Source organism: Lemur catta, chromosome 17, assembly GCF_020740605.2.
Source record: "Lemur catta isolate mLemCat1 chromosome 17, mLemCat1.pri, whole genome shotgun sequence".
Classification (NCBI taxonomy): domain Eukaryota; kingdom Metazoa; phylum Chordata; class Mammalia; order Primates; family Lemuridae; genus Lemur; species Lemur catta.
In genome coordinates this window covers 40,028,058-40,100,146 of record NC_059144.1, presented here as the reverse complement: position 1 = coordinate 40,100,146, position 72,089 = coordinate 40,028,058, and positions in this window count along the sequence as shown.

Genomic DNA, 72,089 nt, shown 5'->3' with positions numbered 1-72,089 from the left:
GGAAGATAAATTAAAAAAAAAAAATGAGGAAGATGGAGGGAACACCAGCAAGGGGGAAATCACGGCCGGTTCTTAGGGAAACTCTATGTAAAGATGGACTATCAGGCGTGTGTCAGAGACTCCTGACGGCCTATCCTCCTTCCTGATTAACTGTTTCAGTTCTTGAGAGCCGACTCCCTGAGGTGGTTGTCTGGAGAGGCTGTGTTCCCAGCTAAAAAATTTTCCCAGGCTCCCTTACAGCAAACGTTCATGCGACACAGATACGGCCAAGGGTTACCAAACATAAGCTACGGGGTGGGACTTCCAGGAAAACTATTGACAAGGCTCTGATTCTGCAGGCAGGTGCCCTTTGTTGTTGCCTGCTGTGTTGGCTGGAGCTTTGACAGCCATCTTGAGGGCATGAAGACAGGGCTCAGACAAAGACAGGGGATTGGAATCCTGAAAGAGCCTAGGTCCCTCATGTTATCATGGAGCTGCCATTCTATCCCTGAACTACCTGCTTGTAGACTTATTTAACATGAGGAAAAATAAACCCCTAAGTTATTTAGAGAGCGGTTAGGGGGCTCTGTAACTTGTAGTCCAAAGCAAGTCTCAAGAAACTTTATGCCCGTTTTTCACCCACCCATAACAAACCACCTCCTGATGTGACAATGGATATATCGCTCCTCTTCCCTGGGGGGCCCTTCCTTGAACTGCAATAACAGATATTTCTGCTACTTTTCCATTTGCATGGCAAACATCAAATTATAATATACCATTTTCATTTCACTGTACTAACAAATTATTCTTTGAAGTCAATAATAAGAAAGCTCATCCCAGAAGTAATTTCCTGATCATCAAATTTTTGAATATATATTTTAATTTGCTACCCCTGCTGGCATGCCGGTTGGTGGGTATGCTAAGCCTCAGATGGTTCACTGCCATTTTTCTGAGACTGATGCAGGTCCACCTTCAGATCACCTTCAATTGTATACATTTGTTAAGAGGCATCATAGAATCAAGAAATCAAAGAGCTGGATAGAACTTCAAGAATAATTATGGTTGAGCTATTGCTTATGTAGTAGGGTGAGAGTAGGGTGAGAGTTCTCAGCAAAGTAGTCTGGTAGCAACCCAAAGCTTGGCTCACTCTTATGAAAAACTGTAGATATTCTAGAACACAACCAGGAGAGTGAACTTCTGTGCCTCTCTCTAGCTACCTCTGATCCAAGCATCTCCAAGGTCCCCATGCCCCAGTTATTCACAGTCGGGATCAGCCACGGGTCTGAGTTGCAAAGAACAGAACGTGCTCTAACTAGTTTAGGCCAGAAAGGAACTTATTTAGTGGCTCCCAGCATCTCTCTTAAGCCAGAGAATCAGGATTGGAGGTTGCATAACCAGGAACAAGGCAGACCTTTGGCTACTGGCGCTGGTCACCGTCCCCACAGCTCATATCACTAACACTGACAGCAGGGTACAGGGTGACAGACCTCTCCTCTGCTAGCTACTGAAAGCCCTGTGTCTCCTGCGCCCCCTCTCCAGAAGGGACCCTGCATGCTGCCCCCTCTACACTCTCTCTTACCAGTTAAAGTCTTGTTTGTCCCCCTCTGGTTGGTGCTCTCCATGCCACACGTCTACTCTCTAGCTGTGGGGGAGACGGGAATGTGGACTTCTGCTTCTCCTTTGAGGCTGTGTAGACACATAAGAGGAGAAATGTCCCCGATGTGGAATGGCTTTCGAAAGGTTCTGGAAGACCACAGATCACAACCAATGTCATCATCCAGTTGTTCTCCCAGCACAGGTATCGTAGCTCTGCTCGTGACCTCAGTTGCATCACTTCCAGTTTCCGAGCTATGAATTGGCACAGGAGTACGATGGAAAAAGAAAAAAAAGCAGTGTGCAATTCCCAACTCCCTGGTGGAGAAATATAAAGGATGGAGCTAATGATTGATGGAGAAAAGTCACAATACAAATTCCAGATGTTATTTCAGAAAAAGGTGTTTTTGGCATGAACTTGCTATTTTAATGTAATGAAAACCATTCTGTTTTGGAAGAGAAAACGTCTAGTTTTCTAAATACGTGTGTATCAAAGTGTAATTCTCAAAATGTTCAAAACATAATTCCCGTGAACTAGATGGTAAGCATCTGTCAAATCTATTTAATTAATAATAGAACTAGCAGGATGGCAAATTTGATTCTAGATAGGATATAAGAACAAGAATTCCACATATAATCAAACACAAAGAAAGAATGCTGCCATTCGATTGCTAAGTTAGATATGATTATTCAACGCTTTAGCGGGCAATAAAACTATGGCTTTTGGGTTATCTTTAGCGCCACCAGAAAAGAAAAACATTATACTTTATACATTTTCTGTGTGTGAACATCTGACTTTCCAGAGTTGTGAAATGTCTGAGCCCAAATCAACGATAAATAGGGAGTCAAACTCACATCTCACTAGAGACTCAGATACCACTTACCCTAGACCCTGGAGCTCTAAGGTCGCTCAGTCATCTCTATGCCTGATTTCCACTTTTCAGGTATTTTTTCTCAACATAGATGAACTTTTCCCCTGTACTGCAAAGATAAATATATTGTTTCGACTAGGGCTTTCTCCCTTTTAACACATGTATTCAATCATTCATTTATTCAACGAACACTGATTGATTCTGTGTCAAGAATTCAGTTGGACAGTGAAGAAACAAAAATAAGTTAGACATAATTCTAACCCTAAGAAACAAAAACCTGAAATTAACGAGGTAGGTTAATGGGGCTGTTAGAAGTAATATCCAAGTGCTGTGGGATGAAGGGAGGGAGGAAGTGATTCTGCTTTAAGTTTGGAGGTTAGAGGTGGAGGTAGGTTAGGCACCTTTGACATTGCTTGAAAACCTACTAAGTGTCAGGCACATCCGAAGCTCTAGGGGTCTTAGGATGGGTAGCCTGTGCCAATGGGCTGGGGTGGGCTGTGCACCCATCCCCCTGTCTGAAGCCCAGGGCTTCAGTCTCCCCTTGAGGAGTCTCTGCCCACTTTGCTGCCATCGGTGGAACAGAAGATGGTCAAGGTGCTCTGGCCAGAGGGTGGGCATGAGGCCCAAGCTCAGACCTCCCTCCTGGGAAATTTTACCCTGAGAAGAGCGACACAGGAAACGAGAATGAATGGGCCATCACTCACATATGTGCCTCAAAGAGATTTCCCAGAGTTGACCCAGGTCTTGCTTGTCCTTCCAGAGCCTGGTCCTTCAGCCCTTCTCTTTTCCCAGCGTCACCCCACATCCATCCACAGATTGCTGTTTCAGCAAGGCTGGCCAAAGCCAGCTCGAGTTGCTCATAACCAAAGGATCCTGGCTGATCAATGCATCCACCAAAGAATGTGCCAAGGATGGTAGGTGGGTGGCCTTGCAGGAGATCTGAGACTGGCAGCCCCTGTCTGCCACCACCGCCCCCCCCCCCACCCTAGTGCAATATACTCACAGTCCTTACCATGGGGTGGGACCATGGCACAGCACTTTTGAGAAACTGACAGATCTTAGCTAGGGGAATGCACCTTCTCAGCCCCAAAGTCACAGTTTTCAGGCCCTTTTGGTTGCCGGAATCACACTAGGCACAGAGGACATAGTCCCTGCCCTTGAAGAGCTTCTGGCAAACGATTCAGCAACACTCCCAGGAGGAACCAGAGTTTACCAACATTAGCTCAGTAAGAAAATCCTTCCTCCGTGCACATTCCACACTGGAAGGCAGGCTCCATCTGGGAGCTGACTCGCGGGTGGCCCTGTATCCTGCAGGCTCTCTCACGCTCAGGCCTCAGTTTCTCTGGGGGGCACCCCTCCCTCTGAGGCAGGCACCATGATTCCTGTCTCCACGGGTGACCACATCCAACCCTTGAAGTGCTAAAGAATTTGTATCATCAGCGCGCAAGAGACTCACACAGGCCACGGGTCGGGGATTTCAAATACAATTTTCAACACCAAAGGATGCTTCTCTGGGCAAGGTCCTTGTGTTCACCCCCGCCTTGTGGCTGCCACGCAGAGCATTTGGAGGGGTAAAGGGCATCATGTTTTATACAAGAGACTGATCAAGAAAACTTGCTATTTGTCTTCTCAGTATTTATTTGTTCAACAGATATTTAAGGAGCATCTACTCTTGAGTGTTATTTCTCTAGAGGCTCAAAATATAGCACTGAACAAAATGGACAAAAATCCTCACCTGGAAAAGGACCCCTATTTTAGTGAGGGGAGTTTATGCCGGCAGCTTGATTTTCACTTAGAAAATGTGGGCTGGAGGGAAAGACACCCCAGACTTGGGAAGCGGGACCAATGGTCCAAGTTAAACCTACCAGCTCCAGCGTTGCCCGGGCAACAAGAATTCATTACTGGTTAAGCTGATCTAATCAGAGTTAATCTTGGGCATCTGTGAACCCACTGTTTGACAACCTCAATAAAATCTATCCTGGGGCAATTTTACGCCCATTTGGTCCCCCAAGAGTTAAGCCAACTCCAAGATGTCCTGATGGCCACTGAATTTGAACTTAGCGGTGCCTGACCATGCCGAGGATGACTGTAACGTACAGCCCCACTGAGGACACGTGTCCGTGTGCAAGGCGGCACTATTCACATTACACCAGGACAACAGGCGTGAATGGGGACCCTGCTGGGCAGGCCAGGTGTGCACCCCTGCCCCTCACTGATGTTTTCATCACTTGAGATAAGAAATTAACATCTTCATAAAGCCACTCAATATCCTCGCAATGGATTTCTTCTGCTTAAGTTAGGCAGAGAGCAGTTTTAAAGTTTGGTGACAGGTTGAGATTGCTATTAACAATCAAGAAGACAAACAAGCACACGTCAGGACTTCCCCACTCAGACCAGGACACGTGCTCACCCCACACATTGCACATCCGCTTAGTGCGTGGAAGGTTCCAGGACGAACAAGGCACTGTACCTTTCTCGAGGAGCTCACCGTCTTAGCAAGAGGCATGAGTACCTAAAACCACAATTGCAGCCCAAGCTGCTGCAGGGAGACCCACAGGTGGAGCCCACCCACTCAGCTGCCCTTTGAATTGTGATCACATTTTCAGAGTTTGCCTTTGTTCAGTAAAACCCAGCGATGGCGAAACTGCTGGGCAGAGCAACTGACTGGACCTCCTCACTCCCCCAGCACTGGCTGAAACCCCAGCTCTGCAGGGAAAAATGGCAGCCGTCTGTGCTTTCCTATTTCAGCTGCTTTCTGCCTCTCTGCTATTGTAGTTTCAGCCCAGGAGCCTTAGAGACAGAAACCTCCCATCTTTGTGTCAATAACACAGTGGGCTGGAGCCAAGAGAAGGCTCTGCCCCACCCCCTACTCTTCCCCCACCGACCCCCAAAGGCTTTGGAGGGAGAGGAGGTGCTTCTGGCAATAGCCCCTCTTGATACCTGTTCTTGACGTACAGTGGGTTGCCAGGGTGCCTTCTCAACCACTTTCATTCTGAAATTAAAACAAAAGTATAATTTTCCTAAGAGGAGGAAGATATCAGGCAGCATGGCTGCCTGCGTCTGATCCATTTTGCTGGCAGGAACTTGTCGCCGTGTGGGAGGGGGGCGTTCAGCTTGGCGTTCAGCATGGTCGCGTTGGTTTTATTAGTTTGTCTTTTGTATTTGGAAAAATACAGAACATCTTGCCAAGGATCTGTCCTCACTGAATGGCCTCGCACACTGTGGTCAACACGTCAAGCTGGCATCTATTCCAAAACACGCCATGAGAAAAAGCAGAGACACGATGCCTCTTATCTTCCTAGGGGTAGGAGCCGCGTGTCAAGTAAACAAGTGGATTTGATGAAGTGTGAGACAGCTTGTCATCCAACAGTTAAGTGGCCTTGTTTCCTTTCCCTGGGATAATATTGGATTTCATACCGATAACATCAACAAGAAAAAAGCTCGTACCTAACAGCTAATTTCTGAAGAACATATGTTTCTGCTCAATTTTTGCACCTTTATTGCTCCATGTGACACTGCAATGCTTTCGCTGCATAACAGACCTCATTCAGCTCATCTGTCTTACATCTAATTCAAGTCAAAACCAGTAAAGCAAGCCAATTCCTGGCTTATTTGTAATTCCTCCACAAATTATTGTCGCTGATTCTCTCATGCTACAATTTTTTCAGGAACCACAAGCTGAAAAAAAAATGCTGATAAAGTTGCAGATTTCATTTTCTTTTCTGTATTATTCTTTTAAAACGTGAAAAGTCACAATTTAGGATCCTAATGGGGTAACACTTTCCATCTGCATAAATACTACGTTGCTATTTATTTTCTTAAAAAGCACAAAGTTGGGAGAAAATGTCTACCTTTAACAGCAGAAGCAGAAAACTAAATTTTGGGGAATCTGTACACTTCTTGATAAACTTCATAGGCTCCTACAGCTCGAAATTCAAGTTGCTCAGACTGACAAGCTTGCAGTCAACCTGTGTCAAGGTTTTACTGTTCTCATGTCTGTTTTACAAAAACATCCTATCCATTTTGAAGCCACTTCAACCAGGCTTCAAACACTTCTTCTGTCACCTCGACTGCTCCTACTGTGGTCAGAGTCAGGATGAAAACTGTCTCCTCACTGATTTCCCAGGTTCTGCTCCTGTTGCCTGCCCCCAGCGACCCCCGGGCTATTCTGAACACAGCGGTCACAGTCTTAACTATAAGTCAGATCATGCGCCCTGGCACAGAAAGGATTCTAAGGTGGCCCTAAGATCCCTGCTTCCCTACCCTAGAGTATGGGCAGAAACTGGAAATATGATGAGACATCACACCATTGATTAGGTTGCTAATCAGCTGACTTGGAGCTACTCAAAGGAGAAAGTGTCTGGGTGGGCCCGACTTAATCAGGTGAGCCCTTAAAAAGGAACTGAGAACTTGCAGAAGGAACTATGCAAGGGGCCATGTGGCAAGGGCCTGAGAGTGTCAGCTCATGGCTAAGAGTGGTCATGTGACTTCTGCTGACCAATGAAATGTGAGCACAAGTCCCATGTGTCACTCCTGGGCAAAGGCGCAAGAGCCAGTCCCTGATCTTCCAGGTACCCTTTGTCCTTCCTGGGCTGTCGTGGGAGCATGAAGAAGGAGTCATCCTCAACCTGGATCCCAAAGTAGGGATGACATAAAGCCAGAGCCCCAGCCTACCAGAGAAACCACCTTTGCTGTGCAAGCCCTGGGATCGGGGCATTGTTTGTTCCTGCAGCACCATCTAGTCTGTCCTGATTGGTGCAAATTCTTCTGTGGTGGACTGAAGAATGGCTCCCCCAAAGCTGTCCAAAGCTCAATCCCCAGAACCTGTGAGTCTGTTATCTTACATGACAAAAGGGACTCTGCAGTTGTGATGAAGGATCTTGAGATGGGAAGATTAACCTGGAGTATTCACATGGACTCAAGGTAACCTCACAGGTGCTTGTAAGGGGGAGGAGAGTCAGAGCTAGAAACAGGCGATGTGAGCTGGAGGGGAGCAGGATTGGGGAGAGAGGCTGGAAGAGGCTGCATTGCTGGCTTTGAAGACAGAGGGTGGGGCCATGAGTGGGGGGATGCAGGCAGCTCCTGGAAGCTGGAAAGGCAGGGAAAGGGATTCTCCCCAAGAGCCACCTGTCTACATATTTTAGACCCAGAACTATAAGAGAATAAATGGGTGTTGTTTTAAGACACTATGTTTGTGGTCATTTGTTACAGCAAAAACAGGAAACTAATACATCTTCCAATATTTTTTGCAAAACTTCATTGCTATGTTGTGATGAATATCCCTCTCCACATCTCTTTGATATATTAATATATGAGTGTTTCCCAAATTAGATTTTTAAACAAAGGATATGTCCTCTAAAAATGTGTTTTCTTTTTTAAGAGTTAAAAATGAGCTTTCTGCTAAAGAAAATTTTATTCAGAACTACTGAAATATCTGAGTTTAAATACAGAATACCCCTTGCTACCCCATCCATCCCCATTTAATATACAGCTCCAGGTAACAGCCATCATTCTCCCCATCCAAATTAGGCACAGCCATAGTTTGTGGTTGGTCTGGGGATGGTGAGTTTCAAGTTTCTTTTTCTGAAAGAACTTACAAAGACCCTCTTGTTACAAAGAGATAAATTCAGAGTCCTCTGCCCCTCCTCCTCTCCCCTCTCGGCTGTATTTATTTGCTCTGACCACAAACATGCACCCTTTGTTGTTTGTAGATCTGCAGCTGTAGGACAGGCAGGACAATCACCTTGCAGGGTGTCTTCTGGCCTCAGAACCCTAAGGTCGATTTGCATTTTCCTCCCTTGTATTTAGCCCAGGAGGGGAGTTAGAAAAAGTCACAAACCACCAGTACAATGAAGTCTTCAACCTCGCCAACCTTTGTCCAGGCCTGTCTGCATGTTCCCTGCATGTGTGGCTAAAACCTGTTCCCTTTTCATTTTTCTCCCTGGGACCCCTGAGATGGAGCAGGCCTGTGGACCAGGCAGCATTCTTAATGGCTGGTTTGATTGATCAGGCTTCAGCTGTTCTCCCATTTTGGTGTGCAAAGGTTACCTAGCTCCAGAAACAATCAATGGATCACTAATGTATGCGGGCATGTTCTCACCCCCTTTTAAGCCACAGAACATTTTATAGACAGACTGCCAAGTCATTTTAAAGCTGTGAGCTTTCAAATTGTTTTTGTAGCTGAGCCTGCGCTGGAACACACTGACTTCAAGCCTTTGCGTGGCTCCGATTCTTTACAAGCTGCTAATGGGTGCGTGGGGAGAGCAAAGTGGGATTGGATGGCTTCCACGTAGGGTGCTGGAAACAGCATGTCCGAAGATGGGAAGATGTCATTATCCTCCACAATGACACCACCTGTATAGAGGATCTATAGAAGTAGAGGCTGGAAGTGAGATCTTGAAAGGTATCTGTGAACTGGGCACAGAGCCCACACCTGTAGTCCCAGCTACCTGGGAGGCTGAGGAGGGAGGATCACTTGAGCCCAGGAGATCAAGGTTGCAATGAGCTATGATGGCACCTGCACACTCCAGCGTGGGTTACAGAGCAAGACCTTGTCTCCAAAACGAAAAAACAAATCTGTGTCTGTGGCTTTATCGGGTACTCGACTTGGCCCACAGTGACACTGGTCTAGGCTGAGGCTCCCTGAATTCTCGCCTTAAGACGCTCATTTCCAAAGGGGCAATTGGCTCAGGTGCAGGGTGGTGAGAACAGGGGAGTGCTGAGAAAAAGGAAAAGAGTTCGTTAAACTGTCTCTTTCACCATTCACAGCTGAGAGGAAAATAGTATGGAGAGAAAGTTACCAAATTCAGCATTAGCCACAAATTCACTCTCAGAAATTGACATGACCACCAATAATGATTATTATGTGTTCGCGGGTCTGCTCTAGTGTAAATTTCCTAATTGGACTCTCTGGCGCCCATTTCCCCACCTTCTGGTAACCAGACCCGGATAAATACTCACCCACTGGCCCCCGGCCCATCTCGGGGTTCAGGACGAGCTCCGGTCTGGGGGCTGAGGATAGAGCACGTGACCTGGTCTGGCCAATGAGCTGGCAAATCCCCCAGACCGGAAGCGGTTCAGGAGGATGCGAGTAGACCCGCGCCAGGTGAGCCCTGTCCCCGGAGCAGGCGTGGCTGGGAGAGAGGCTTCCTGGGGTCGATGCTGCCGGATGCCCACCCAACAGCTCCCGCCCCTCACTGCCCTAATCCAGAGGCCGAGAGCCCCGTTACCTGCTTCCCATCCTGCTTTGCAGGGAGGGCAGTCACGTGACCCGGCCCAACCGGTGGAATCTGCGGGCGGGTGGGAGGTGGGGGGTCCTGGGGAAGATTTGCTCCGTCTGGTAAAAGAGAGGTGTGCTCCATGAGGTTTCCTTTCCTACTGTAAAACAGGAAAAAGAGCAGGAGTGACTCCATGACAGGCTGGACCTCCTGGAATAGGCCTAAGTTTCGGTTGCCCTGACGCGGGTCCTCCCGTTCCCGGAAATGACGCTGATAACAACTAAAAGGTCCCGAGACTTGGAACCAACCAATCAGAAGCCAACACGACCTTGGAGCCAACCAATCAGGAGCTGACAGATCAGCCACTCTTGAAGGAGCAAATGAACTGAGGGAGGCAGGGGATGGTGAGCCTAGGGTATGTAGCCCACTGGAAAGTATAAAAGCTTAATTTTTACCCCAGGGTGGGGTCCTGGTTCGTGGAGAGGCCACTGCGTTGGTGCTCTGGGACTTGGACCCTAGCTCGAGCTAGCCAGTAAACTCCTTTGCCTTTTGCAGCCTCGGTGACTCTGCCTCTCTGTTCCTGGGGCCGAGGGGAACCGGTTCTAACACTACCTTCATCGGCTACTGCTGTGTGAACACAATGTGCGGCAGCCATTTTTAGACTATCCCGAAGTGACTAACAGAATTGCAAAGAAATCTACCCAGAACCTTACCTTTTGAGTTACCGAATCATTCTCTGAGCTACCTACCTTCAGGCTTCTTGTTATGTGTATGGGTGGGGTGAGGGGACGGGGGGGACTAAGCCACTTTTTAGACTGAGGTTCTATTATTCTATTCAAGTCATTTTAAGTGGACTGGTGCTGGAGCTGCCAGAAGCCATATTACTACCTCAGCGAACCCAAGAATGACACCGTCATGAAGGAGAACAGAGCTGAAATAAACACTCCTGATGACATTGTTTAATCCCTTGAATCCACCAGTACCTCAGGTCCTACCTCTGAGTTTTTAAGTTATATGAATCAATACATTTTACTTTTGCTTAAATCAGTTAAGGATGTGTTTCTCTTGCAATTGACTTTACATTAAACTTTAAAACTTCTGCATAACAAAAGATGTGGTTAAAAATTTAAAGATGTTCTCTACAGTAATATTTATAACAGCAAAAGTAAATGAATGAATGAATATATAAGTAAATGGAAAATAGCCAGGTATCTATAACACAATAGTTACATAAAATATGGCCCATCCATACTGTGTGCGACTATGTAGTCATTTAAAGGAATAAGGTAGGTCAGTGTGTACTTACAGAGAATTAGGTCCATCTATTACATGAAAAAGAGTAGATAAGGTATAATATTTATATGTATGAATATCTTATACATATGTATATTTGCATGGTCATATTTACAGGGGTACATGCATAGAAAATGGTCTAGGAGAATACATACTGAAATAATAACAGGGTTGAGTAAGGAAGTAAAATTGAGAAAAGAGGATGCTTTTACCTTATACACTTCCAAATTATTCAATTTTAATCAGAATATTTTTTTGTATTATGTGTGAGATTAAAAATAAAATTAAAACCTGAAAAAAATTTAAAATAGCTATATCGCTGTAAGTGGGCTTTACTTAATACAAAACATTCCCTAATAAAGAAAGAAAACTAAAGGCCATAAGCAGGATTGGCAAGTAAGCATGCACCACGGAAGCTGGAAAGTTCTCCTGGCTGTCCACCTCTGCCCTCTGTCTGCACTGAAGCCAGAGAACCAGCTGAGAATACTGAGCACAGCCAGCCTATTGAGGGGTCCCCCTCTGTCCCCAGGGAGCCAGCACTCTTACACAGGTAGGACCCAGTCTCTCCTCCCTGCCAGACAAGTCCCAGCACATCAGAGCAGATCTCCAGGAGGCCCCAGGCTGAGCAGGGCTGTAGGTGGTTTCTATGCAGACCTTCTGGGTCTCATGCACTCCCTCCAGCCTGACTCCTCTGAAGCTGCCTTTAAAGGCATCAGTTCCACCCTGGTCTCACCTACAGGGTGACCAGGAGGAGTGAGCTCCACCATTATTTGTTTCCCTCGTACATGGGAAACAGGAAGCTGGGGTAGCCTGCTCTGTGTGTATAAAGCTGCCACTCAAAACGGTATAGATAACTCAATAGGAAACACCAAACAGGTCAGCAAGAGTCACAGTATGCTCGGTATTCTAGAATAACCATGTTCACAGTGACTACAATAGCTGGCACTTCCCCATTCACTCGGTCTATGCAGGAGAAGAATGTTCTGCCCAAGCCTGTCTGTGCCTGAGTGGCCAGCTCCTGTGGTGCTCCGGTCAACAGAGTCTCTCTGGCACTGAGCAGCCTCGTGCTCCAGGACAGATGGGAGAGGTGGGGGGAACAGTGAGATCCTCTAGGACCCGTGGATCCTTGTAACAGTGGCTTCTACTGCCATGAGCTGAGGAGCAGGGGTAGATGGCTCACCTGTTGGCAGACCCTCCGGGGGCCAGTGTGCAGCACACAGCCTGCAGCCAGGGAGGAGCAAAGAGACCCGTGAAGAGCCATCTGCGAGAATGCGATGGGAGACAGTGGCAGGAAGGGCTACGGTGGTGGAGGTGGAATGTAGAGAAGGGGGCCAGGCCTGGATGGAGTTTGAAGTTAGAACCTGTAGGCTTTGCTGCCAGACTGGGGGCTGGAGGGACAGAGAGAGAGATGACTCTGGGGTGGGAAGGACTGAGGCATGAAGGATGACTCTGGCTCAGAGCCTTCTGCACAGAGCCACTGGAAGGATGGAGTTGCCATTTCTGAGATGGAGATGTCCTGACACGGAGGCCAGAGGGTCACTCAGACCCGTGATCCCATAGAGGTCAGTTCTTTGGCCACGATATTCCTTGTCCTGTATTTTAACCATTTCTTTAACATGTCTCTTCCCAGCTGTGGAATTTCAAAGATGGGGGAATCCTCTGTCTCTACGTAGCTCGTGTCGCAGCCAGGGCCTGGAAGATAGAGCAACTGCTCCGTGTCTGTGGAAGAAATAGAGGTACGGAGAAATTGTGCAGACCTATGGTGGGTGCAACCAACCCTAAAATTCTTGGCAAAAAAATAAGAAAGGGAGGGAAAAAAGAAAATTTATCTTGAGGCAGATTGAGGTTTTCTTTTTTTTTTTTTTTTTCCTGAGGTTTTCTTTTTGAATGTGATTTGTTGTTATTGCAGCTGTCTTGGACAACTTCTCGGCAACTTGGCATTATGCGTTAAAACTAAGCTGTGAATCCCTCTGACCCAGTAATGATGGTCTTAGAAATGTAACTTAGGGAAACATACACATGCGCGCGCGGCGTGCGCGCGCACACACACACACACACACACACACACACACACACTGGTAACTATGTGAGGTAATGGATATGTTAATTAGCTTGATTGTGGTATTCATTTCACAATGTATGCATATATCAAAACATCCTATTGTACACTGTAAATATAGAACATGTTTATTTGTCAATTATTCCTCAGTAAGGCTGAGGGGCAGGGAAGAAATATGCCATGTTTACACTACCATGGGCAGAAAGCATTCACAGTTGAGCTGTGTGATGTAAAATTTAATCATCTTTCATTTATAATTTTTTGTTCTGTTTTGTTTTCTCTAAAATGAGTGATTACCTTGACCTTCTCACACTTCCTTAGTTTTCTCCGTAGCTATCACTAATCCCTTCCTAAGTTCTCTGCCCTGACCATAATCCACGTCTCAGTATGATCACATGTCAGGTGAGGGGACGGTTTTGGGTTTTTCTGGCAACATCCCTCCCAGGGAATGGCTGCTCTCTGGATCTGCTTCGGAGCAGAGACCGGGACGTTTCCCTGGTGCTCCAGATCCGTCTGGGACCTCCTCCCACATCCCGTGTCTGGGACCCCACAGCGTCTCCGTTCTCAATCCATCTCTCATTTGGATGGAGCACATCTGCCTCCCACAGCCGCCCAGGAAGGGGCACCGAGGAGATGGTTCTCAGCGATCTGGCAGGTCTGAAATGTCTCCGTTCTGTCCTTGCCTTTGATCTACACCCTGACTATGCTGACAACCTGCCATTCTACGACGGAAGTAAATTTCTGAAGCAGTTTGAAGGCGCTGCTCCGTTCTCCCTCCCAGGGTGGATTACATTGAGACATGGGTTTTGGTCAGGGCAGAGAACTTAGAAACGGATTACTGATAGCTACGGAAAAAACTAAGGAAGTGTGAGAAGGTCAAGGTAATCACTCATTTTAGAGAAAACAAAACAGAACAAAAAAATTATAAATGAAAGATGATTAAATTTTGTATCACACAGCTCAACTGTGAATGCTTTTTGTCCATGGTAGCGTAAACATGGCACATTTCTCTCCCCTCAGCTTTACTGAGGTATAATTGACACATAAACGTGGTATATATTTATTACCTCACATAGTTACCATAATGTGTGTGTGTGTGTGTGTGTGTGTGTGTGTGTGTGTGTGTGGTGAGAACACCTAAGATCAACTCTCTTAGCAAATTTCGAGTATGTGTTCTCAGTCCTTAATTTGACATCAGCTCCTCTCTGGAGGATTTTAGGGTTTTCTCTTCCTTCCTGATTTTTATGAATTCATGATGATACTCTCAGTGCTGGGTCTTTTAAAGTTAATTTTTCTAAGCCCAGAAAGTGTACTTAGAAGTTAATTTTAAAATTCTGAAAAAGGCAAAGAGACTTCGAAGACAGTTTGGCAGTTTCTTACAAAACTAAATACTCTTCTTACCACATGATCCAGCAATCATGCTCCTTGGGATTCACCCAAACTAGTTTAAAACTGAAGTTCCCACAAAATCCTGTCCATGAATGTTGATGGTAGCTTTATTTATAATTGCCAAAACTTGGATACAACCCAGATGCCCTTCAATAGATGAAGGGATAAACAAACTGTGGTATATCCATACAATGGAATATTATCAAGCCACAAAAAGACATAGAGGGAATTTAAAAACATATTAATAGTATAATAGTAAGTGAACGAATCCAATCTGAAAAGGCTACATATTGTATGATTCCAAATATATGACATCTGGAAAAGGCAAACCGATGGAGACAGTAAAAAGATGAGTGGTTGCCAAGGGTCAGGGGAGAGGGAGGGATGAACAGGTGGAGCACGGAGGGTTTTAGGGCAGTGAAAGTGTTCTGTATGATACTACAATGGTGGGCACAAGTCATTATACTTTTGTCCAGACCCACAGAATGAACAACACCAAGAGTGAACCCTAATGTAAACTGTGAACTTCAGGTAATAATTATGTATTAACATTGACTCATCAGTTGTAACAAATACTCCACACTAGTGTAAGATGTTAATGATAGGGGAAAGTGTCAGGGGCCAGGGTATTGAGGGGGTTTATGGGAATGCTTGTACTTTTTACTAAATTTAAACTGTTCGAAAATGTCTATCAATGTAAAAATTTAAAAAAAGACAAAAAAAGAAAGTCATCCATATGCTGCCATGTTTTTGTTCTTTTTCTGTTGGTAGAGTTCAGCAAAGGTAGCACGGCCAGATCCACCACCAGCAACATTGCCCTAGATTGGGCCCAGGACCTTGGGCCACCGTGCTCCTCCAAACCTGTCAGGTGCTCCAGGAGAAACTCAGACCCTTGGGCATGTCACAGAGGCAGCCTGATGCAGAGCAGGCCACCTTCCCCCCAAGGTGGCCCTTAGCAGAGCAGCTCTGTGGTTGTAGAAGCAGAACCAGCCCTTCAGAGCTGTCACTAAAGGACCTCCCAAGCACCTGGAGGCTGGCATGACCTGCTCGGGCACATACAGCTTGTCAGTTTTAAAACTGGGTCTAGGGCTACAATTTTCTTTTGATGTATTTTATCAATTAAATCCTGTGCCCTGTAAACCGAGCAGCTAATTTCCCTGGAAAGCAGAGGGGTCGAATCTCCCTCAAACTATAGATAATTCTGTAATTGTCCTGTCTGCCCCGAATCCGTCACAATCATTAGCGGAGCCCCTTGTGCTCAGGCTGAGGGAGGAGAAGGAGGCGCCAACATAGACATATCATTGCTCATCTAAATGTTTAATAAAGCTCCAGTCCTCAGATCGTCGGAGCAATCAAGCCCAAATTAGCCTGATACTCAAAGCCACGGAATAACAGGGGAGCGAGAGGCATAATGTGTCTTTAATGAAAATTTCATCAATGCAGATTTCTCATTGAATATTAAGGTCTTGGCTTGAAGGCAGCATCAGAGGAGTCTGCTGTGACATTGACCTTTAATCCCTCAGAGACACAAGTGCAAAGTCATGCTGATTCTGCTTTCCAGGTGACAGCACAGCAAAAATGAAGGAAGACCCTGAGCCTGGGGGAGTTGGCTCAGGCCGCCCCTTCCAGAAGGTTTCTCTGCAGGTCGGGGCACCTCTCCCCAGGCTGCTCCTCCCCGACCTCCCACACTGTCCATAGCTCCCCGCTTCTTCCCTCCTTCTTCCAGCTGCTGGGCCAAGTGCTGGGAGTCCTCCCTCGTCTGTGCCTGCTGTCCCCTTAACCATTGCTATTCAACCCACCCCCCCAAAGCCCTCAGCCCGACCTTCACCCAGACCCCAAAGCTGGGCGTTTTGCCCCCTGGTCCCATCCTCCGGCCACTCACCCTGCACAGGCCCGAGGGGCCTCAGAACAAAGCCAGAGCCCCCCCGCCACACAGACCTGTCCAAAGACTCCATCAGACACAGCGGCAGGCAGTGTCCTTTCTGTACCCTCCAAGGTCACATCCAAACCCTGTCCTGTCCTTTCTGACCTCAGCCCCAGTGTCCCCCTGCCATCGCCCTCCAGCCTCACGGCTCTGCTCCTCAGACACGTGGCTTGGCTGTTCCCTCTGCCTTGCGCCGTCTGCCCCAGTACTCATGCATACCCCTCACTCCACCGCGTTCCTTCAGGATCCTTGCCCCGGTCACATCCCAGAGGCCTCCCTGAGATTCCTGGCTCCTCCCTCCCCGTCCTGCGGCAACGTTCCTCCTGTGTCACCACCACCTGCTCTTGCACTGTCCCTCCCTGGCCCACTCTGAGCTCCCGAGAACGTGGCTCTGTCTGCTTTCCCTGCGCAGGAAGAGAACGCAGCACGTGCAGGACCATTTCTAACAGCAAATTCGCCACTGTTAGTGGAGCACCTACTGCGTGTCAGGCTGGGTCTCAGTGCTGGGACCAAAGGACAAAAGAGCAAGAGTCCCCACCCTCATGGAGCTGACCCTCTGGCCAACAGGGAGGGGAAGATCCTCCTGAGCCCGGCTACCCACTGGCAAATGAGTGGGTTTGGCTAAATGGCTCCAAGGGCGGCTTCTGACTCCAACATCAGTGATTCAGATATTGTTTTAGAATTCTGCACATTCCACTCCGGGATTCTTCTCACTCATTCAGTTATTCAGCACACACTTACCCAGAGCTCATGCTGTGCAGGCCCTGCTCCTAGAGACAGTGAACAGACGAGATTCCTGCTCTCACGTGGTTGGCATTCCTGTGGGTGCAAAGGACAATAGGAAGATGGGAAAGAGTGAATCAATTCCAGATGGTGGCAGTTGTGTGGATGACATGGGGACATGACGTGGGAGTGCAGAGGGCCTCCTTGGGCAGGGTGGCCAGGGGAGTCCTCTGAGTAGGTGACACCAGAGCTGAGGACAGAGGGGCAGGAGGGAGCAGGTCACAGGGGGAGCTGCGGGAAGAGCATCCCAGGAGGAGGAACAGCACATGCGAAGGCCATGGTGCAGGAGAACTCGGGGCACTGGAGGGAGAGCCGGAGGCTGTGGCTGGGATGGAGGGAGTCAGGGGATGGGGGGAGATGACTGGGGACAAGCAGGAACCTGCCAGGTCTGTGGGACAAGATGAGGAGGTGGCGCTGATCTTCCTAGCACAGCGGGAGCCCCTGAAACATCTCAGGGTGACCCGATCTTGTCTGCATTCTGAGGAGCTCACTCTGGGTGCTCAGAGAGTAGCTCGCAGGGGTGGGAAGAGGAGTGGGAGCTGGAGGACCCGTCAGGCCTGTTGTAGTGACCCAAGCAAGGACAGAGGTGCAGACTCGGGATGGTAGCAGGGCAGGGAGAGGCAAGGACAGAAGGGGAATGTGTTCTTAATTTAACAGATGCCATGGAGGCTGGAGGAAGAGGGAAGCCTGAGGCTGCCACATGGGTCATTTGCATGAGGAACTGGGCCCTTGGTGGCACCACTCACTGGGAAGGGGACACTGGGTCTTTGGTGGCTTTGTTAAAAAGCTGCCAGATCTGAAAGCCTGAGAGGCTCTAACGCCTGAGCCGCTGGGCTGCCCCCCGAAGAGCCTTGTGGACAGGTGCCGTGGGCACGGAGGGACCCGAGTGCAGGTTCCTGCACCCCAGCCCCGGCCGAGCACCGACCCCAGGCAGACTGCAGTGCAGCACGAGGCCCAGCATCTGGGGGTGCTGGGCAGAGCTGTGCCGGGGGTATGGAGCAGGCTGGGAGGAGCTGAGTGACCCTTCACGGAGCTGCACTCATCACAGGCCTCCCTGACGCCCCAGCCCACAGGAAGGGGAGTCGTTAGGGGACGGCGCTCAAGCAGAATCCTTCAGCATTGCCGTGTGGACTGGAACAAGGCTGCTCTCTCAGCCCCAGCCCCCTCGCAAGCCGAGACTATAAACTGGAAAGAAATTTAACTGCAGAAAAATGTCAGGATTTCAGACACTCAGCTTAATCAAGGACATGTTTTTCCTTCGTCTGGCTATTGTGATTCTCAGAAGACCCCGGGCCTCTCGTTAGACACCGAGTCATCTTCTCAGCGCAATTTGAAGGAAAGAAAGAGAGAGAATGAAAGAAAGAACAAATGAGAAAAACAGTGGTAGAAAAAGATGAGAAAGGAGAAAGAGGCCTTTCAACACCCAGATGAGACACACGATTCTCATCGATCTCCTCAAATGTTCTCCTGACAGGACTTTAAACATCCAGCCAGTTTCGTCTGTTTAACTGAGACATTAGCGCTCCTCAGTGTCCGATCTCGGGCTCAAGAGCGTCCTCCTAAGAACCACGCCTTTGTCTACATTTCCCCTTGGGGGACACTGGTAGCTTTCTCACATCAGCACCAGAAACTCCCCTTTGGCCATACTAATCACCAGCGTGACAATAACTCAGACGTGGGTGGCCCTACTATGTGCCGGTTGAAATGCTCAGCACACACCCACCCGTGTCTCCCTCCCGGGACCTGTGAAGGCAGAGCCGCTCTCAGCCCGCTCCCCGCGGGGGACGTGAGGGGCAGAACTGGCCTGGGTCAGAGGTGACCCTACAGGGTGGCACATGCCCCCAGCGCCTCCTCCCGCTGGCCCTTCTCCAAAGAGGCAGCCTGGGGGAGCCAGTGGCTTCGTTTTCTGGCCTTTGAGGACCTGCCCTGCATGTAAATAGTGGTTTTGCCAGGAGGGTAGAACTGGCGAGTTCTGGTGGGTTCTGGATGGAGCCAGAGCAGGGGAACCAGGCAGAGCAAAGCTCAGCCTGGCCTGGTGGGGGGGCCCAGAGACCCCTCCCTCACCCTGCTGGGGCCGCGCCCACCAGCCCCCAGGCAGCTGCCCGCCCTGCGCACCCCACAGTCCGAGAGGCAGAGAATCAACCCCGCCTCCTGCGTGGTGCCACAAGGCAAGGCCTCCTCAAGACACATTCTAGTAAAATCTAGAAAAAAAAGATGACTTGTGCGTAAGAGTCGCATGCCCGTGTGGGATAATTGTACATGCTCCCAAACTAAAAAGACTTTAAGCAAATATCTATATTACTGATACCACCGGGCTTCTCTTATTATTACACGTATACAGTTACACAAAGCAGTGAGTCATTCTTCACTTTAAGCAAAGTTCCAGCCTCAGTGAATTTTGTGCCAAAATCCTGCCTTGTCTTTCTCTCATGACAATCCTGGTCCTTATGACTTTGGCTTATGAAAACCACTGGTTGGAAAGATAGAAATATGTGAAGGTCTTTTTTCCCTTAAGATACACACACACACATTGCCAAGATTCATCTGTGTGCCTCCGGGTAAAAGCAGATTTCGTACACTAGTGGAAGATACAGCCACCGATGGAATCTACTTTTGTAGGGGCCTTTGGGGAAACCGATATAAATTATTCTTTCCTTTTAAACAAATTTGTTTGAGTGTGGCACAGCAAACTCTGAGGGAAATGAGCAAAGGCACAAACATATCTCTAAGACAGAAGGAAAGTCACTGTTTTCTAAAGAAATATGTAAACAGTATGTAAGAGAATGCATAACAGAAATGTGTTTATGGATTCAGAATCTTGCCAAAACCCAAATAATTTTTACGAAAATATTCAAAGTGTCTTGGTAACCTTGAACATATCACATGTTTAAATATCTTTTGTAGACAATGAGACCATCCAGGAATGAAAGCCAGTATTTAAGAAGAGATAAAAAGTTAACTAGAAACTAACATTTCAAGCCCATAATGAGAAGGAAAAGTGTGGACACTAAAGGAAAGCCCACACCAAACAATGCTATTTGAAGTTTCAAAACAATTAAGATTTTTAATTTTAATTTAATATATCTTTCTCTGCCAAACATTAACAATTATGTGCATTGAGTTTCTTTCATTGAAGTTTCCAAAGAATTAAGATTTTTAATTCTAATTTAATGTATCTTTTCTGCCAAACATTAACAATTATGCTCATTGGGTTTCTTCCTTCCTTCCTTCCTTTCTTTCTTTCTTTCTTTCTTTCTCTCTCTCCCTTTTTTTCTTTCTTTCTTTCCTTCCTTCCTTTCGTCTTTCAGTTTTAGGAAATGATAAATGGTGAAGAGGAAATGGAGTTCCAGGCCTGTGAAGGTCCATATTCACAGGAAGCTGCCACTGGATTTGCACGAAACCACCGTGGTCCACTGTGATCCACACAGAGGCCTGCAGAAGTGAAAACAATGCGAGGATGAAAGCCTAAATCACCAATCAAAAGGCAATTTTTTTTAATCAGCAAGGATATTCTCTATGAGGTCGTACAGCTGAAGTCCTCAAACAGTAGACTAGCACCTATCCATGCATCTCACATCTTCTCTAGGTTGGTCTGTGGATTAATTAGGACTCTAGATTACAAGTGACAGAAATCAAATCAAATGGCTCAAAAACTTGAGATTTACTAAATTACATCTTTAGAAAGTCCAAATTGATCTGGCTTCAGGCATGGCTAAAGCCAGGTTCCCAGACAGGCAGCATCTCTCCCCATCCCTGGGTCTGCCTTCCCCTCTGCGGGCTCCATTCTTGGGTAACCTCTCCTCTTTGCCTGGCTCCTGGCAGATCCAGCAGCCACAGTGAAACATGAATTTTGTATCCCTCAGTTTCAATGGAAGAATTGAGTCTCATTGGCTCTGGCTGGGACCCTTGGCCATCCTGGAGCCAATCTCTGTGGCCAAAGAGGATAGAACATTCTGATAGTTCAGCCCTGAGCTAACTCATGCTGCTGTAGGAAAGTCCCCAGTCTCAGGCTTCTAAAGCAGGACCTGCTTCCTTGTAAGAGCTGTGGCACAGGAAGGGGGAGGAAAGCACTTACCAGCTTCCTGTTATAGCAAAATGTCAAGCTTTCTTCTATACCCAAGTGTACCCAAGACCCCTCCAAGGTTTGCCTGGAGAGGAGGAATTATGTGACTCTTGGGTGAGGACAAAGTGTGAGTGGCAGAGGGGAGAGTGGACCTCCTAGTCATGGATCAGCAACTTCATAGAGGCTGTTGGAAGGGCCCTGGCAACGTGCATTTGGAAGATGTCACAGTGTTTTTCCAGTAAAACATTTAAGATCTGTAAAGAACTCACAATATTTGGCCAAGGGGGGAAATAACTAAGAATTGTTTTGCTCGTTGGGGTTTTTAACTTGTAAAACATATGGCATGAAATTCTGTCAATTTTAGAGGGCTGGAGCCCTGAGCAGGGCTGCCCTCTGAGCCACCTGCAGAAGGACAGGTGGAGGGTGGTTTCCCAGAGGAAAGCAGAGGAGCATAGAGGCTAAGCAGGCAAACAGCAGATGGCCACGCCAACTCTCTGAACATGTCACCTCCGTTCTCAGACTCCCTTCTCCCTCTTGCTCCTTGGCACAGCCCCGGATCCATAGATAGGTGGTGGGGGGGAGCTGCTCCTTTGAGAGGGATGCATCCTAAGGGAACCCACAATTCGACTGAGCCACATGTACTGGGTGGTGAGTGCGTGTTGCATATCGTGCTCAGTAGTGGAGAGGTGCCGGGGAGTCAGGCCTGTTCTCTTTTCCCCAGAGATCTCATGGCAGAGTTGGGCAGATAGATCCATAACCTGATAGTTAAAATGTAACTTGATAAATAATGAAAAGATAATCAGGAAATATTATTTGACTACTTAAATGATAGAGGTGAATATGCATTTCTAGGGGGTCTTGGGTGACTCATCACTTCGCACAATGTGGTTCCTGACATCTCTCCAGCCTCATTCCTATGTGTCCAGCCACGTTGGTCTTCTTTAAGTTCCTTGCATGTGACAAGTTCCTTTGCACCCCAGAGCCTGTGCTCGGCTTGTTCCCTCCTTCTGAGATACCCAATCTTCCATACCTTCAGCTGATTTTCCAGCTTTCCAAGATGAATTTTGGTTTAGATAGAAATGAGTTCTAAATTAAGTCCACTTCTGTTGGAATTTCTGATGGTCTTTGGAGCAAAGGAAACTCACCCAAGGATATATTCTGACATAATCACACACTCTCTTTTCTTTTATAGGGCCACTCGGGTTTTCCAGTTCTATTTCTCCCCCCTTTATAGGCTTCCTGCTTTTATTGGACAGCACAATACATGGTGGAGCTTTATAAGAACCTTCAAATACTTTATGAAGAGAAAGAACAATGGATGCAGGAGTGTTAACAGAGGTGAATGTTGCCCCTCTCTTTTGATCTGGCTTCAGAAATCCTGTGACAACATGGCAGGATTTGGATTGACTCAAATTGCACCATATCTGAGTGGCCTCATTTCAAAAAAAAAAAATCCTCTGGGAATTCGTATTTGTTTTCTCTGCAGGTGATTCATTTTCCCCCCATCACTTTGAACATATAAACTTCAGAACATGTCAAGCACAGCATCAGTTCATTTCAAAGTATTCACCACTAACTAGGGCCATTTTCAAGCCCGCGCTCTTGCCCTTTTCCAAAAGTAGCCATTTTTATAATAAAGAGCAGTTACAATACTTAAAAACTTGACTGATTTAGAAATTATTTCCAAGAAATCCATGGGTTGATATATTGAAAATACGGGGTTTTTTTTGCTTTTCAAAAGCATTTTCTACATCCTCCAACTCAGAATGATAGTCATTGATTCAGATTGTGGCTGAAACAATGATGATGAAGATGATGGTGATGCTGCTGGTGGTGGAGGTGGTGATGATGAAGGTGATGGTGATGTTGGTGATGCTGGTGGTGGTCATGGTGGTTATGAGAGTGATGATGATACTTCTGACGGTGGAGGTGGTAGTGCCCCACACATTGGGAAACGTTGGTTGAAGATGGAAAGTATTAGCTGTGGGTAGTTCACTAACAGATACAAAACATTCCTTTCATATTTGGATTCCTCAGTGCATCTGGGAACAATTTTAACATCTTTGCAGTGTTCACGGGGAACCCCCTAAGATTCTAATTTGAGAACTTTAACCATCCAGAAACATCTGAACCAGACGGATCCTGCCAGCCCAACAGTGGAGGTCACATCACTGGGTCAGAGTCCCCTCGAATGGTGCTTCAAAAGTGGTTGCCATGGAGATCTCTAGAACTCATCGCCTCCATCCAAAGGGAATCATTAGGGATTGCTGAGTTGGGTCAACTGTGAAATTATTAATATTTGGGGAAAGAAGCTCCTGTCTGAGGGCACACCATGTAGGTGAATTCCCTTCTTGAAAAAATGAGCCCTTCTTAATCAGCCCTCAGTGGGAATTGACTCCTAAGGAGCCTGTTGCATCGTGAGCAGACAGAAATCTTCACAGAAGCATCTCGGGCTGGGCTCTTCCAGTGGAGGTTTGCTCTGAGAGTCTGAGAGAGAGACCACAGGACCCCGTGCACCATCGCACTCCCATCTAACGCAGACCAGCCACATTCACAAGTCACCTCTGTGAGCTAGGCCGTTCACTGGACAGTGACCTGCTTCCAATGGACGACCAGGAAGAAGACATAGATGAAGAGTCAGCTCACCTGGGAGCCACCACACCCCCCTTTTCCTTTTCTTTTCCAAAATAAGTAAATAATTCATGCAGCAATCTCACCCCTCATCTACAGCAAGAAAGACTGGTACAGATATGAATATATTAATCAGCCTCCGCTTGCAGACTCACTCCCTTCTTTAGTCAGCCTTTAATTTGGGTGCTGTGATTTTCAAAGTCAGTGGAATGCTAAATAGAAGCATGTCAGCTGGTATCGAATGCATCCCCAAAATAACATTGCTGAGAATGGATCCTTTGATAAAATACTCCTAAAGAGTTTCAAGATACGTAATGGTTTGGTTTTTAAAAACAAAAAACAAAAAACAAAACAAAAAAAAAACAAATTTGGCAGAATTTTCCTCCAGGTTCCAGCTTTACAACAACCAAGATGATTTTCATCCCGAAAAGATTTTAAGGTTGCAAAATGTGCTTACCTCTCACCCTTCCCCTGTGCGGAATTGTCTCTTTTTCATTTTACAGTTAATTTTAAACCTGAGATGGATGACTTCTTTAGTGCTGAGTCACTGGAACAGAAATGGCCTAATTTTCAGTTACATTTAGGCAAAATGGGTGTCTGGAACCAGTATGTGAGCAACAGAGCATATCCCTTAAGAGACTAAAACCAACAAATCCTGCCGGCCAAAAGATTCTCTGATGCTCTCCAAGAATGGTCTTTCTCTTGTAAGTTTTTCCTGGCAATAAGAAAAGGGAGGTTTTTTTGTTTTTTTTTTTTAAATTAAGTATGTTTGTCTTTCCAGCTAGACTACATGCAATCTGAATTAATCCTCTGATTCTTAATTATCTTAGCACTGTCCACTCTCCCTTGCATCCAAGAACAAGTCCTCAGTAAATTCTTACTGACAGTTTGATTAATGACTCTAAGAGTCAGGAGATGACAGATCTTGGTGTGAGCTGTGATAGTTGAAAAAGAAGAAAAAGCCTTACTTTCATAAAAAAAAAAAAATAGCTATTACAGGCTAAATTATACCCCACCCCCAATTCATATGTAAAGGCATAGCCCCCAGTACCTGGGAATGTGACTGTCTTTGAAGACAGGGTCTTTACAGAGGTGATTAATGTTAAATGAGGTCATTAGTCCAATAATGACCAATATGACTATCATATTTAAAGAAGAGATCAGGACACTGACATGAACAGAAGACGCAGGAAGATGGGCATCTGCAAGCCAAGGAGAAAGGTTTCAGATGAAACCACCCTGCTTAAAAATCTCGACTTCTAGCCTCCAGAACACTGAGGAAATAAATTTCTGTTGTTGAAGCTACTGCGTCTGTAGTAATTGGTCACAGCAGTCCTAGAAAGCTAATATAATAGCTGTCTTCCCTTTCTCTGGGGTTCTATCTGGGAGAGCTGATATTGTTTATATGCATGCATGGAGCCCATGAGTGAAATATGACATGTTTTTATATCAAAGTCAAGGGTGAGAGACATTTGAACTGGAGCTTAATCGTTGGATTTATAGCTGGCCAGATAGAGCTTCTGTAAATTGCATTGTCCCTGAAGAGTTCCAAATGATTGATAATCTCCACTAGTAGGAAAAGTAAGTGGCCTTCCTATATGACTATTTGATATACCCCCACTCCAACTCCCACCAAAAAGATAACCAGCATTCAGATCATATCTCAAAAACTAATCTGAGCAGAGTATCAAGCCCCAGGGGGCTGCCTGTCTACCAGGCAGTGCGCCCACAGGAACCAGGTGCTTGTCAACTTCCTCCTGCCTGTTATATAAACCTGATGATAAGAGGGTGTAAGTTGAGTGGAAAATTTATATATTAAAATTTTTAAAAATAGAATAACCCACGTTTAGTGCATGTTGAGCAGGTGCCCGCTCGATGTTCCTACATCACGACTTCCCTCTTTCCACCTCCCCGTCCAGGAACCTCCAGATCCCCTCAAATCCCCCCTCTCCGCCGGCTTTCCCAGCTCTCGAAAGTGCTCCTTCTCCTCCCCTGGCTGGCGTCCGCTCGCCATGTGTTCCCAAAGCCTGGGCTGGGCATGGAGGGGACATTCTCCTCTGCAGTCGCCCACCGCAATCCCGCAAGCTGGGGCACACGTGGTGGGAGCAGCTGCAGGTGCTCGGCTGGCCGTTCTCCATCTCCCCTCCCCCACACCGGTCCCTTCTCCCCACTTCTCAGCCCGCTGTCCAGGACCTGGCCCTTGAGAACTTGCATCTCCCGGGCTCCAGCTGGGCTCAGCCAAGGGGAGGCTCCACTGGAGGTCAAGGGCAGGAGGAAAGGAGGTAGGACTGCCTCTTCCCAACTTATTCCCTGGTTCCCTGCCATGCCTGGTGACTGGTGACCACAGCCCTGAGGGCAACCTCCCACACACCCCCTTCCCCCACACAGCTCTCCCTGGGCTCCCCTATACTCTCCCCTCCTCCACCTGCCCCTTCAGCCCCAGGGCTGCCCCAGCTCCCTCTCAAGCTGGTCCCCAGCTGCTTCCAGTCCTTGTCCTTCCCTTCCTTCTGCACAAAACCCCACCACCGAGCATGCTTCTGTTTCCTGCTGGAGCTATGTCTGATAGAAACTGCTAGACCAGAGCCCAGAGGACAGCCAAGACTGAGTCTCTGACCCACGGGGGCCTCAGCACAGACAGGGGCATGAGTCTGCAGCCCCAGGGGAGATGACTGGTTCCTGCAGCAGAAACCCCTAGGTCCCCAGCCCTGTACCTCATTGGCCCTGCAGACACACACCCTCGGATGCCCAAAGCCACAATCTGCCCTGGGCCTTTGCTCTTGCAGCTGCACCAGTCTCCAGAGCAGTGGTGAGGGGCCTGGGCTCTCCTGAAAATCCCGGCTTGGCCCTTTCAACACTGTGTGACTGTAGGAAGGTCATTTGCCCTGCTGGCCTCAGTTTCCTCCTCTGTAAAATGGGTGTCATGGTGGGACCTGCCTCGCACGATGGGTGGGGGCTTAAGTGAGATGCTGCAGGCTGAGTGCTCAGGTCTGGGGCTGTGCCGGGACAGTAACTCAAGCTCTGGTGATTTCCTTGTGCCTGGGACCCACCCAGGCCTCGCTATAGGATGCAGATGCTGCACAGGCTTCTCCCTTTCCCTATACAGTCGGCGTCAGCCCCTGTATCCCTGGGTCGGTTCCACATCCATGGATTCAACAAACCAAGGATCAAAAATATTTGGGAAAAAAATTGCCTCTGTACTGAACATGTACAGATGTTTTTTCTTGTCATTATTCCCTAAATATCACAATATAACAACTATTTACAGAGCACTTGCACTGTGCTGGGTGTTGTCAGTAATCCAGAGATGATTCACAGCAGACAGTGGGATGTGTGTCGGTTCTACCCCAATACTCTGTTACTTTGTATCAGGGACTTGAGCATCCGTGGATTTTTGGACAGAATGACACGCACAGGGCTGCTCCAGGGATGGACAACTCTTCCCGGTGCTGGGAGGATTATGACCCAAACCCTATGTCACGATCGATTCTTGTCGAAATTGGAAGCGATTTCATGAGTTGGGGGCATCTGGGCAAATGTAGGTGTTTCTCTCATGTCCACGCTCATTAGGGAATTGCAAATTAAAAGAACAATGAGATACTACTAACCACCAATTAAAATGGAGAAAATCCAAAATTGTGACACCAAATTTTGATGAGGATATGGAGCAATAGGAACTCTAATTTATGGTTGGAATGCAAAATGGCACAGACTGTAGAAGATAGTTTGGCAGTTTCTTACAAAACTAAACATACTCTTACCATATGATCCAGCCATCATGTTCCCTGGTATTTACCCAAATGAGTTAAAAACTTATGTCCACAAAAATACCTGCATATAGATATTTATAGAAGCTTTATTCATAATGGCCCCAACTTGAAAGCAACTAAGATGTCCTCCAGTACGTGAATGGATAAACAAACTCTCCACAAAAAAAAAAAATTAGGTAAATCCAGATAATAGAATATTATTCAGCACTAAAAAGAAATGACCGATCAAGCCATGGAAAGACAGGAAGGAAACATAAATGCATATTACTAAGCAAAGTATGTACTATGCATATTACATATTACAAAGCAAGTCTGAAATGGCTACATACTGTACGATTCTAACTATATCATGTTCTAGAAAAGGCAAAACTATGACAAGAGATCAAAAGATCAGTGGCTGCCAGGGATTGGGGAGAGGGAAGGACGAACAGGTGGAGCACGGAGGATTTTTAGGGCAGTGAAAATAATCTGTATGATATTATAATTATGAATATATGTCATTTTACATTTGTTCAAACCCATAAAATGTGCAACACCGAGTGAAGTCTAAAGAAAACTATGGACTTTGGGTGACAGTGATGTGTCAGTGTAGGGTCACCTATTGTAATAAATGTATCACTCTGGTGCGGGCTGTTGTCGGCCAGGAGAAGACGTACAGGTGTGGGGGCAGGGGATAGATGGGAAATCTCTGTACCTTCTGCTCATTTTGCTGTTAACCTAAAACTTCTCTAAAAAATAACGTCTATTAAAATTTAAAAAGTCCTATCTTCACTCTGATTGGTCACATGCTCAGTTCTGAACCAATTCTAGGGCCGAGGGGAAAACCATGTGTTCACTGGCTTAGCCCAGGGTCATGTGATCATCCCTGAACCAATCCCAGTGGTGAGGGGAAGGGTCCTGCTATAGACGCATCTTCAGATGACTAAACGTTTTCACGATGAAATATTTCTTCTTTCTCAGCCAGTTAGGATGGTCTAGACTTAAAAAGTAATTGACTGTGCTTCCAGCCCGTCTTCCTGCACTCCTGGGTTAGCCAGGCACAGACAACGCCTGGGAAAGGGGCTGCAGGACTCACAGAATAAAATGGATGAAGGGGCCTGGCCTCCCCGGCCTTCATGGTAACAGAGGAAGCAAAATGCACATGCTCACACATGGGTGCACACACAGGCACATGCATGTACCCCAGCACACATGCACTCATGTCAACCTACACATGCCCCGTGCACATATACACACGCACACACATACACACACACACACCCCATGTGCTTCTCTCAAAAAGAGAGGTCTGGGGGATAATCTACTTCCTGGAGACCCCTACCCCCACTTCCTGCCCACAACACATTGTAATGGCTCCATTTCTGGTTGAGCTGTGGGGTGACAATTTGGGGTATGGACTAGTCTAGTTCTGAAAAGTAAAGTGTCTCTGTTTAAAAATGGGTTTTCCAAACTGCTGGGCTTTTGCAGGAGGCTGAGATGATGCCCAGAGAGAAGGTCATCTGTCAAAGGGGATTCCCTGACACAAGAGGGGACAGAAGTCGGGGAAATGCACAGGGAGGTCCCCAGACAGACAGGAGGAGATAAGACCTGATGCCGAGAGCAATGGCCCACAGTCCAGCCACCTCAGGGGACCTCACTCACTGAGGTGCCCCACCCAACAGTGGGGCAACTCCAGGGGCCCCGTGCACCATGAAGTCCTGTGGGGACTTCAGCATTTAGGACTTGACAGGTCTGGGCAGGTCTTCACTCTTGGAGCCTGAAGAGAATGTTGAGCTACTTCTTCAACGTCCCCTGACATTTTTTTTTTTTTTGATTGTTCGTTGGGTAAATAGAGGCACAGAATGAGGAATACTCTCCTTTTAAAGTTTGAGGTCTTTGTGTACCTACAATCACTTTGTCTCTAGACTCAAAACTGCCCTTTACAAAGAAAATTACTAAGCACCATAATTAGGGCTTTTCAAACTCAGCTCCCCTTGCAGAGCCAGCTGCACATGAGCTTGAGAATGGTTTCAGAGAGCTGTGGACACCTGGTGCAGAATGAGAAGGTAACAAGCATTCCTCTGTTCGTCCGCGTTGTCTGATCTCTCCGGTGAAGAGATGAGACTGCTGAAAAACACATTTATCAGTGATGTGGGCGTATCATTCAATCCCATTCTCAAGCAGTTTTTTGTGGTTTTGTTGCCTGTGTAAAGTGATTTTCTGGTGCCATTCTGTTAGTCCTCTTGCTCCCTGCCTGAAAGGTGATGTAGATGTATTTGCACTCCCAGCAGGAGAGGTGACCCTTGGTAAAAGAAACCCCCAGCTCTGGGGATTAGGCAGTTTCAAGCTTGGGCTCTGAAAGTCACCGCAGGCTGTAGCATCAATAGCATCCAAAGAGCACTAGAGGAGAATGTGCCTGCAGCTCTCGAAGTCCCAAACCTTTTTGCTGTTCCAGAGAGGATCACTCTCACCTTGTTAAGTCTCAGAGCCAGAGTCTGGTCCTACCCCTGGGGTGGTGGACCCCAGGGGTGCTTTGGATGGGGTCTGTGCCATTTAGGGGGCGGAGTAGTGCAGATGAGTGAGCACACTTGCACACAGAGCTACTGACCTTGGACTCTTCATAGGGGATCTCACAGGCTGGCCACTGTGCTGCGCTTGCATATTTCAGAATGCTTTCTAGAAAGTCTTTTGATCATTGTCCTAATGCCACTCATGTCAACACAGTACTTCAAAAACACTGTTGCAAAGGCACCATTTTAGGACAATGTGCTCAGTGTAAACACTATGTCCCAGCTTCCCTACCCCTGCCTACAGCTCCACTTCACACCACTACTGGGTCACAGCCCTCAGGGGAACATGGTTAAAAATACCCAAAGATGTCCCCACTGATGAATTCTAAAGCATTTTAGGATTGTGTGAAAGTCAGGACAACTGTCCTATTCCCTGAGGGCTACAGGCAATCTTCCTCCTTGTCCCATAACCCATTTGTAGTTAACAGAGTTGCCAATTGTCAGAAAATAGGCGGCCCCTCTGGGACCGGCCCACGGCACTTTCCCGCGCTGGGCACCATTCATCAAGCTGCGTTTGGTCTCTCTGGGGCGTCACATTCCAAGTTGGCTTGCTGCTTCTTCAGTTCTCTCCCTGAAACAAATTTCCTTAAACTGACTCCGCAGAATCCCATTCCAGAACTTGTCATCATTTCTAATGAATATAAATTTCCATAACAATTTTTTAAATTGGCCACCAGCATTTTGGGTTCCCAGAAGCCACAGTATAAATTTCACAGGTTTCCAAACCTTCATACATTGTAACTGAAAAGATCAGAACTTAAAACCAGGAAAACGGAATCATCATACTCTCTGACACCTAAAGAAGCATTTAATCTGGGTAATCAATGTACAGTAATAAAAGTACTTTTATACTCAATTTATGATATTCTCTTGTAAGGATACTCAATTAAAAACCTATTGATTGATCAAATGTTTAACCATTTGGAAAGTATTTTTTTAACAACGACTTTGTGCGGAACACCATTAGGGGTGATGACGTTACAAAGAATCAGAACGCAATTCAATTAAATGAGGCAGATAATGATGAGCTCCTGCCATGCACCAACAACGCTGCTAGATTCTGAGATCCAGCAGTGAGCAAAACGCAGATCTTATCACTGTCGGGATGACTAAGTAGTGCATCCACTGAATTACTAGCTCTAATTTAATGAAGGCTTTGTGCTAAATAGGAGATGAGTTAACACTGGGCAGAGGCGAAGGATGGGAACCACCTTTGTTTCCTACAAGTTACACGCTGCATGGAGAACATGGCCCCTCAAGAGGACTGTGGGCCAGGATATCCTAGGAAAATCGTAGCTGATAGTGCTGCCCCTGGACTTAGACCCCTCAGGACAAAGCCAGCTCTGCCCCCTACTCGCTTTGAATGTACATAGGACATCGGAACACTCTGTGCCTTAGTCACAGTGGCTGCTCTCCTGGTGGGGGACAGTGTGTTTGTGAAGGCAATAGGCAGCTCTGAAAAGTTAAATGAACATTACCATGTAATTAAGTTGCTATGGCAGTAAATCTTAGTGACTCAGGGTCAGAAAAGGAGTGGCTCTCAACCAGGGGCCATTTTTCCCTCCAGGATGCACTGGTATGTGTCTGGACAGTTTTGGTTGGCATGACTGGGTAGGGGTGTTACTGGCAACTACTGAGTAGAGGCCAGGGAGGCTGCTAAACATCCTACAACACACAGGACAGCCCCACAACACAGTCAACCAGCTAAAAGGTCAATAGTGCCGAGGCTGAGAAACCTTGAGACGGTGCAGCAGCGATGGCTGGGGCTTACTGGGGGAGGGGAGTGACTTACCCTGGGTCTTGAAGGACGATGAAAGTCGAGGAGCAGACAGGGAGAGGGGCCTTCCAGGAGGGGTCCCAGCACAAGCAAGGACAAGGAGGGAGGGATGTTTGGGGGCGGGGCAGGCTGCCTGGGCTGGATGGGTGTCGAGCAGGTAGGATTCGGGAAGAGCCCGTGGGGTTGCTCTGCTGGCGTGCTCTTCTTCTGACAGGTCCTCAGGCGTCCACTGAGAGACTCCCCGTCCCTGCCATGTGGTGACGGAGGGACTTTCAGTCAAACTGCAACCCCCTCCCCCAGTCCAGGGGTTAACAAGTGGCCAAGACAGGGCAGTCGGTTCCTCCTCTGGGGATCTGAACCATGAACAGTGACACGAGGGCCCACAAGGCTGGAGTGGACTCACCATGATGGTGGCACAGGGACTCAGGAGCTGCCCTGATGTCACCCAACCCCCTGAATCTGGCTCTTCACGTTTAATTTTCCTACATTCTGTGACTTCCGCATTCCCTTCCAATACATTTCTTCAAAAACATGCAATCAAGGAACCCGGAGTCGGTCCCGTTGCGCGCACTCACAGCTGGGCGGGGGCCTGAGGTTTGCACCTTTCTCTGCCTTCCTGCTACTCGCCGTCTGGTGCTGGACCCCGACCGTGTGGGGAGCCGGGTCGGCCACGCAGGCAGACAGCCCAGCGAGTGGAGGACCGTGGTGGGTCGCAGTCTCATGGCGGAGACAGGGGGCGGGGGCACACAGCCAGGTTGGTGGCAGACACTGAGGACCAACCGTTCTCCTTTCTTCCTTGATAACAGCCCGGCTCTCACACTCCCCTCTGGTAGAAAACAGCCCTCTGGGGAAGGGGCCTGACCCAGCCCTAAGGGGAGCAACGTGATTGGTCAATGGTTCAACAGCCAATCACGGTCATCCTTGTCTCCCTTGCTTGTGATTGGTTTAGGGGTAGGCGCGTCATCCAGTTCCAGCCAATGGGACCTAAGGGACAGCCACTGGAGGCTTCTGGGAAAGATTTCCCCAGCCACACAGCAAAACGATGGCCTGTCTCTTTCCTCCCTCTGCTTGGACGTGGTCAGTGGCGCTTGCGCCCTGGCAGCCAGCTTGAACCCCGGGGTGAGGCCGGAGCACCTCAGAGAGGCAGAGACAGCGGTCTGCCCGCCTGGAGCTAACGAGTAAACCGCAGTGAGTTGCCGTTTCTGGGCTTCTTGTTAAATAAGTTAACACATACCTTTTTTTTAACTTAAGCTGTTGCTTCTGAAGCTTTCATGTGCGCGTGAATCACCTGGGGCTCTTGTGGAAAATGCATGTTCTTATTGGGTAGGTCTAAGGTAGAATCTAAGATTCCGAATTTCTAACAAACTCTTGATGCTGATCTTGCCAATCCGTGGACCCCACGTTGGGCAGCAAGGGCGTAAGCCACTTCCAGCCGGTAGTCTGTTACTTGCTGCCAAAAGCATCCTGACTCCTGTGACCATTTGCCCACTGGGTGGAGCCCGGAGTCTCATCTTCTCACCAATCAGGTACCTCCTCCTCCACCTGTGGGAGGGGCCAAGAGACAAGTATCTGGGGGAGGAGGAGAGGATCCTCCTTCCCAAAGGCCAGAATGCTTCCACGGGATGTGCCGGGTGACACAGAAGGACTACGATAGAGGTAGAGCCAGATGAAAGGGACAGATGCTGATCTGGGGCTGTTCTGGGTCTTCTGTTGCCACTTTATGATCTGTTTATGAAGCCCAGATGTTCTCTCAATGAAGGCAATTCTGCCATGTTTATTTCCTTTTCGGGAAAGAAGCCATAAAACCCAAATTGCCGTCTATTGCCCAGTCTTTTCCAATTTCTAGGCACATCTTCCTTTTGTACGTCTTGGAGAGTATTTCAAGGCACCTAGAATTTTTCTCCAGGAAGGTGCCTCAGGGTCACTGCAACTGGCTGACTCAGTGAGCTGCTGGGAGGCCTGGAGTTCCTTCCTGGAAATCAGGGGTTCCATGTGGCCTGCTCAGACCCGACTCCCCCGTGACACCCAAAGCTTCAGGCTGCTCTTCTAGGGAGGTCAAGAGGTGAAGGGGAATACTGGAAATGGCTCTGCCACTCCTGTGCTGTGTGTCCTTGGACAAGTGACTTGACCTCTCTGAAAATCAGTTTCCTCCTTTGTGAATGGCAAGAGTTGAGCCAGGCGATTTCTTAGGGCCCTGCCTGCTCTAAGTGTTCCATGGTCCCAAAATTCTCATAAACAGGAATTAGTTTAGGTCAACGCTGTCCATCTTGGCTGCACACTTGAGTCACCTGAGGGGCATTAAGCAGACTGATGCCTGGTGCTGCGGCCAGAGGTCTTGATGTGATAGAGCTGGGATCCCGCTTGGGAATCAGGAATTTTTACACCTTCCCAGGTGTTACCAACACACTGCCAGGGTGGAGCACCGCAGGCCCAGAGCTGATGTCACAGAAGAAGAAACTGAGCTCTCATCTCTGTTCAGCAAATCAGCCACCTGTGGGATCCAAATGACTCCCCCTTACAGGTATGGGGACTTTGCAGCCACCCTCTGCGGTCGGACACATCTCCTAGGACCTAGGGAACATTGCCTCCTTCTGTTCTTCGGAAATCTTCTCTCTCTCTCTCTCTCTCTCTCCCTCTCTCTCCCTCCCCCTCCCCCTCTCTCCCTCTCTCCGTCTCCAATGCGCTAAGTCTTTCTCAACTAGCTCCTGCCTCTGTCCTATGAAAGTACCTGCCATGAGGCGTCGCCACACCTGGCACCTCCTTGAGCCAGGGAGGAAGGATGGAAATATGGGCAGAGACATGTGGAACTCAGGGTCCCCCTTGTCACCCTGCTTCCCACACGAAGCACCTTACCCCGAGCTTGACGCAGGACAAGGGAACCTGCTGTGACGACACTGGGATGGTGAGAAAGTCAAGAGGACAGAGGAGGGAAAATAGCACAACTGTAAATAAACATCATCCCTGGGAGTTCATTTGCACGTTGGGAAATGCTCGTGTAGTAAGTCCAGGGCCAGCACTGGAGGCTTTTCTCGAAGCTTCTTTTCAAAGTCATCTGACCTGGGGCATCTCCCGCCCCCTGGCCCAGGAGAGCAGGAGAGCCTGAAGCCAGGCAGCCGCGGGATCTTCATCCTTCTCTGCGCACCACACAGGAGGACGGACAGCAGCTCTTCCTTCCTGGCAAGGATCTCCAGGCTCTGGAGGCTCCCCAGGGAAAGAACCCCAAGGGGCAGCAGCTTCCTGAGTCCTAGGATGGAGCCCTCTCTGGGGCCCACTTTCCTGGAGAAACATGTGCTCCTCAGTCACTGCTCTTCTCGCTCCCAGAATCCCAGAATCCTCCTCCTTTCCCCAATGCAGTTACCCGTGGTGCCTTGACTGTGCCAAGTTGCTTTCACCTCTGGTCATGCTGTTCCCTTTTCTGGAACCCCCTTCCCAACTTCATCCCACTGAGCAACCTGGGACCTGTGCAGAGGACACACCTCAGAGCTGCCCCAACTTGATGTCTACCCCAGAGAGCCGCTTCCCTATCCTTGGACAGCATTTTCAGGACAAGCAAATGCCTGGGCTCCATGTGACCATCCTCCTGGAGCACACCTTATGATAGGGACCCTACCCCCCTGAATTGCCAGCCAAACTCCTCCTGTCCCCTGAGTGAAAGCTGGAGCAGGGGTTCCAGCTCTGCTCGTGTTTCGAAAACTCTAGTAAGCATCAGAACCCCCTGGAAGGCTTGTGACAGCTCCCACAGCCAGGCCTCCTCAGAGGTTCCTATTCAGTGGGTCTCAGCAGAACCATGGAGCTGCCGTTTCTAGCAGGGCCCCAGGGGACACTGGTGCTGCTGGTCCTGGAGCCACACCCTGAGAACTATGGCTGTCCACTAGAGCCTGCCCACGTGAACACAGTGCCTCAGGCCATGGGTCTCCTTCTTACCGCATCACTCAGAGCCCTCTCCTGGGTGCAGGGCCTTGCAGTGTGTGGCCCACATGAAGGCCGCATTTCCTGTGACCTCACCTCCTCTCACCTCCCCCTCGATCACACTGCTCCAGCCACACTGGCCACCTTGCTGTCCCTCACCAAGGAGCACTGAGGTCTCTCCTGCCCCAGGGCCTTTGCACATGCTGTGCCCTCCACTTGGGGAGCTCCTCCCTGGGCTCGCTCACCTCCTCAGAGAGGTCTCCCCTCCACCTATACGACCTTGCCCTTCACCTCTACTGTTCTTTATGGCAAGTCTCACCTCCCACAGGTCATACAAGGGTCAGTGGCTGGTGCTTGTCCTCCAGACTGGCAAGTAACCTCTGAGAGTGGGGACGTCACTTCCTTCTTTGCCCTGTGCCTGGCAGGGGCATGTGCTCGGTAAACACCTGCCTGTGAACGACTCGAAAGCAGAGCCCTTTCCCTCTGATCACTAAGTCACCTTCCTTATGTCCTATTCATGGTTTTGAAGGGTTTCCATGTATTATCCACTCTTTTTTGACTCTCAGATCGCAGAGCCTCAGAGCACCACTGGGCAAGCAGACAGACTTTCCGACACTGCAGGTGCCCCAGGTTCAGGCTCCACACTGGGCCCTGCAGGGACGGAGTCATTCATTTATTTTTCTTTTTTCTGGCTCTCAGCAAGCCAACAGCTCTCTCCTGGCTTTAATTTTCATCCATTTCAGTTGAAAAAAATTTCAAAACAAGTGAAATGCACTTAAGAGAATGCATTGAGGAGTTAGCAGGCGCCCGGAATGAATGGCCCCTTTTGGGGTCTTCGTCATTATCAATTATTCATGGAGCCCTGATTATGCTCCTGGTGCCACCAGGACAGTAAGAAGACAAGGTCCCTGCCCTGGGGGCTTCCCAAGGAAGAAGGGAGAAGCTAGAAAATGTCCCAGCTACAAAGACAGTTACATGTCACACCTCAAGGCAGCTCTATGCTTTTATTATATTTTTACATTTAATAATCTTCATTTATTTTCTGATTTAAAAGGGAATAGAAAGTTTGCAAAATATTCCTAGAAATTGGAGAAAAAATAAAATCCATCTTCATCCCGTGGTTTTAATGCGCATATAAAAAGTCTACTTGGTTTATAAAATCAGGATTTAGGTTGAATGTGTACTCCTCAGCTCCTGCCTTGATTTTTATTTCAAATTATATCATGTACATTTCTTTATGCCAGAAAGCAGTCTCCAGAAACATAAATTTTAATATATTCAAAATATTCCATCATATAGACATACAATAACTGGCTTCAACAGTCCCCTGTTGCTGGACAATAGGGTTGTTATTTTGTTCTTTTTGTTTGTTTATTTGTGGTTATTATAAATATAACACTGGTATGAACATCTTTAGTTTAGAAAGCCTTGAATCAATCTTGTTATAATTTTAGTTTATAATCTGGAAGAGGGAAAACCTAGTTCTAAGTTGACGAGACCAGGCACGTTCAGGGTGGTACAGCCCTAGACCCTAATTCTATATTGACCCTCACGCTTTCTTGTGGCCCCACATGCAGAGGCTAAGGGGTTGGGAAGGGTCTTGTTGAGCCCAGCGTGCCGCTGGCTTCCACCAGGACTGAGCTGCCCAGCGCCCTTGCCGAGTGCAAACCCCGCCAGGTACAGGCTCCTGCTGCACCTGACCTTCCGGCACGGTGAAGCACCGAACCATGGGAAGTAGTAAAGAATTTGGTGCAGATTAGTTTTCTTAAAACAGGGCGTCTCCTCATGTTCTTCTCTTCTCATTTGTTAGCTCAGCGTCAGAGAGTGTGTGTTCCAGGGCAGGTCCACGGGCCCTGAGCTCCACCGAGGACAGAAGCTCCACTGGGGCACAGACAAGCCTCTGGTCCTCCCGTCTCTGCCGTGAACGTGTGGAGGAGACAGGGCCTCCTGAAAGTCACTAGGTGAGCTTTCTCTCTACCATTGTCTCATACCAGACAGAACAACCGTGGAAAAGTGGATGTCTCCAGTTTAAAGTGGATGTGTTAACTAAGGCTCTTTGGTCTAAGAAACCAGCTCATGTAGCTTTCAGCTCATTTTGATTTAATATAAAAGCTCAAACTTTTGGCCTGATGCTTAAAACTGAATATTTACTTAAAGCAAGGCTCTGCTGAAATGCCTGTATAATTGCCCACTGTCTCCGTGTGTAAACAATGTGTTTTGTAGAGAGATTATTCGAACAGCTATTCCAGCTGTGGCTCCGTTGCACTGAGCACCAGCAGCCACAGAGCAGCCTGATCCTTCCAGATGCGTTTGCAACAGCTGTCAGCAACCTTTACAGCAAGTGTCTCTACGTTTTCACTCATTTCCGCACATTTCCTCCAATCAGATCAATCAGTCCCGTTTCCTGTCTCTCCTACTCACGTTCAGTTCCCACCTCATTGAGCGTCTGATGGAGCCAATGCGCAGACCCTGGCCCCCAGGCGTTCGGGGGCTTTCAGGCTAAGAATGAAGAAATGCCCACAGAGTGTCCCCTACCCTGACAACTGTCCTCTTCCGCCTGCTTAGACGGGCATCCTCGCGGCTCAGGTGGCTCCCAGAGGGCAGCACGAAGCCCAGCGCGCTACCATAGGCAGCAGGTCACCAAGACGTCAAGACTTTCTGTCCCTGCCAGCAGCCCTCGTGGTTGGTTAAGCAAAGGTTCTGCTTAAGTCAACAAAGGTCAATTCAAACACAGTACAGGTGACATCATTTGAAGCAAAGTGAATTTTGGGAGCCTTTGTGGTTGTGAGATCTGGAGGGGAGATAGTAAAAAAGGGAAGGGCCAGAGAGAAGCAGCCAGCCCGGGAATCGGCACCACCCCGACTCCCTCACCTGGGCAGGTCCGGCAGGTGCGCGGTGAGTGAGAGAGAGTGAAAGAGTGAGCGAGAGAAACAGCGAGAGCATGAGACAGTCAGGGAGAGACTGAGCACCTGCTCGGATGAGCCGGAACCAACAGGGCACTGACGGAGGAGTCGGAGCTGGGCCCTCGGTCCTGCTGCTGGGGGTCCTGGAAAAGCCACTTTTCCTCTCTGAGCCTCACTGGCCCCGTGTGCTAATGAGACAGCTGCGCCACTCAGGCCAGGGGACTCCTTTGTGGCTCTCTAGAGTCCTCTTGCCCCATGGTCCCTCCATTCACCCAGGTTCGGGAAGGGCAGACACGGGGCTGGGCCAGGCTCCGACAGAGCCCAGGGGTGGCCGGGGCAGGGGCTGCGTTTCTGCCCTGGAGGGACTGAGCTTCCCAGACAGATTTACCGAGGAGTTTCCTTTCTTGAGCACTTTACTGGCTCAGCCTGCGGTGGTTGTTTAGGCATCTCCCGCCTGCAGGGGCCTCTTACAGAACAAATAGCTGATGTTCCTTCAGCTCCTGCGGGCTGCACTGGAGCTTGTTCCGCTCCCACGGCCAGACCTTCCTGAACACTGTCGCCCCTCAACCCACCCCTGCCTGAGTAGGGGGCTCACAGCACCCCAGTTTCTGTGTTCCCAAGGGTTGTCCCCATAAAAACCCTTCTTTTCCCAGCCCACATTGTAAAAATCACAAACATAGAATAAACACCACGTACATTGGTCACATAAAAAATATTCAAAAGAAGAATTTGTGTAATCATTTTAACTATAAAAAATAATCGTTTTATTATAACCATTTTAACTATAAAAATGCCTGTTGGGATTTATGGGTGATCATGGGTCACGACCTCTCCCGGCTCCTGGTTCAGAGCCACAAGAGACAGAAGTAAGAGTCCTGTGGGGGCTGGGGACACGCCAGTGTCTCCCTGTGGGCTGCTGTGGAGAAGCCACTCGACCACAGACATGCACAGGTGCCCCTCTACGGACAGAGAAAGCTGACCCTGGCGAGGATGAGGGGCTGCCTTGAGCTCTGCCCAATTGCAGAGAAGGAAAGTTCTCTTCTTCCAGCCTCCAGTCTCCCAGGTCAGAACCCAGAACATCGGCCTCTGGGTCTCCCAGCAGTTCCCGGCCCACCCGCCCCCAGCTCTGTGCCTGTGACATCCCTTCCCGACACACAACCTCGTAAGCAGTGGGCATGAGTACCGTGGCAGTTGGACACGTATGTCCCCGTAAGTGCAGACTCAAGAGTGACCCGGATGCAGAGGCCACTCCACGGCAGACCCTGCAGCAGCTCCACCTGCCCTGGGCCGTGGGGACAGGAAGGAGTGAGCCTTTTGCTCCCAGGACAAGTGTTGAACCTACAATTACTGCAGGAACAGATGAGTTTAATTAAAAGAACAGCACGGCGGGCACCTCTCCTGTCGATGTCTCCCACCGAGAACACGACACTGAGGTGATCAAAATCCTAGAAGCGCTATCGAATTACTCTCCAAAAATGAGACTGCTCAGACAGAATGACAATTAAATGAATGACAACAGCACAGTCAATCCCCAGACGTCACCTCGGCTCACGGCCTCCTTCCGTGAGCTGCATATCCAGGGTCTTGGGCGTGTCCCCAGACTCGGGGAAGAGCCAGGATTTATGGACCAGGTGAGCTGGACTGTGAGCACGAGCGTCCCCAGGGATCCCACCGAGGGCAGTGGCTCCCAGGGAACCATGTCCTGGGCTGGCAGTTGATGTGTGGGACCAAGCGCTGTCAGGAGGGAGCTCAGAGCAGCTCTCGGGAGGAGAAAACAGATAAGCCCCCCCCAACCCCCACCCCTGGCTCGCCAGCGTTGCAGCCTGTTTCATCTCATGTTTGCCGATCCCCACTGGATCAGCCCTCCCGCTAGCTTTGTGACTCGTCACCATCACCGGAGCAAACTCCTGGGCCTTCCTGGCTGGAACCCCAGATGGAGCGGGCAGCACTGGGCTGGAGGAGCCGCAGCCGTGCATGGCCAAGCTCCCGGCTGGTCAGCGCCTCGCTGGCCAGAGAGGCCTGTCCCAACCCTGAAGGGTGTCATGGCGTTGTTGGAAATTGCTCTTGCCATCTCGGGAAAGAATCCTTCCCTGCAATTGAGACCCAGCGTTGTGACTTTGGTTTCAATCCAGGCACACCTCTTGGCCAATTAAGTGTCTCAACAGCATCGACGGTCACCGTTTCCCAGGGACAGCATCTCAGATGTCGATGCTGGAGGAGAAATGGCAGCAGGTCCCCAAGCGGCAGGAAATGGTCCATTTTAAGAACAATCTGTAAGTGACACATAGTTTTTAATACAACTGTCTGGTGAGCCTGTGAAGTGGAGGCAGAGTCAGGTCTGGGGCATCGATGTCTGTAGCGACTCAGAGGCGGCAGAGGACCGTCCTCGGCAGTGACACTGAGGCCACGGGGGGCAGGCCCTGGGCCTGCTGCTGTGTGCAGTTCTGCCTTTTGTCTCCCACGTGACCAAGACGGTAAGTCACGGCTGTCAGATAATTGCACTCCAGTGTGGCGACTCGAGGATGCGATCGACCAATTCAAGCTCCAGCTGACACGTAATCGATAGGCCACGAGCCGCCGGGAACCGCAGGCACAGGGGACAGACCCTTAGAGCCATGGCTCCCGGCTGGGCAACTTTGCCCCCCAGAGGACGTTTGGAAGTGTCTGGAGACACTTGTGGCTGTCACAGCTGGGAGAGGGGCTGCGTCTGGTGGGCAGAGGCCAAGGAAGCTGCCAAACCTCCTGCGATGCCCAGGACGGTCCCCACAGCAGGCTTGTCCTGCCCAAAATGTCAGCAGAGCCGAGGGCGAGCTCTGAATACAGCCACGGTGACATTTCATTCCATCCTCTGGACGTCTCCAGGGACGTGCACAGCCGGAAGTCTGGCTTTTCATCCGCGTGTCACTGCCCCTGTGCAGAACGGCAGCCACGAGAAGACCCGTGCTCCTGTCTGCTGTCCTCCACCAGAGTCCTCTCAGGCAACCTGCAGTGACCCGACCAACCGTCCAGAGAACACGGGGGACCTTCCTCAGCCGCGTCGCCCTCCTGACTGTAGGGGGCCAGCTGGGCCACCAGCTCCTGGCCCCGAGCTCCGGGACTTGGCTCTGATCAGACACTAGCCCTGTCCCCACAGCGGCTCTGGTCAGACACTGGCCCTGTCCCCACAGCAGCCACTCTGTGCCTCGTTATGTGGATCCTGAGTCCGGAGCCCAGCCCCCGTCCTGCTTGGCTGTGACCTCTCAGGGTCACTCTCTGAATGTGCTCCCTGCGGCCTGTGTCGAAGACCCTGTAATTAAGCTCCTGGCCTCCCTCCCGCCCCTCCCAGCAGCAGTCGCACAAAGGGTTTGATTGTTCCCAGGGTCTGACTCAGACCTGCCCTGGCCTTCGGTTTCCACAAATGCCACCGCAGGCTTTGGGTCAGAGGTCATTCCCGAGCACCACGGGCCCTGCGGTGAACTCGGGCTGTCTGAGCCACCCCGAATTGCTGTGTGACTCCTGCACGTGCACAGGAAGCCCTGGCCCTGTGGAACTGAATACAGCCCAGGAGAGGCCCAGATGCAGTGTAGACGGTGACATGGTGACATCGTGGGAAAGAGGAAACATCCCATGTTGAATATGCGAGTCCTCTTCTCCCCCAAGTCTGAGGGGACACGGTGTCTTCACTGACAGTGTCAGACTCTTTCTGGGGAGGGAAGGGAACGTCCCCAAGAGACAGTGATTTCGCCCTTCACTTTTGCTGAGATTTGAAATTCTCTTCTTATCAATCTTTGAATCTGCACTTGCCAAAGTCTGCTCTAGACCCAGCCGTTCCTGTGACCTCAGGCAAGTTCCTTAACTTGTGTTTCTTCATCTGCAAAGAGGGAATAATGACCGGACGGGGCTCCTGTGCTTGTTGGAACCCCACGAGACGATGCACGAAGCCCCGTCGGCCGGGAGAGCCGCAGCGTGAGCCGTGCTGACGGCACGACCCCCACCCGGGGAGAAGTTCATTCCTAAACCTAGTCCAAGGCGGGGAGACGGAACCACCTGAGCTGACAGGACATAAGCCAAGTCCTCAGGCCCAGCCGGGGACTCCTTAGACCGAGGACGTGGACAAGGAGGGCTGTGATCGAAACTGCAGGGAGCGGGCACAGCCCGTCACCGTTGCTGCGTGGACCCTGCACCTGCCCGCTCTGCCACCACAGGTCACCAGCCAGGAGCCGCTGCTGAAAGGCCAGGTCACCCCTGAGCAAGGCCACCCCAGCCTGACCCCGGGATGGCCGATTTGCTGATAGGGTGGGCAGGGTCTGGAGAGTTCCGGGGACGTGACTGTCACCAGAAGGCGGTGGCCCAGGAAGCCACATGCTGGGAGAGCAGAAAAGTGGCCTGATGTGGAAAATGTCAGAAAACTGCCTAAATTGGGCATTTTTACATCAGTGTTTACGGCGTAGACTTTTGTCGGTTTTTCCCCTTGTGTGCTCCTGTCTCCCCCTCCACACGCTATAAACCGCCTCCAAGGCTGCGGGTCCTCGCCCAGCCCGTGCCCAGGTGGGGACCTCAGTGAGGCTGGGACGTCAGGACTCTGCTGGGACAGGCACAGCCCGGCTCCCGGTTGGTACAAAGTGACCCGTCTCAGCTTCTCCGCTCCGGGAAGAGTAACCTCCCCCTCTTATCAGGGAGCTGTCACAGCTTCTCCTGTGAAAAGGAAATGCCCCCAACCCCTTTCCTGTCCTGGACCCCAAACCTCAAGGTGTTTTCAGTCTCTCTCGTAGAGCCCTGGACTCGGGAGTATTTAACAACCAAAACGTTCTTTTTCATTTTCTGAGATTCTGCTCGTGGGATCAGGCAGCCTCTCAGTGTGCCGCGCCTAAGCTGGGTCGTGATGAGGGTCTGGGGGGACCCTGCACGTCCCACGTCCCTCTGTCACAGAAGCCCAGGGACTCGGCAGGACCAAACTCTCCCTGGAGGATCCGCTGGATCCGGGGATCCCACCTGGGGCCGGGTGAGTCTGTCCAGTGAGGGGGGTCTGGGCTGGGCAGCGGGCAGGACCGAGGCCTGACGGGGAGAGGGAGGGAAAGCGGGTCCAGGACGCCCCCTCCACCGTGTGCCTCGGGCTTTTCCCCAGGCCGCTCTGCCTCTCCCTCGGTCTGGTTGAAGCCCCTCCTGAAAGCTCCCCGGTGGGCAAGTCCAGCAAGCCTGGGTCAGGCCCAGTGACCTCGGCGTGGGTGGAGTTCTAGAAACCCGCCCTGGCCCCTGAAGTCCACATTCGCCCCCCACGCCGTGCACGGCGTCCCTCGGCTCTGCTCGTCTCTCACTAACCCCGAGCTGGACGGTCCCGTGGTTCCTGCGCCTTAGACCAGCTCAGGGGACGCCGGCTCCAAGAGCTGCGGTGCTCTCAGTGACATGATGACTTGAGACCCCGTGTGATGGCGCAGAGTGACATTAATGCATGGAATTAACAGCCTCAGCAACATCAGTGCATCTGCTTGTGGAGACTGCGAGGCTTGTTTGGTGAAAGGGATCATTAGATGTTTGCAAACATCCCACACGCTGGGGCAAGGCCTGGGCGCTGACAAATGATAAATGAGAAAATTAGAGGCTTCGGGAAAATGTAAATATCATCCTTTGTAAGTCTGTCCTGTGGCAGGAAAAAAAAATGTTTCCCCAGAGCGATGGGGCATCCTCATCTCTTTTAAACACCAGGAAAAATAACTGTGAATATTCTACACACTTTTACACATCTTGATTTGCCTTCCAGGTTCCTACCAAGGCCTTGGCAAGATGTGGGAGAAAAGGCTGTAATTTCAGCTGATTTTCCCCTAATTCAATGTTTCTCCACTTTTATTTCATTATCACCCCCTAAGGAACCTTTTAGACATTTTTTTACTCGCCTCCCCCCAGTGAAGTTTTAGTAACACAGAAACACTGTACGATGGTTTGTGCACTGCACATACAACTGTACCTTTGCACAAAGAAAGTTCGTTTGTGTTTTACATAAAGAGAATAAAATCTTTTTACCCCCAAAACCAACTTCCACCCCTTGGGAGCAGAGCAGAATCACCCACTGAGAACGATGTTCTGGTTCCTTCTTTTGTTCATTTGTCCAAACATGCAGCAAATGTGCATCTGGTGCCAACTCTGGGCCCCACGAGGTGCTGGGCCCTGGGGCTGCCACCAAGAGCAGAGCAGGGAAGCCCGGTCCTCATGGAGCTGACATTGTCACAGGGGTGACAGACAGGGAGATCACAGGTGAACGTGCCCCACACCCAATGCAGACCGATGCTGTCGAGAATGGTGACACTGAGAACAGGAGACGGGGGTCTGGGGTGCTCCAGGGCACCCAGATGGTCAGAGAAGGCCTGGAAGATCTGGAAGGAGGTGAAGGGATGAGTCTGAGATGCGGCAAGGAGCCACACGTGGCTGGAGCCAAGGGGTCTTGGAGGGAGATGAGGTCACAGGGGTGATGGGGACAGCAGGGCTGGGGAGACGGACCATCTCAGGACTTGGGGGACACTGTGAAGACTTCAGCTTTTACTCTGAGGGAAGCAGGAGCCATTGGACGGTTTGAGCAGAGATGGGACGTGGTCTGGTTCACATTTTATCAGGATGATCTGTCTGAGAACAGGTATGGGGTGGGGCAAGGGCTGGAGCAGGCGGAGGGGCTGGCGGCCTGAGCCAGGTGGGCACGTGCAGGAGGCGCGGGGGGTCCGGTGCCGCCCGTCTCTTGCAGGTGGAGCTGGGAGGACTTGCTCCCGGGTGAGGAGTGGAGTGTGGAAGGAAGAAAGGAGGGGAGGCCTCCCCCAGGTGTCAGCCTGAGAGCTGAGAGGGTGGGGCTGCCATTTTCAGAGACAGGGAGACTGAGGAAGGCTGGGGGGCATGGTGGAGCAGGGACAGGGTGCATAAGGGTGACACTTAATACATTTATTACATTCTCCAAGCAGACCCAAGTAACTAATTTTCAAGACCTGTGCAAAATGAAAAAGTGGGCCACGTGCTCAAAAACAGGAACAAAATGTCATTAAACCTACTGGAATAAGACAGCTTTGCCTTTTTTTCTGCAGGCTCTCTCTCGACTTGCCATGGTGTTTATTATTTCCTGTTTAATGTTGCGCTCCCTCGCATATGGGAATATTCAGGGGTCAGTTCAGATCCGCATAGGCCAGGCCCCACTGGGGCAGAGGGTGGAAGCAGCCCCCAGCCAGGCTTATTCTCCCGAGAAAGTCTCCAAGGTGGTGCCCTGTCAGTTTCCAAAGGAACACGTTGGCGTGACAGCTGTCAGGACTATAATGAAAAATGCTACAACATGCAGTGGGAAATGCAGGAATAAAGTATCAGCGGTGGGAACATGAGACACCTGCAGAAAGACATGGTCCTGTAGATCCTTTATATCAGCTCTGCCCTTCCCCAAACTGTGGCAAGGGCCGGCCCACCCCGTCCTGGCCACACCCCCTGCCTACCCTGACCCCTCCTTGCCCCACCCACTGTCCTGCTTTGGCCCCACCCCCAGCCTGACCCCACATTTTTAGCTAAGGTGGACCCTGACAAGTTTTCCGAAGTGAGTCTCCTCTTTCTACATAGACAAAACCTGTCCAGGCAGGAATTCTTGCATTTCTGCCCCAGCTGCCTCCTTCCCTGAGGCCACGGAGCCCTGTCCTAGTGTAGTTGGGACAGGTGGGCTCACTTATCACCCCACAGGTACCGACTGAGACCAGCTCTGTGCCCGGGTTCTAGCCCTGGCCCCAGCAGTGAAGCAAGTGGGCAAAGCCCCCTCCCTCTGAGGTGACCATCTAGTGGGCCGGTCACAGGGATTCCAGGGACGAGAGCAGGTAGGTGACCACGCCATGGGTTATCCCACCCCAATTCAACACAGGATGGAGCTGAATACTTAGTAGTTAAGAACATGGGCTCTGGAGCCACTGCCCCAGGCTCAAGTCCCAGCTCTGCCCCCTGAGTGAGTGCCTTGACCACTCTGCCTCAGTTTCCCCATCTGTAGCTGGGGGAGCTTAGTAATAGTGCTGTATCTCATGGTGTTGGTGTGAGGATTAAATGAGCTAATAGATAAAGGGCAGATGGGATAGTGCCCGGGATGTGTCAGCTCCCACCACTCTGCAAAGAGGACACGACCTGCCTCCCGCCCAGCACACCCATGTCATGCCCAGTGGCCCCTGCGTGGAAATCTGCAGAAAGAGTCTGCAGTTCTCCAGGAACCTCCACTGCACCTGGCTTCAGGCTGGCCCTGAGAGTCATTCTCAGGGTGAACTCAACCCGGCTCATACCTGAAGGAAGCTGGGGACTGAGAGGGCGTCTGCCGGAGCCCCACTGATGAGCACCCCAGAGGGAGCGACCTCAGGTCAAATGTCCCTGTCTGAGAATTTAGCCTGGGGAAGGTAAGCGGGGACTTGAGCTTGTCTTTAATGTCTTGATTTTCTTACAGGGAAATACATGGATGTATTACTTATATAATTAAAATTAATTTTAATTAAAAAATCAATTTCATGCAATATCGATTTCACAATAAATAAACGGCGTTTTTAGTTTCCTTGATTGAGATATTTGACACCAGGCCCTCCGTCATCCTGGAAGAACCAGCTTCACAGTGAACAAATGTTGGAGCATTAATAATAACAGTGACAACTGCGCTGCCCGCTCCTCCTGCTCTCTGCTGTGCAGGGCTTTGCTGACTCCAGAGCGCCCGGCCTCCCATGACCTCATCTGATCCTCGCGGCCAGGTGGCAAGGTGGCAAGGTGGGAAGAAGAGAACATGATTATTCCCATTCTGCCGAAGAAGACTGAGTGACTTTCTCCGTGCAATGGGCACCTGTCAGATTACAGAAAACTGGTCACCAGGCCTTCTTCACCTGAACCTGAATCTCCCAGCCCAGTGGCCCCAGGGGCCTGACCCCGGCCCCAGCTGCAGGAGTGGGCTGTGATTGGCCCAATGCAGTCGGCTCTTCCCACTCTCCCTCCTTGATGGGTTCAAGGATGGGCACCTGGCCCAGGTGTGCCAGGGAGGCGTAAGATGTTGCCAGAGCCCCCTGGCTCTTCCGAGGTTCCCTCTGGACAAGGTGGGTGGACACACACCTCTCAGAACCACTTCAGCCTTCCCTTGCTGCCATGAGAAAAGGCAACCTGAGACTAGCACTGGCCCCTGAGAGAGGAAAGAACCAAGAGAACTTCAGGGAAATGGAGCTGCAGCCTGATCCAGTCATTCCCGACGTCTTCCATCTCTGGGATTTTCGAAGGCTGAGCCCATGGATACCGCTGTAGCCCACGCCTGTGTGCATTGAGTTCTCTGTTCCCTGCACCACACCATCCACCTGATTCTCACTCCTGAATCACATGACAGTAAGTGGGGGATTATGAAACCAAGGCCTCCCCTGGCTGACCCTGTGTGCAGTGCACACCTTCTCCACACCAACCTGGTTCTTCAACCTAAACTTTGGAGCCAGACGAAAGATCCCCAAGGTTGTCTAGTGCAGCTCCTCAGTGTAACCCCCAGGCAAGTGAGGCCCAGGAAGCCATGAGCCCAGATCACAGGGGATGGATGACAGGGCCGGGCTTTCTACCCCTGGTTGCTCATGTTTTTAGGTCAACAATATAAGAGACCGCTTGTGACAAAACAACCTGTGCTGCGCCTGTCAATGCAAAGTTTGTATCTGCATTCCCGAAATGAGGTTGCAGACATCTGCGGTTGTAGACCACTCAGCAAGAAAACCTCCTCTGCTCCAAGTATCTGACAGTCCAACTGTAAATTGCAGTATAACTCTAGTCTTTTGACTACCTGATATTTTTGCTTTTCTCTGCTGAATTAGATGACTTTTTAAAAATTTATTTTTATTTGATCATATTGCTTAGGTAGAGATTTGCAATGTTTTTCTAAGAACATTTCCACACACCCACGGAGCATAAATGGAGAATAAATTATTAACATACATTTTATTCTGTTCTCACTCCCTATGGACTCTCTCACTAGGCTGGGGTTTTTGTTTCCATTCGTTTGTTTGTTTGAGTAATTTCTTCTCTCCTAATTTCTATTAAGTCAGGGACACATGGATTGACATACAATCTCCTGGTTAACAAAAAAGTGTGGCCATGAGAGATGCATCCCAAATTGGGATTTTTCTGTGCATGGTCATGTTCAAGGGGGAAGAAGGCAGGAGCTACACAGAGACTGTAACTTTGCCAGGCTCAGTGTCCCTGCCAACCAGGGGGAAATTCTCTCTCTCAGAGTTTTACCTGGTTGAAAATGTTCATCAGGGTAATAGACTCTTCAGGTCTGTCTTGCAAAGATTTTGTGTTGAATTTCTATGGTAAAAATGACTGTAATTTTAGGCCACTGTAAAAATGCCTTTTGGTTTGTGCTGAGCTATTGACATACGAATCTATGTGATAGACGCTCGGTATTTGTCTTCCTTCCAAAGTGACTTTGACATTCACTCACTGTCTCTCAATCCATTCAGAACACTTTAATACAAAAGTGATTTTCATAGTCCAGTGATTCATGGAGGGGAAGTCATCTCATACCTAATTTTTTAAAATCTTATAACTAATTTTTAATGAATGAAACAACGATGAAAAGCAGACTTCATGGAAAATTTTTAGAAAAATCACCTACATAATTGCAGTTATAGCAGACATGTTAGTTGAGACTGGGAGCTTCGAAGCCGGGGATATCTGTGTTCAAATTGTGGCTCTACCATGTACCTGCCATGTGGCCCTGGGGAAAGCACTCACCTGAAGACATCACTCACCTGACAATGGCATTGACCTGAAGAGGTCACTTACCTGAGAGGTCAGCTGGGAAGGTCACTTGCCTTCTAGGAACCAGTTCAGTTTCTCTCAGTTTAAGGATTGTTACAAAGCTTCACAGTCAAAATACATTAAGGCCTTGCTTCTCAAAGTGTGGTCTGCAAACAGGAGTCTCTTCATCACCTGGAAGCTCATTAAAAATGCAGAGCTTTGGGTAGCATCCGGGTCCGGGTCTGATCGGGAATCTGAATTTTAACAAGGTCCCCAGGTGGTTCGTGAGCACATTGGAGAGAAGTGCTGCCTCCAAGGTGCACGGCAGGGACCCAGCACAGTCTCCAGATGGGCGGAGCTTCTTGTCGCGTTGTATCTCTTACTTAACAAAATGTTTTCCATGCTGTCTTACAGTTTCACATAAGTTCAGGTTACCCGCAGTCTCCATGGAGTTACTGTTAATGTCTGCGTAACAGTCCACGCGTCCTGGCTCCACGCCCTGCTGTTTCTCCACCCCGACTGTGTCCAGCACTTTGCTGTTAGAAAACAGCACCCTTTTATGTACAGCTTTCCAGGGTGAGAGGAAAAGAGAAAGAAGAGAAAAAAGAAAGAAAGAAAAAGCAGATATCTGTCCCTCTAAAGTCAGAGAGAGTGGACGGTCCCCTTTAATCATATTGTGAATTAGGGGAGCAGACGCCTGCGGCCCCCCCCCCCCCGCTGTGTCCACTGGGCAGTGATGAGGCCACAGAGACACTTGTCCCCCCGAGTCAGCGCAGAGCTGCAGGACACAGGATGCAACCGTGGCAGGGGCCCCGGCCACACCTGTCCGGCACCAGCTCCTCATGATCACCTGACAGATTATTTTGAAATTGCGTTTACCCGCTCATGAACTGAGACCAGATAGGAACCCCATTACCGGGGGGCACTTGTGTTTTGAAGGCCTCCTGGGAACGGCCTCTGCAGGCACAAATCGCCTTGCGTCTCCAGAGTTCAAAGCCCTTTGGTGGTGCTCACTTCTCAGGCTTGCGGGAGCTGAGATAATTAGGCATTAATGGGTGACTCAATTGCAGGGAAACCTGGTGACAAGTGACTTCCTTGCTGTGCTTGCAGCAGGAGTCCCACCTGGCCTCTCCAGTAGCCAATCCAGGAAGCCAGAGGCCGGCAGCACTCAGGGCTGTGGTCTTTGCGTCCCCTCAGTCGTCACCGCCCTTCCGCGCAGGTGCCTGCCGCCCTGAGCCGCCCGTGCGCTGGGCAGCAGTGGGGCTTCTCCCCCTCCAGAGCCGCTGCCAGCTTCACATGGGATGGGACTCTGCGGACAGAGCTCTCACCGCCCAGAGCTCGCGTTCTAGAACTCAGACAAGCAAACGAGTAAGACACTGAGCGTGTGCAAGGGTGGCCGTGCTTCGGGGAAAGAAGGCAGGGAGGGGGGAGAGGGTGGGGACAGGGGGTCAGGGAGAGTGGGGTCCTCCCAGCTCTGAGCTGTGGGAGCTTAGACAGATGAAGGAGGACTTGGGGCCTGGGTTTCCTCGACTGTGGACGTGAACAGGGACAAAGGGGAAAATGAGAGCAGCCTGTGGGTTTCCAGGGAGGTCCCGGCAGAGCTGAGGCCGTGAGCAGCCAGGAGGGAGCTGGGTCTCGTCAGGGGCCCACGGGCTTCTGGGCATGTCTCCCACCCGGCCGCCGCGGAGCCCGGAGGGGGCTGGTCTGCAGCGTATTCCACGGTGTCGCTGCGTCTGTGGAGTTTCAGGAATTCCAAGGGCCGTCTCCTGTGACCTCCCTGCATGCAGCAGATGCAGAAGCTGGGGCCACCCCTTTCTGGAACATTCCTTCCAGAGGCAGCTGCAGGTGGATTCTCATCTCACAAGAGACGGCCTCACTCAGAAGCCCCAGAAAGGCCATTGATTAAATGTCACAGAGGAGAGCAGTGCGGGGTCCGCAGGAGGCGGCGCAGAGCCAGCAGGGCCAGCGTGACTTACGGCCCCGTCTTCCATCCACACCCGGGGCCTCAGCCCCCTGGCCTTGGGCAGTTGCTCTGGGGTTTAAGAGTAATAAAGAGAAGCGTTTCCTTTTTATAACCAGGTCTCCGTTCTCTCTGGTGCTGAGGTGGCTCTGGGATAAAAGCATCATGAAAGGGACGTCAGGTCACTTAGAAAAAGCAGCAGGTGGGTCTGGCTTCAGAGATGGGGACGCCTGACCTGAAGCAGGAAGCGAAGGTCGCGTTTATCTGGAATGAAATGCAGGTGAGGCAGGAAAGAAAGGATTCCCAGGGCAGTCTCCCCGTGACTGGGGAGCAAGCACGTCCCGGCCTCGTCCGGGCTGCTCAGAGCCCCGAGTGACTGACTAGTCCTGAGAACATCCCCTGGGGTAGAGAGGGGAAAAAAAGAAAGGTGTGTCCAAGGCCCTTTGGAATTTAACACTAAAGGAGACAGTGAACAGCCAAGGGCCCGGATGCCCCTGAGGGCCAGCAGGTGGCCTTTGTGCCCCAGAAGGACAGGTGCTGGGGCGCGGCCCCATCCACCGGACGGGAAAACAGACACTGAAGTCGAGTCCCAGCCCAGCTCCCACAGGCGGGCTTTCTGTTCTCCCCCCTTTCTTTTTAATGTCATAACGTGGCCTCTTGGGAAAGACTACTTACATGTACTTTGGTTTTTACTCATTTATTATTCAGAACTTTTTCATTTATTCATCCACTATTTTCTGAGCAAATGGTTTATCTCTTTATGGAGTGCCTTCTCTGAGTGCTGGGGGTGGAGCTGTGGACAGACAGACCTGGGCCTTGCCCCCAGCGGGGAACCTTCTGGGAAAGGAGACGCAATAAACAAGTACTCCTGACCCAGGACTGAGGCCCTCAGGAGAGCAGCCAGGCCAAGGGCATAGCGTGAGCAAAGGCCCGGGGGCAGGACTGGCTGGGCCAGTGCAAGGAACACAGAGGGGGCCTCAGACAGGGAGGCAGGGATGAGGCAGGGCCTCCAGGGCCAGTCGAGCCCCTGGGCACACCCAAGGAGCAGGGGGAACAACTGGGGAGTTGATACAGGGGGTGATTTGCGTGTCTGGACACTCACTGACCTCTGGGAGGGAGCTGAGGGTAGGGCAAGGGTAGAACCCCGGGTCCAGGCTGATCCAGGTCTATAAGATGCGAGACCTTGAGCAAAGTCATCTGCCCAAGCCTCAGGGTCCTCACCTGTGAATGAGGGACTCACGAGCCATCCTGAGGCTGTTCCGAGGATTTAATAAGGTGATGCCTGTGCAGAGCCCCACACACGGGATCAGCGTCTTTCTCTAACCAGTGGACCGTGGCCTTCCCAGACTCACGCCCATGAGCCAGGAGGTAACTGAAGCCAGCATAACATGCCCTTAGGTCAGCCCCATACGTGTACTGGTGTAGACCTGGCTCCTTTGTCAGTCCTTCATTCACTCGGTCTCCACCGCTAGAGTGTCTTCACATACTGAAAACATGGCCCTGCCATTGGGTCCTTGTTCTCTGATTACGTCTCACCTGGGAAAGGCAGGCAGCTAATTAAAGTGACTCGACCCACAGCAGAGCTGCTAGGAATGAGGCAGTGAGGCTTGAGAGCAAACACCTGCTTTGCTAGTTCAACAACAGCCAGGAAATCTTAACACACACACCTGCATTTGCTAAAGCATTTGCTTAAGGCTGTGCCTTTGAGTCCCAACACCCCAAGCTGGTTTAATTGAAACTGACACACCTTCCCAAGGCTGTCCAGGGGCATCCACCTGTCCTTCCAGGTGGAGGGAATTAAAATGTGACACCACGAGGCAGCCGACAGACGAATCCTGGATGTGGGGCGTCCCACAGGGCAGCTGCTCCTGGGAATTCAACAAGCAATGAACTTACATGAAAAGTAAAATAAAAAAGCAAAAAAATAAAAGAGGAGATCACTGTCAACCACACAGATGTTAGAGACTTCACAACCAAATGCCACATAGCCCTTCCAGAATTTCTGAAAAAGGAACTAGAAAACGATATTTGTGCAACAATTAGGGAAATCTGGACATTAGAGATGATTAGGATATTGCAGCTTTGTTGGAAAACATCCACGTGAGGTCTGGGTTTCCTTTAAAATACGTTGGCAAAAAGAGAGGGGGCAGGAAGGAACGGGGCAGATCCTGTAACTGTGGAATCCGGCGAGGGTACACGGCAGTTCACTGTGTTCTTCTGGTTGAAAGATCCACAGTCATTGTTTAATTGTGCACATCTTACCTTTCCAGACTGCAGTTTCCCGGAGGCAGTTTCACAGAAGATGCGCAACACAGCCCAGGAATCGCTGTCCTGTCCTTGCGGCTCCTCCCCTGGAACCGGGCATGAACAGGGCATTTCCGTGGGCGTGAGCCGGGGACTGTGAAATGTTACTGCTCCTTCTGCAGACGCGGCTCTTCCTGCAAACTCTGACAGAGCCCTGGGTGCCAGGGAGGGATGTTATTCACCCTGCAGCTAAGCTACCAGCTTGCTCATTGCACGAGTGGCCGGCCAACGTGATTTTATGCAGCGCCGAGCAGCACAGCCGGGGCCTGTCACCCAGCCCGCCAGTGAAGATCCAGGGGTATTTTCAAGCAGAAATAATGGCCACCGTGGCTTTCTAAAGAGAGAGGACTTATCTCTGGGCCCGCACCCAGACGGGAGCTGCTGGAGGACGGTGACAGGCTCCTCAGCCGGCGAGGAGGGTCTGGTCCCTTGGCTGGTCTGCAGACGGAGGACGCAGGCCTGGGCACCAGGAGTCGGGGCGTCGGCCTGGGACATGGGAAAGCAGCTCGCTCAGGCTGCAGAGAGCGGGTCCCTGCACCCCGAGGAGGGTGGCGGTTCAGAGAATTTCTGCAGAATTTGATCCAGGTGCTGCTTCCTCGGAGTCACCAGGGTCTAGGCAGAGCCATGTGGTCGGTGGCCTTTGTTACTCAAGAGCAGGAACGTGTGTTTAGGAAGACGTGAATTACAGACCTTTGATTGGAAACAGCTGCACACACACAAATCCTTAGCCAGATAATTGGACTGTGACAGACACTCCAGATGTCAACCACATGCCCTTCTCCGTCATTAACGGGCCCTGAGGGTCATGCATTCCCCACAGGGTGTCCAGCCTCCTGGCCGCTGAGCCCGTGTGACACTGTTCTAGCCAACGGGGTGGAGGCAGCGGCTTCCGGGGATTCTGGGAAAGTGTGGTTTCCTATTTAAGCCTCTTGCTCCTCCCTCCTCCTCCTCTCCTGGCTGGAGGCAGACGGGAGGCTGAGGGGCAGCAGCACCTGGTAGGCAGGGAGACCATGAGAGCAAAGGCACAAGCTGAGGGTGGTGGCAGAAGGACAGAAGGAGCTGGGCCCTGGGTGACGTCCTGTGGCCCCTGTACCTGCCCTGGACCCCGCCCTGGACCTGTGGATGTGGAACAAGGCAAATCTCTGCTGGGGGAGCCACATGCCTGCACGTCTCGCTTCGAGCTGATGCAGCCCTGGATGGGAAGAGCATCCTCATCCTTGACCATCAGGCCCGGAAGTCCACTCACCTTTGACCTGGTTTCCTCAGCAACTGGGGTCGCCCAGCTCATTCGTCTGTGATGTGGACGGAACGGAGCCGTCACCTGCACGGCACTCCCTTCACAGGTACAAACTCCAGGTGTGCTGAAGCACCTAGAACTTAATCCAGAATTTACGGAACTTCTTCCGTACCGCCCACCTGATTCCTTCCAGACTCTGAGCGAGGCTGGGTTACCTGCAGGTGCCCTTCGTGGGGGGAGCCTCTCTGTGGCCTCCTCCAGCATCCACTTCCCCTCTGTGTGACAGAACCTGATCGTCACTGAGAATTCGCCTTCCCCCTCCATACATGTGTTTGGGGTGAGCTGACCCCGAGCCCCAGGCCCTGGGGTTGGACCCACAAGCCAGGCCTGGCCCAGCCAGCACCAGTTGGCTCTGGACGGCCATGAGCTCAGTGAAGAAGGGACCTGCGCTGGCCTGTCAGAGTGACTCTCGGGGCTTTCGTGGTGTCCACTGTGTCCCTGGACATGAACCTGAGAGTGTGAGGCTGAAGCTTCCGAGGGCAGTTGCATGGGGCCCTGAAGGAGCCTGCGGTGGAGCCGCTAACACGACAGCGGGTGGACAAGGGGAGGCCAACCGAGCCCAGGGGGTGGCGTCTGGGCGCTCAGACCCAGTTCTGCCTGCAGACCAAGCCCACTCAATGCCCTCTTGGCTGAGCCACCTGAGTTAGGTCTTCTGTCTCTTGTCACCAAGGGAATATGACAGCCACAGGGGCTGAACCTCCACCCTGCCAGGAAACCAAGAGGATGAGAGCGCCTGCTGAGTGTTCCATCACGATCGATCGTCCCCTGTGGGCCTCACCCACCACCACGTGGGGTCATTTTCTTTGGCCGAATTCAGTGAGCTGTCAGGGAACCGTAGCCGGGGTTGGCTTTGCTCACTTCTGGCCAGGAGAACACATTTTGGTCTGTTTTAACACCTACATGATATAATCCCGCCCTGCATGATGCAGACATGGAAAGTTCCTACTTGCAGAGGGAATTGTAGCCATCTTTGTTTCTGGGGTTTGATTCAAGGAAAACAAACCTGAAGCCCGAGCTCCTTGTGGGGGGAGGGGGGTCACAGTCTGTTGCTGGAGCTGCTCCCAGGAGAGCCGGTTTCCCTCAACCCGGTCTGGGTCTGCTCGGTGGGGCTGGGGGCTCTGTTCCCTCCTACGGGCTTCTCTGCTCCACCGCAGGCTCCGGCCTCCTACAAGCTTTGTTTCTGGGAATTAAAAGCTGCGAGGATCTGGCAGCTCTGTATACAGAGGCTAAAGAAGTAGCCGTCTCAGCACCTGTTTGCTAGACTGAAGCCAGCCACCCCCTCGAAGGGGTGACATGCCAGGAGCCCCAGGAGAAAGTCCATTCATGGAGGCTCTAGAAGCAGAGATGCCACGTGCCTCCGAAACACGAACACACACGGTGACCCTCACACACCATGAGAGTCAGGTCACGGTCACGGGCGAGGCTGGCCAGGCATCGCTGTTCCTAACAGCCCCTCTTGCTGTCCCCACAGAACAAACGCCACGAGGGCTGTGACCACTGCTGCATCGTTTCCTCTTGAGTCCTGGAGGCCCCTGTCTGCTCCCGGTCCTTGAGGCCAGAGCCACTCCCTAAGTCCCAGAACTCAGGGCTGCCCAGCCGCCTAGGAAATGGTTTTCAGAGCAGCATGAACCTCTCCATTCTAACGGTCTGCAGGTATTCCAAGCCCTGTGATTTTTAGTTGTGCACAAATGACACACTTCCCCCGACTTAGGGCCCGGTCCTCCCCTGCAGACTGTGTCATATCATCCCACTCTGTTTTGGTTTTAGCATTTATTGTTTTCTGAAATTGTCTTGTTTATTGATTTATTTACGTCCTTTATTGTCATCTGCCATCCAGACGAGAGCGTGAGGTCCCTGTGGCGAGGGACCCCATCTGTCTAATTCTGTCTCCCTGGAGCCCCTGACGGCGGCAGGTGCTCCTCGGAGCTCAGTCGGGTGAAGTGAGTAGATAGCAAAGGATGGAGTAAGGGCCGCTCCATCAGGGCTCTGCTTATTATTGATTGGTTTTTCTTGCTAGTGCCTCTTTCCAACTTGATGTCTCGCTGGACTCAAAATCTCGTCTGTGTGGCCAGTGTTGTCCCGGGGAACTTTCTGCAATGGTGAAAATGTTCTGTATCTGCACTGTCCAGTAAGGTGGCCGCCAGCCACATACGACTGCTCGGCACTTGAAATGTGGCTGGTGTGACTGGGCAACTGAACTTTTCAAGTAATTTAGTTTTAATTAATATAAATGTAAGTAACCCAAGGTGGCCAGCAGCTACCATGAAGGACAGCACAGGCCTCGATCCCCAAGGTCGCTGTTGGCCATGGTTTCTGGATGTCGTCCTCCTGTCTGGCTGCCCCTGGCCTGTCCAGACCCCCAGCTCCCACCCCAGCAGCAGCCTGGGGGACACAGTCTCCTGCCAGGACAGGCACCTCCTTCACCTTTGGTTCCGGGCTGGTTCTGGTGTCCACCGGGATTGGACCAGCTCTCAATTTAATTAGAGCATCTGAGGCCATCTCAGTCTGGGCTTAAGTCGAAGGTTTCCCAAGAATACAGAACAAACGTGAACTTCCTCCCCACAGTCTGGGCTTCCCCGCAACAGACCCCCAAAGCTCTAGAAATCCCTGAGACTAAGCCAGGAGACTGTGGCCTGTCAGCCAGCAGTCTCGATGGCAAGGGACAGGACACCCACTCAAACTGAAATGAACCCCACATGAATATATCCACTCCAGAAACGTAATGGCCCTGTGGTATTTGGCTACAGGCACAGATGGATCTTTGGTGCAAAATGGTGTCATCAGGAAGTGGCCTCTTTCTGTTTTCGGGCTTGTGTCCTCCTGGGTGGACCTCATTCTTGCTCACACATTTCTTATGAGGTAGCGAAGATGTCCCAGCAGCTCCGGACCATCCCACCAGCCCAGCAAGGACAGTAGAAAGAGAAACCTCTTCCTCAGTATCCCAGCAAAAGTCCAGGGACTGACTCAGATGGGACAAGCTGGGCTCAGGAACCCACTTCCGGATCCCATCGTGGAATGAGCTGGTTGGCAGGACCTGGTCGCTCACTAACCCTGGAGCTGGGGGTCAGGAGTGGGGGCACGTTGTTTCCCACAGAGGAAAAGAACTAGCGAACTAGCAGTGAGTCAGGCCAATCCCTTCTTGGAGCCCACGCTCAGGTGGGGAGGGGGAGAGATGGTCCCCAAGTTAACTCAATGTCCTTTCCGATGGTGGTGAGTGGTCCCGAGAAGAGGAAACAGGGACATGCTAGGAAGTTCCCGAGCAGAGGGGTCTCCTGTGGGCAGGGGTCAGGGAGGCGCTGGCCCAGAAGGGTACACTTGGCAGAGCCCTGAAAGATGAGAAGGGGCAGCCACGCACAGGGCTGGGTGGGGAACGAGCATGACCATCTGTGACACAGAAGGAAGGTCAGTGAGGCTGGGGGTGGGGGGTGGACAGGCCCCCTCGGCCCCGGTGCCTACACATCTGGGAATATCGCCAAGCATTCAAGCTCCTTTCCAGGCAGACTAGGGCCCATTCTGCGCAGCAAGGGCTGCTTCATGGTTGGGAGGGGGTGGGGTGTGGGGAAGGGGGTCCCTGATGTCCCAGTTGGAAGCCCAGGGCTGGCTTCTTCCCCATCAGGCCTCCGCCATCTGTTTGGGGCATCTCAGAATGAGGAGCAGGACATGTGTCTGTCCCAGCTGCGCACCTGCTGACAAATTCCTAGCCAGGATCGCAGCCCTCGGAGGGCTTCCCTACGCCAGTGCAGGCGACACTGCTGAGGGGACTTCCCTCCCCTTGCGATTTCCTTCTGGCTCTGCCCACGGGAAGCCAGGCTGTTTGGCTGAGGCTACTTTTCTTTATTTGGTTTTTATACTTTCCAAATAAGATGGAAAGGCAAAGCATGTGCATAATGCATAATTATAATGCTTGGATTTATTTAACTTTATCCCTGCGATTTCTCAAGTGTTCTTGCAATGACAGAACACCATTGAATATGCTAAGACACACTTTGGAGACAGTGACATGACTGCCACTTATGGGAACGAAAGGCATTTTAAAGCAGCTATTCACATGTGTATGTGTGTATGCATGTGTCATGTCTATGTCTGTACGTGTACTAACCATGTCTCTTATTTTCTATATTCTGACGCTCTGACATCTCCTGGTCCCAGGATTAGCCAATCCCTAGAGACAGGAAACAGCTCACCTGGAATGTGCCCTTCAAATGCAGACTAGATGGAGCCCCCACACCCCACCCACCTCCCTGATCGGTGCTCACACTCCAGGAGTAGGTACCAGCCATCTAGGGACAGAGCCTGCTGACACATTTCCAACCAGCCAACCCTACGCCTGCTTACTCTGCCTGCCCATTCATTCCTGGGAAAACCACAACAAAGTCTCTAGCCCACGTGTCCCCTCGCTCCCTCTGCCTCCCACCAGCCCCGGAGCTCCCGTGTGGCCCTGCCTGGTGCGTCACGCCTCCTGTTTCTAAGGATCTGGAGTATGACAAATTTCTTCCTTCACGACAGCCCTTTCTGTGTCTGTGCGCCTTACCAACCCTCATCGAAACAAATGCCCTGTGAAAAGAGTGTTCCTCTGTGTGTCCTAGCCTGCGGTCATGCACGTCACAACTGCACACATATTCACTGGTCCCCTCGTGTGCATTTGGACAACGTGTAACTTTGCATCACAAAGACGCGGAGTGATGTCAGAGGCGCCATGAATCATAATGACAGCTCCAGGCCTGGTATCCAAGAGACCCCCACATGCTGCTAAGTCACTGTCCCCCGCTCTGAGAACCGGTCACTCCATTGGAGCCTCTGGTTGAAGGGAACTAAATTACATCAGGATGACCCACATTGTGCCACAGCCAACGACCCGGTTAACCTCGGGTTAATTTTCTGCTTCTTGGTGTCCTGGGAACGGGTGGTGTTTACTCGGATTGGGACAAACCGTCATTACTGTGCCCGAGTGTTTGCTGCTCTGGGGCCGAGTGTTTTCATGGAAATCGGCTGATGGGCCAGGGCCGGCTGAAGTTGCAGAATGCGAATGAGATCCTTTTCTTTCTCTCTCTCCCACCCTGATTTGCATGACTAAGCTTTTATGCCTTTTTAAAAAATGTGTTTGTTTGTTTCTTGATTGTTGCTCTGTCTCCTATGGAGGGAACAAATTACTTGCCCACCAGGCAGGAACCCAAATTTGGCAGCAGTCCAAGCCCGGTCCTCCAGCGAGGGAGCCCAACAACCGCACTCACATTGGGAGCAGTAATTCCGGGCAAGTTCGCATGGGCCAGGACGTGGGGCTAAATCATTACACTGGGCCCCAGCAGACTCCTTAAAGAGGGAGCTTTGATCCCAGCGAAGGAGACAGAATGGAAGGGGAGATCACCTGGGGAGAGAGGAGGAAAGAGGGATGGGGGAGGTGCCAGGCTCTGTCGCAACCAGCTCTCCTGAGAACTAATGGAGTGAGAGCTCACCTGAGGGAGAGTATTCATCTATTCATGGGGGATCCCCCGCACTATGTTCCCAGACAAATGCCATGAGGCCCCACCTCTGACATTGGGGATCAAATTGCAACAGGAGGTTTGGGAGGGACAAACATCCAAACCGTGGCAGCTCCCCGGTAGATATCACTTCCCACGTGTCAAGGCCCCCGCTCCCTGACACTCCCACAGCTTCTCACTCTACTTTTACAAATACAAATCGGATCATGTCACTCCCCTGCTTAAATCTTGCCCACGATTTCCTACTGTACTGAAATCCAAACTCCTCACTGTGACCCGAGAGCTCCTGCACGACCTGGGCCCTTAACGTTCCTTGGCACGCAGAGACCTGCCTTGCTCACAGCTGCTGCACTTGCTGCCTCTCCCACCCTGGACACGTGCTCCCCAGCATTTAGCACAGCTGCCCCCAAGGTTAGTAGCTCAGAGCCCCCCGACTACACTGGATAAAGTAGCCTTCCACGGCCATTGCTTTTTATCACGCCATCCTTCACAGCACTCATCACAGTCCGAAAATATTTATGCATTTGTTATCTCTTGCTGTCTCTCCAACCAGAATGGAAGCTCCATGAGGACAGAGACTTGTCTGTTTGCTCAGTATTTTATCCACAGCACCTAATATAGCCTGGTGTCTTCAGTACCTAAGGGATATTTGCTGAATGACTAAATAAGAGGAAGTCCCTGTGATCAGCTATAGACAGCCTGCCCTGTTTGCCTGGTTCCAGGTCCCAGCGAAGGCCAAGCACATGCACAATCTTTATTTACCATCCTCCTCTCTGGTACCTGCTGGGCAGCTCCATGTATGAGTCAGGGCTGGTAGTTGCAAACAACAGAACTCACTCCCATAAATTTAAGCAAAAAATAAACTTACTAAAACACAGTGGGTAGCTAGGAGATTTCCCAGAAGGACCAGATAATTAAACTTAGAAGTTACAGAGCCAGGAACTTGGTCCAAAAAATCATCCCACAGAGCCATTCACATAAAAATACCTCTGGGCACAGACTACAGCCCCACCACCCAAAGCACCAATACGGGACTCCAACATCTGACAGCCCACACACTCCTGTCATATACCCTCTGGACCTGGAGGTGGCTCCCCCCGCTAATGGCCCACCCCCAGAAATGAGGCTGCTGTTTCTTAAAGTTATAAGATTCCAATGCAAACTTTATGTCTGTGGTTGCATATGGTTACCGCAACCAGAGTCGTCGACCTGGCCCTAGCCGAGTCACCGAGGAGGCTGCATAACTGGGCAATTGGGTCTACAGGAGGGGGAGGCATTGACATGGTATAAAGTTTGCCCAACATAAGAAAGTAGTTCAAAGTTTCCATATGGCTGAAAAGAAGGGCAAATAGTCTCTAAATCCTTTAGGCAGGTCACCATGGAAGAGCTATTCCCCCCTTTAAGCCACTGGCTGGTACCACACCAGACGCTGCCATAAATCATCCTCTAGTTATCTCTCTCCGCAGCGCTGACGGACAGCGCTGAACCCACATCCCCGAAGGCCTTTGTCTTTTCAGATGGTTGAACTGTTGTCGCGGCTGCTCTCATCATCCCTGCTCAGCACGAAGCGAACCTCAGGATGGACGGGGTTGTGCCTGAAAGAGTTTTATGTGCTAAGCCTCAGAGGCAGGCACAGCGTGGAGATCACGGGTCCCTCCTGCTGCACAAAAGGGAAAGTCAGGCAGAGACAGGGCTGCTCTGGTTTTAAGACTCACCTTTGCTCCACTCCGTTCTCTCCTTCAGAAAATATGCATTGAGTGTCAGCCGCATGCTGAGCAACGTGCTGGAAGCTGGCCGTACACTGCTGAGAAAAAATAGACATGGTTCCTACCGACAGAGACGCTCATTTAGGGTAGAGGCTGGGAGGAGAAGTATTAACTAGGGAGTCATTGAAACAAATGCACTATGGAGACTAAGACAAGCGTGGCTTTCTAAAGTCAGTAAAATCATGTTCCTCTCCTGCTCAGAATCCCCCTGTGACTTCGTCCCCCCACCCACACAGAGCAAACTCCAGCCTCCTGCAAGCCCCATGGGATGTGACTCCTAGCTGCTTCTCTGACGGGCCCCTGACATTCTGTCCTGCCTGTCGGTGCCCCGTGCAGAGCTGCACATGCAGGAGACACGGGAATGACGGGCAGGAACAACATGTGTCCAGCCCCAGCCCTGTGCTGGGCCCCCTTCCAAGAGCTTCACATGGGACTAATTTATCTAATCTCCACATCAACCCTAAGAGGTGGGGGCTATGATTGTCACCACAGGAGGGAGGACACAGAGGCACCAGGAGATTAAGTCATTTGCCTGAGGGCTGGTGAATGGTTGAGCTGGAGTTAAATCTCAGGCCACCTGACCCCAGAGCCCCTTCTGTTACCCCTGTACACACAAGCAGATGCATGCACACAAACACGCAAACACACATACAAAGATGCATCCACACATACACACACATACACATGCACACACACCGCAGCACTAGAGGAACAGCAAGTGAACAACACTTAATAGAAACGTGTTAACCTCCCCCATGGAGAACAATATGACTAGTATCTGTGAGGCTGTTTTCCATGAACTAACTGTGAGTGTCTGAGTGTCTGAGACCCTGACCATTCCAGGGTCACATGGAATCCTGACTTCTGTAATTCCAACACAAGAGTCTCTGCTGTATTTTGCCAATGCTGGGCTTTTTGGATACAGTGTGTGCTGACCAGCCCAGGCTGTGCCAAAAACAGACTGCTATTAAATCCAGGTTCCATCTCTTACTAACTCTGTGATAAACAGAAACACGGCAGTGTTCTGGGCCTCAGTTTTCTTATCTGTGAAGTGGGGCTAATAACATCATCCGTCTGCAAGGGCTATTGTGAGGATTCAATAAGATTAGGCCGTGAAGTGCTTAGAGCTGCGCTTGGCCCACAATAAGTGCTCAATAAGTGTTTGCTGATACAGAGAATGTTCTGTCCATAAGCTCTCCTCCCCCAATTCCTCAGCACCAGACAGACTCTGTGAGCCCTCCACAAACAAGATCCACAGGTGTTTCACAGCGTCCTTGTTCCAAACACCCAAACGAAGTCTCATACCTCAACCAGAAAATCTCCTCGGCCTTTGTTGCGCTGTGCTGGGCTCATACGATCCGAGGTCACACAATATTTTTTCTTTTCTTTGCCTGTTTCTGTCCTGTATGGATCAACAAGAGAGATAACTACTGTGCCTGGGTTTTGTGTTTTAATAATTTTAATAATGCACAGGAAATTGAATGGCTCAGGGACTCAGAGTCGTCACTGTCAACAGACCAAGGGGAAGGGGGAGATTCAAGGGCAGGAAAGAGAAGGGCCCCGGGGATGGGCTTCAACAGTCTAAATTAAATTAGATGTTGTCAGTGTTTTCTTCACATCAGAAGTTTCCAGTTAGAGAAAGGATGGGCCCCTCCAGGCAGTGAGTTGAAAACGAGGAATTTAGTCCCTTGCATCCCCAGTTAGAAGAAAGCTGGGTCCCTCACCCCACAGTGGCACTTGCCCAGCTGTTCCCAAAATGCACCCAGGTGGCTGTCCCCACCTCCCAGCCTTGAACTTGCTGTTCCTCCTGCTTGGACCCCACAGGCCCACCTCTTCCTCCACATTTGGGTCTCAGCCCTAGCAGGGTTCAGGGGGGCCCTCTGCCCAGGTACTGTATCCACGGGGTCCACCACAGTGTGTCTTCACAGCACTGTCACCATCTGCAAAGCTCTCATTTACTCATCGGCTCACCTATGTTTTTGTGAATTTTCAGGGTAAGCCCTACGACAGCAGGAATCTCCTCTTTCCTGTTTACCTCTTTCCCCCACACACCTAGAATGTGCCAGGCATGTGGTGCAGGCGCTCAATAAATCCTTGTCAGGTGAGGGAATGAATGAATGGATAACTTTGTCATGTAGTGAGGTTTGCTGCTTTTTCCTTAGCAGGTGAATTGGGCACAAATCCCCGAGCCTGCGTGCTCACTGGTGGTCTCGCGATGCCTTGAACATGAATCTGCTCATTTACTCTTGTTTCCCTTTAAATGCCAGCTTCCTGGCCAGACTCCGAATGCCTTGAGGGCAAGGGTTGTGCTTTGTGCTTCTGGGCATCCTCCACAATCTTTGTACTTGGTCAATTCTCAAAAGATAGCCCAGGATTGTATAGGATTGGATTGGATTGGGTCATGTTGGGGTGGGCTGGGTGCACCGCACTGGGACATGGAAATCTGAGTCATCATCTAGAAAGTGTGGGCACTTCTAGGGTATTCCAAACAGCACACTCTTTCATCAGTAGCAGCTTTTTGGCCTTTTGCACAGCCCAGAGGACTTTCCCTCTCAGACCCACTTCTGGCGCACTCCTGCTCATCCTTCTAGGTGCTGTAACTTGCTCATTTCTCCCGTGCCGTCCTACTCCCACCCTCAGCCCAAAGCTGATCCTTCCCTCCCTATCATAGCACAGATTTCCTAGTGCCTCGCTCAGGTTTTTTGAACCATGAGCCACACACACATCGAAATTGTTTTTTGAACAAATGATCAAAGTAACTATAAAAGGAGGTCAAAAGGCAATCTAAGAACTAGACAGAGATACAAACAACACGTTTAATACCCACGTTCCCCTGCCAAGACGTCGGCCCCACGAGGCAGGGATGCTCTCATCTTCCTGCATCCAGCCCCAGCCTCATGTAAAATCTCACCCAGAGGCCACAAAAAGCAGGTGTGGGCTGCAAGCTCAGGACAAGGCCGCCGAGGGAAGAGGAACTGCGTCTGAAGGGCAACCCAAAAGGCCCCAGGGGGAGGCAGGTCTAGGCTGGTGCTTTAAAGTACAGCAGACTCCTGCTCACTCGACAAACGCTGGTTGAGGACCTATGATGCACCATGCTCTGTCCCCAGCACTGGAGCTATGACAGTGAACAAAACCTTCTGGTGGGAAGAAAGACTTTAATAGATCAAAAACATTCAATACAGATGGTCCCTGGCTTAGGATGGTTCGACCTAACGATTTTTTTACTTCACGATGGAGCACTCCAAGCACGTTTAAGGCAGGCGAGGCTCCACTGTGATGTTCGGTAGGTTAGGTGTATCTTATGCATTTTCAACTTGCAATATTTTTGACTTACGATGGGTTCGTCGAGATGTCACCGCTTCGTAACTCAAGGAGCATCTGTAAAGTCAAGTGAAAAGTGCTATGGAGAAAATAGGGTGGAATGATAGCATCACAGCGATGCAGAAGTTACTTTAGATGCAGGGTCAGGAAAGCCTCTTGTGGGAGAAGACTTTAGGGAAAAGATCTGAGTGTGTGATGGGAAGGAGAGAGGGTGTCATTTGGCGGCTCCCTGGGGAAAGAGCCTTTCGGAGGGGGGAGAGCGACTGGAAACAAGCCGGCTTGTGCGTGCATTTGGCCTGCTGGAGGCAGAACAAGGGCCTGTGCGGTTGCCGGGAGTGAAGGAGGCCAGAGGAGCAAGGGCTGAGACAGGCGCACATACACGATGTGTGGGGCTGACACACGGGTTACGCACCATCGCACATTCCAATTACACCTTGGGGTACTTTTTAGTATTTTTGAGTGTTTGACAGCAATTGTTAATATTCCAATATCATAAAACCCTTCAGAAAAAAATGCTTTAGACAGAAGCTCTTCTCTGTATTGGAAATATGTCCTCTACTGATTAGGGGATAAGGATTTTACATTAGAGATCTCATCCTCGCCACCCTGACCTCCTGATCTATTGGCAAAATCCTAATTTGTCAGGATGCTAATTTCCTACAGCAGAGCACAAAACGTCCCAGCCCCTTTCCTGTTCCACTGCACACCGTTGGCGATGATTTCTGCCTCTTCCTCGTAAAAGGACCAGAGCTATGAAAATGAGCACTAAACCCAAACATCAAAGAATGGTCCCTTCCGTTCCAAGTAGCCAACAAGAATACCTGGAAAACAGGAAACCTTCCCTGTCCCCGTAGCACAGATGGAAGGAATTGGGCTCACAAAGGAACCTCGGGATCTCACCACGGAGACCGTGGTCTGCTCTGTTTATGAGCTTAGCCCGTCAAGCTCTGTTGGGTCTGGTTTTGTGTGGGGTTTAACAGGATTTCAGACTTGGGGGTGGTCTCTTTGGATTTTTTCCTTTTTGATGCTTAAAAATACCCCATGACACCAAAGAAACAACCAGTGGCCAAGGAGATTAGAATTACACGAGATGTGATTCCCTTTCGTATAAATGTTGAGGGGTGATGGGTCATCTCTGGAGTTGTGATTTTCCTCCTGCAAGAGCCAAGAAGCTGAGAATTTGGGTTAAATAAAAATGGCAATGAATACAGTGTGATCTCAAGGAGCCCACCTTGTGGTTCCGGTTTCAAACCCTACAAACCGAAAGCAGAACATTTATGAGACGGGAGCACTACGGTGTGCAGTCAACTGTCGGGCCACAGGGAGCAGATCAGAGAAAACACATTAGGTCCCTTTAGGTTTATGATTTCTGTGTACGTGTGTGTAACACAATGATTCACAATGTGCATATTCTTGTCTTACGGGCAGTTTTGAAAAGTTGAGGAGTTAATTTTGGGTTGCACAATGAAATTATTAAAGGCTAATTTTTTTAAAAGACAAAACATTAGTGTCACACAAACATTAAATAAATGAGTTTGTGTTAATGGTTTTATTTAAATCAGTAATTAATGAGAGAACCAGGAAGGTTTTAAAACCAATTCAAGGGGAAGTCCAAAGAAGAGATACATTTATAGGCTAGTAGGGATGCTGAAATGCCCTTGATCCATAGATGCAAAACTGGTATCTTCCATAGTGGAGGAAGGGGGTCAGCTGAACCCCTACTGCACGTATTGTGCATTTCTATGGACAGGATAGTCTGCATTGCTACCAGCTTGCTACAAATCTGCCTCTGTCTATACAGCACTGCAGAATAGTCTAGCCAAAGACAACAAAAGGCAAAGGTCACCTCCGTTGATAAGCTAATCAAGACACCTACTAAATTTCAAAATCTTTCCCATTTTTCCCTTCCAGGGGCTACTGGCATTTAGTAAACAGGAGCCCATGATGCTGTAACTCTCGCCACCCGCGAGACAGTCCTGTACAATAAATAACTGTACTGCATCCCCATGACTTTTAAATGTCCTTCTACATATTCCCACAGATCAAAACTCTGTTTATAATTAAGTGGGTCTCAAACCTAACTCCACAGGAACACAAAGCATTTTTTGCACCTTTCAATGTACATTGAATGCGTTTTACTATGGTATCCAACCCCCATCCGTTCTTTTATTTCCTGTATTTCCTAGACAGGGTGGCCTCTGGTTGTCTTGCTGCTTTTAAATCCAGACTTATTCTTCAACAGCAGGAGCAAACAGCTCACTGATTTTTTACACCTTACAGTGCAAGCTGTTCCTAGGCATGTATTTATGATATGTTAATTTTGTATAATTCTATTGTTTTGTTATTTTTATGATAAGTAGTATTCTACAAGTTAGTTTCCTATTATTTCTCCTGATATTATAATTAAGACAATACTCTGATTTTTTTTAATTTTGCATATAGATAGGTCACATTATTTATGAATTTCATTTCAGGAGTATGAGGAAGCTTTACACAACATCTGTCCTAAGTGTGGGGGTTGAGTCTGTCCGTTGGGTTGAGAACCACTGTCCCCCTGGAATACCATCCTCAGGTGCTCCCCTTTCTCCAGTAACAGCACCCCAATTCTCTCCGGGGGAGCAAAGCTTTCCCTGCTGGGTATTGTCGGGAGCACCTGCCAATCAAGGTAGCTGGTCCCACGCAAAGGGTGTAAATGGAAGCGAAGTGTGGCAGCTTCTTGGAATGTTCCTTGAAAAGAAACCTGGCACTGTAACCCCGTTGGACTTCACTTCTTCTTCCCTCACTCTGGCTGCTTTGGGAGCAAGATGTCTGGTGCTGGAGCTGGGGTGAGTAGCCCTTGTGGACCACGTACTGTTCCTTGGAATAGAAGCCACCAGGACAGAGAAATGAGAATGAAGAAATCAGGGTCCCTGAGTGCTTGGTGGACCAGTGCCCCCATGCCAGCCTTGGGCTATCACCCCGGCTACCAGATGGGAGAAAAGTAAGTGGCATGTCTGTTGAAATACCTGTGATTGGGAGTGCTGATACTCGCAGCAGTAATCTGTACCAGGTAATCCCGGCTGATATAGTAAGTGGCAATTTATTTATCATAAATCATAGAGAACAGAAACCACAAATCGATACAGCAAAACATTCTGCATCCAAAGGGTGCAGAATGGTCCACAGGGTGCTGTTTGTTCTCTTTCCATACGTGGAGGTGAGGGGAGAGACAATGAAGTCACTCTGACTTGTCCTGCCTCCGGAGTTTATTTATTCCTTTCTTTCCTATCTTCTTTTCAAATGTCATGGTCTTATGAGCTGTAAAGCCATGTTTGGAAAGAACCTAAAAGGTTCAGATAGAAAAGATCATGCCTGTTCCTAGACTTCATGATTCATCCCCCGTCCTTGGCTGGCAGCTCCTGGTCTGAGCTTCCAGGCCCTGCTCACCCGAAACCTCTTCCGAGCTGCCTTCTCTTCTGCCCTAACAGAGCATTGGTCGGGCTCCATCATCACACAGACTCCAATACATCCTACACATCCACAAACATGTCATCACGAACACTTTGTATTCTCTTGCCCAGTATCTCTTCTCTCTTCAAACACCACCCTTTGTGGATACCTCCTTTCCCAATTTCCAGTCCAGATGACTTGGTGGAGCCCGTCCCCCTCGGGAATGACAGACATCCTAAAGCTCAAGCCAATCAGTATGTACTGTTAATGTGACTACAGTGATTGGTCCAGGAGTAGTCACGTGACCTAACCTGGTTCAATCAGAACGAGTCTTGAGACCAAGAAGTGATGGCTCTAGTATGGTCAAGTAAGCCTCTGTTAGGCCGATCTTCTCACACACAACAACTATACACTCTGGAAAAAATCAAAAAACAACTACCCCTACAGCTCAGGAGAATGAAAAAAAGCAGACAGACATGGGTGGGGCATTGGTGTTTGGACAGCTTTTAGCTTGAGGGGAGGTTCCAGATTACCTGAGAAGCAGGTAAAACTCTAACGGGAAATCAGTAGTCTTATTGACTTGGAGAACCAGAGGACAGGGTTCTGGGCAACCACAGCCATTGGAAAGAAGGAGGGAAATTCCAAAAGTAGAGAAAGATCAGAGATAGGAAACCCCAAATTTGATATATAAATTCTCCAAATCTCTAGCTGGCCCCTAAACCACATGTGTGTGAGGCAGATCCAAGTAGCCCAGCTAAGGCTGCCACAGAACTGAACTGAAACTGCTCCCAGCCTAGAGTAGAGCGATTTGGAGGTGTGTATACTTATGTCACAGCCCCAGCCACCTCCCCTGCTGACGGGGTGGAATGAAGAAGATGTGTGCATTCAGGTGACCCACCCTCCCAATCCACATGCGTGGGTGGTCCCGCCATATACGCCAATACTTACATGGCTACTAAGTAGTAGATTCTGGAGCTTAAAGTTCATGTAAAGGGGAGGCTGCCCTGTGCCAGGCTTAGCCCAAATCCCAGGCAAGGCAGCGTGAAGTGCGAGCAGAGGCGTCCAGTAAGCAGGGGACACCGATCTACAGAGAAGCTCCAAGAAGCTCTCAAGAAGAACAGAGATGTGAGTCCTGGTGTAGAGGAGAGAAAACCCAACCCTGATCCTCTCCTGCACGTGGATGGTCATGGTTTGAATGGGTTTAGTCCTCGTAGATCTGGTGAGGACCTTCATCCAAGGGCAAGCCAGACTCGAACAGCACAATGTCAAATCCGTTTGGAATTCTGACCAATTCAGCACAGCGGGAAGGCGTATGCGCACACACATTAAACACGTTAGAATGCTAACCGAGGTGGCCAAGATGCCTCTGGAATCTGCGCAGGTGTAGCGGATACTATTGCTGCCTACCCAGCGTTCACAAGCCCGTCCTCACAAGAAAAGCTCCTTGACTTTTCAGGAATCCCCTGCTTCCTGCATCCCAGGGACTCAGGGAAGTTCACCCCACACCCATCGCAGCCACAGCGCTGTTCTATGGATGATCCTACTCATTTGCCTGGACAGTGACTTGGTCACAAGCACACAGGCGATGTAACCAAGGCCAAAGAGACACAAGAAGGAGTTTGCCTGTGGTTTCTAGGAAACCTCCCACTTGCTCTTCTGAAAAAGTTTCCAAATGTGACCTGATTTCTCCTTTTACAGGGAGGAACTCCAGCCTTGGGATGGAGCCAAAACAGAACAGCAGAGCCAAGTGGAAAAGGTCCGATCCTTGGAGACATCTTGGGATTGCTGGGTCACGTCTAGATTTATATGAACCCACATACTTGGTAATTATTTAAGCCAATTTCAGTATGCATTTCTGTTATTCGTACCAAAAAGCATCTGGATACACAGTTTGTTTGCAGTGTGGGTTGGAGAGCTGTGAGCTGACTTTTATTTTGTTCCACATTTTCAACAAGAATGTTCAAAGTTCAAACCACATTTGGGAGGTGCCGCATACCTCACCATCGCCAGAGAGTCTGTAAAAGGAAGAATGTCCATTTTGAAAAGGAGGTAATTTGTAAACGGTTGATATTGGCTTGTGTTTTGAAAATAGAATACTCCCCAAAATTGATCAATAAAACTGCCAAAAGTGCTTTCAACGATGCTAAACTGAGACGATTTCTTTCTCTGGCAACTGGGACACTCTGTATTCTGGGATCTGTTCGCTGAGTTACTTCGAAGGGTCTCTTTAGCTGGGGCCTCGCTCAATTCTGCCCACCTGACTCTGCCGAGATAAATGTGTGAAATATAATGTTTACACTGGTGTTTGGTTGTCAAGTATGACTATGTGGATGAGACCGAGACAGAGACAAAAAAAGGAAATGCAACCCTCCTCTCGCAACTCACTGTCTCCCAAGGTTTCTCTCTTCTGTTAAACTTCTCCAAACCAACTCTTCAGAGTGACCGTGTGATGGGGAAAGTGGACGCTATCATCCATTGTTCCAGACCTAAAATCCAGACTCCAAGAATTCCTTGTTGCCCTTGGAGCTATTTTAAGGTTTAACATTTAAACCAGATTTTAATTTTCTATATATTTTCCAACATTTCCACTAAATGTAATCCATATGGATAGATATTTTTTGTTCCTTAAAAGAGAAAATATGACTTCGGTGAGAGCGCTGGTCTTGTGGGTGTGTCCTCCCGTGGACTCCCTCCGTACTAGGAAGGAGAGAGGCTGCCTTCAATATAAATGCAAAACACTCCAGACATTCATGATTATCTGTGCTGTGCATGAATAGCGACAGCAGCTTGCAAGTGGGCAGGACTTGGCGGGGAGGCCCTGCCGCAAATCTACCGCCACCCCAGCACGCTCCGACACAGCGCCTGTGAAATCTGCCTTCAGTCACTAATTTCACACTCCAGGGACAGAGCTGCGAACAGCTCAGAGCACATAATTCTCATTTTAATAACAGTTTCCTTAACCTTCAGACACCCTTTCGTGGCATTTTTTCCACCTTTTAAAAAATTAAAATGCTCCATACCTTTAAGGTGAAATCTCAGGTTTACTTTTGTTTAATCATCTGTTTACCGTGTTGACTTCGCAAACAGCAGAGATTTTATTTTGTC